The sequence below is a fragment of the Panicum virgatum genome, chromosome 5K, assembly GCF_016808335.1.
Source record: "Panicum virgatum strain AP13 chromosome 5K, P.virgatum_v5, whole genome shotgun sequence".
Classification (NCBI taxonomy): Eukaryota; Viridiplantae; Streptophyta; class Magnoliopsida; order Poales; family Poaceae; genus Panicum; species Panicum virgatum.
In genome coordinates, this window is record NC_053140.1 from 48742661 (window position 1) to 48813841 (window position 71181).

The 71181-nt window shown below is 48.2% G+C and overlaps 4 protein-coding genes and 1 non-coding gene across 15 annotated transcripts in view; all 5 read right to left on the reverse strand.

Annotated features, from left to right (window-relative positions):
* Positions 1-13721: 13721 nt before the first annotated feature.
* On the reverse strand, positions 13722-22279 carry LOC120708075 (callose synthase 11-like). The gene is made up of 3 exons (XM_039993172.1): positions 22120-22279; positions 16641-22020; positions 13722-14085 (listed from the first exon to the last, which is right to left on the reverse strand). The coding sequence occupies exon 2, from the start codon at positions 22000-22002 to the stop codon at positions 16642-16644; it is 5361 nt and encodes a 1786-aa protein (XP_039849106.1). The 5' UTR covers positions 22003-22020; positions 22120-22279; the 3' UTR covers positions 13722-14085; position 16641.
* Positions 18933-19013, reverse strand: LOC120710868. The gene has a single exon (XR_005690039.1). It is a non-coding gene; the product is annotated as a small nucleolar RNA J33 (small nucleolar RNA).
* Positions 22280-26051: 3772 nt separating the features above from the next.
* Positions 26052-30475, reverse strand: LOC120708076 (basic salivary proline-rich protein 1-like). Its single transcript, XM_039993173.1, has 3 exons — positions 30146-30475; positions 28685-28954; positions 26052-27606 (listed from the first exon to the last, which is right to left on the reverse strand). Exons 1-3 carry the CDS (start codon positions 30290-30292, stop codon positions 26293-26295), a joined length of 1731 nt encoding a protein of 576 aa, XP_039849107.1. The 5' UTR covers positions 30293-30475; the 3' UTR covers positions 26052-26292.
* A 3435-nt stretch (positions 30476-33910) lies between these two features.
* Positions 33911-38292, reverse strand: LOC120708077 (pentatricopeptide repeat-containing protein At3g58590-like). 7 transcript variants are annotated; one of them, XM_039993174.1, is made up of 5 exons: positions 36148-38292; positions 35405-35471; positions 34997-35007; positions 34509-34963; positions 33911-34416 (listed from the first exon to the last, which is right to left on the reverse strand). In XM_039993174.1, the coding sequence occupies exon 1, from the start codon at positions 38183-38185 to the stop codon at positions 36158-36160; it is 2028 nt and encodes a 675-aa protein (XP_039849108.1). In that variant the 5' UTR covers positions 38186-38292; the 3' UTR covers positions 33911-34416; positions 34509-34963; positions 34997-35007; positions 35405-35471; positions 36148-36157. The 7 variants fall into 7 exon arrangements, with proteins under 7 accessions (XP_039849108.1, XP_039849109.1, XP_039849111.1 ...); XM_039993175.1 differs by having other exon boundaries at positions 35389-35471; XM_039993177.1 differs by adding an exon at positions 35568-35638 and having other exon boundaries at positions 34509-35007.
* A 14572-nt stretch (positions 38293-52864) lies between these two features.
* LOC120708079 (uncharacterized protein At4g18490-like) overlaps positions 52865-71181 on the reverse strand; it is a 31315-nt gene continuing 12998 nt past the window's right edge. For 4 of the 5 annotated variants that reach the window (XM_039993185.1, XM_039993183.1, XM_039993184.1 and 1 more), the window contains one exon: positions 53671-54049. In XM_039993185.1, coding sequence (XP_039849119.1) covers positions 53831-54049 — 219 coding nt within the window. In that variant the 3' untranslated portion in view covers positions 53671-53830. Of the gene's footprint in view, positions 53377-53670; positions 54050-71181 lie in introns of those variants that run through there. The other variant, XM_039993187.1, reaches the window with a different exon arrangement.

Below are 71181 nucleotides of genomic sequence, written 5' to 3' on the forward strand. Positions count from 1 at the left end.
AGGGTAAGGGTTTGATTTTGGATGGCCATAGAAAATAAGGAGTAATATATATCATATTATTGTCCATTTCCACACTTCTCATACTCTTATGTACAAGGATTCGTACAATTCTCTTGACGTGAGAGTATCAATTTGTAGTGTGCTTTAGGTTGATCTCTACATAAGCATCCCATTGTGTCTTCATATATAAGTATTGTTTTTAATCAGTTCCTACTACACTTGAGGTGCAAGGAAATGACACTAGGCTTTCTCATCTCTTGAAAGCACAAACCTATTTTATTTTTATTGCGGACTTAAAAAGTTTAGACTGGTCAAGCCTAACCATCCCATCCCCATATTATATGTTTGTTATCACTACTGACCGTCACATTCTACATTATATGGTGACAAAAGCACCTTTGGTGTATGGATGGTATTTGAAGTCGTCTCAGGAACCACTTGACCAGGCAGGCGTATGTGATACCAAGCCGAGAAGGATTGCTGATTGCGAGCCGTGGGGTGGGCTAGCTGCCAGTTTTCCTTCGCCCCTCATATCACCTCATAGGGAGGACATGAGCTGCTAGCACTCAGGGCGGTGGTAGAGAGAAATTGAGGGGGTGCGCTAGCTCTATACAACTAAAAAATATGTTTGATTTTCAAGCAAATACGATCAAAGTTTAAGGGTAATAGTTAGCTTTTTATTTTTTTATAGGTGCGTCTGCACCCACAACTATTTATTATCGTTCGTTCAGAGCAGTGGATGCGTTATCGATCAGCCTCACTCTCCCTCACTCTCGACCATTGTCTGACATGGTGCGCCCTATTTAGCACTTTGTCTTCTCCTCCCTTCCCTTTTCACAATATTTGTTTCCCTTTCCCATTTTTCTCTCTATATCTCCGCATAGGGGGGTCTCCAGCGGTTGCTCAGATCTAGGGCAAGGAAGCGACGACGGGAGCTGCATGGGCCCTCTCTCTCCCTCTAGCGAGCGGCGGTGATCTCGGCGGGGCCTGTCTATAGTTATTCACTTTCCCTATTCTCACTCTCATGTCACCATGTCGGTTGGTGGTGCCGAGACAAAGCGCTGCCCTAGGTGGAGGAGAAGCAGAGTGTAGGATCTAGGATACCGACTAGAGGGGGGGGTGAATAGGCGGTTTTAGCTTCAATCACAAACACTAGACAAATTTAATTAGAACCACAAGGAGATTTCTACTTCTACTAAATCCTATGTCTAGTGAGGGTTTGCAACCTAGGATGACAAGTATGAATTCAAGCTCTAGTAAAGTAAATTGCTCAAAGTAAATTGCAACAAGTAAGAGAGCAAAGAGATCACCACACAAGAGACAAGAATTTTTCCTGTTGTGTCGATGACTTGCCGGTCACCCCTAATCCATGTTGAGGTGTATTCAATATTTCAACCGCTCCTCTATCAAGAACACCTCTTGATCTTGAGCCGGCTTGAACCAATGAACCTCTCCAAACCTCGATTCCACTAGAGTTCTTCTTCACCACTCCGGCGAGGTGAGCACAAGGACCTCTCACAACCGAATCAAGGCTCCACCACAATCTTCTTGGTGAGCTCGTCGATTCCACTTCTCCATGCCGTCTAGGAGGCGGCAACCTCCAAGAGTAACAAGTTGATGATGCTTGCTTGAAGACTCCCTAGTGCCCCAAAGCTCAAACACTTGATGCAATGCACTAGAATGCTCTCACACTCTCAAGAATGCAATCACTAAGCAATGTGAGTGAGAAGAGGAGAGGGTTTGCTCTAGAAGGTCAAGAAAGCTTTCAAATGAGCCAAGAGAGCCCCCTACGGCCGGCCATGGGGGTATATATAGCCCCTCCCTCGAAATCCAACCGTTATGTTCAAATCTGTGCAATCGCGGACTGTCCGCCTCACAAAAACCGGACCGTCCGCCATTCAAATGCAACGGCTAGAACATCATTAAATGCGTGTCAAAAATGACCGTTATGCCCTTGGTGGACTGCCCGCCCCTCAGGTGCGGATTGTGCGCAGTTCAAAGTTTCCAAGAACACAGAACTATCCCAAGTCTGTCAATTTCAAATGTTAGGCCGGCGGACCGTCCGCTCCCCAGGGCCGAACCGTCCGCCGGTCAAAATTTCGCCCACGACAGAAACATCAAAGTTTCTGGACCAACAACAAAAGAGCTAGAGGACCGTCCGCCCCAAGTCAACCAGGGGCCCATCCTTGTCAGATTACACCGAAGCGATCTAAAAAGGGTGCAAATTCAACCGACGCACATGGCGTGTCAGGGAGCGGACTGTCTGCCCCCTCCCCTGGGCGGACCGTCCGCCAAACACTTGATTCAGCCCAACAGAAACGTCTAGTTTCTATCAATTTCAAACTTTTATATGGCGGACCGTCCGCCCTCCAGGGCCGGACCGTCCACCCAGAGCCAGTCAGCAGTCCTTTGAAATTTTAAGCGCTACTTTTGCAATGAAGTCAATCCCTCATGCATGCAATGCAATTGTTTGAGCAAAGTGGCACTATAGAACCATCAAGCACGTGTTCACAAACCCCTCTTGATAGTACGACTATCTATCCTATTAATCCGGTCATATTTCATCCACTAAGCACCTTGTGATTGGCAAAAATAGAAAAGCCCTATCTTTATACCTTTGTCTTGAGCACATCCTTTTCACATCGTCTCCAAGCACTCCATGACGTCCTCTAGGCTTACTTCTCCATGGACCAACCTATACTCATTCTCATCTCAAGAATTTGTTAGTCCATAAGAGTTGTCATTAATTACCAAAACACAACTTAGGGACCTAGATGCTTTCAATCTCCCCCTTTTTGGTAATTGATGACAACACATCTCAAAAGTGATTTGAAAAGGTTCAAGTCAACTCTATACACAAGGCATAAGGTGGACTTGAAATTAAACTTTGGATGTACTTACCCATTTTCTTGAACATCATAGAAAGTAGAATGGATAAATTTCTCCAAATCCCGATAGGTAGAGAGAACTCCCCCTTGATATGTGCATGTAAAATTTGAATATTTTCCATGAGCACATATATGAGATTAGAAATTTTAGTGGAGTTTCCCCTACAAAGTGGAGTCGAGACATACACGATATATATGATAGAACAATACTTGCTCAAAAGGTTAGTATAACCTCAAAACCACAAGAATGAACTAGAACCATCACAAGATAAGAAAGATAACAAGGTTCACCACATATTACATAACGAGTTCTAGATCACACACAGAGTTCATGCAAAATGAAAATTTAAACATGCCACAAGTTCAAATTCATGCATAGGATAATAAAGATGAGTTCCATCATAAGATCATCAGATGAGCTCCCCCTAAATCAAATCACTTCCTTCTTCTCCCTCTTTGGCATCAATGACCAAGAAGCTCAATCATCAGCAGACGGCGGTGGGTAGAACGGCTGATAAGGATAAAACTATGGAGGAGTCACTGGAGCCGGATATATCGAGTAGAAGTGAGTAGAAAAATCTATGAATGATGTGTTCAGAGTGTTGAAGTTTTGTTGCAGCTGTGCCTGAGAATCTGCCAAGTGCTGATACTGCTCACTGGTGGGAAGATAGTCAAACCATGAGTCTAAGGCAGCCATGTCACCATGTAAGTTCTGCTGCATAGTCTGCATGCTGTTCATAATGGGCTGGTACACGGTGTTATGGATATGCTGTCCAAATGCCTGAAACTGCCCCTGCATGTTGGCGTTCACGTTCTCAAGTCCCACATTAAGCTGTTGCTGCATCTGAGTGGCCAAGTCCTCAATCTGAGTACCAATGCCCTGCTGCATGTTGGCAAAATATGGATCAAAGTATCCTATTGGAGGCACCCAGTGCTGCTGCATAGGAGGTGGAGGAGGTGGCATGGCCTCCTGGTTTGCATCTCCACCCATATCTTCTGCATCACCCTCAATTTTATTTTCATCACCTTCAGACTCAGATTCAGGCTCAGGAGGGAAAGGAGTCAATGGCCTCTGAAGAAATGCAGTCTCATTTTTGAAAGGTCTAAATGGAGTATGCTTGCACTCACAGGGACCCCTAAAGTTGGTCTTGGCCTTGATTATAGACATGATATAGGGAGCAAAGTATAGATTCATCTCAAGATTTAGCCTCAATTCTGCCATCTGATCCATGATAAGAGCAATGATGTTTATCTTGTCTCCATTCATGACATAAGAGATCACATTCCAATAGAGACCACGAACTTTATCTTTATTTCCACTTTTTGACATAAATGTGACTCTTGCAATCTTGTTTATCACAGCAGAATGATGTTTAAGACCATGAGTTTTGCCAAAAGAGCAACGAATTCCAGACCGAGCAGACTCATAAAATATGGGATAATCATTTTCATTCATAGGATTTTCCATCATGATATTGACACTGTCCTCAGCTGTAAGGAACTCATAATCTAACTCATTGGCAACAGCAAACTGAGCAAAGGTAGCATAATATGTTTTTTTCTAGTGTTCCACCATAATTTTTCTTCAACTAAGTCAATCTTTAAGGTTGCACAGAATTGGCGAATAATTGTCTCATTCCAATCACATCTATGCTGAAAGAAATTTGTTAATCCCATACTTTCAAATCTAGGTACTAAATCAGCCATGACTGCTTGATTACTCATATATACTAGGTCAATAGTCTGATGACTGAACATAGTTTTTTTTGAGCATATGGCCAAAAAAGACATCTTGTTGTACCTGAGTTTTGAAGAACAATACATTTGTATCTCGGTCTTGATGGAGTTGATTTACTGATCTAGCATTGACATAAGATTCTGTTGTCCAACGTCTGCTGGATAAGTTCATGGATTGCACATCAATGACCTCATCATCATCACTGCCATGAGCACCTTTCATGGACTCATCACTATCTTTTGTAGCAGAGGACTCAGCAACTAGATCACTCTGGTTAGGAGCGTAATCTTCATCATTCGGATCATCATCTCGCCTTTGCCTTTTTGATGCACTTGCCTTTTTTTATCTTTGATGAGGATGAAGCAGACACATATACCTTTCTGTGAGGCCTGTGATCAAGAATCAACAATAAGAATCACTGCAATATGTTCATCCACATTGATCAAATGTATATCCAATAATATGCAACTCTGCTGAAAACAGCAGGGGCGGACTGTCCACCTGGGAGGCGCGGACCGTCCGCCTCTGCTGCCCACAAACCATCCGCCCTTGAGGCGCGGACCGTCCGCGACCCCCTGCGCACGGGCGACCCAAAATCGCCCCAAATTTCAATCCTTCAAATATTGAATTCTAGACCAAATCGACCGACCAAAGTTTAACCATTGCATCTCCTCAACACTAGGAACAAGATCTCCCAACTATTTTTGCGAATCCATGGTCCAAAAGTTGATCACGAGTAAAACCCTAACAATCTCCATTGACAAGAAAACCATGAATTTGAGTTGAGATTCTTCGAAATACCGAGAGGACATGATGGAGGATGTCGCGGAGTGTCTGCGGATGCGCTCGGACCGTCCGGGAACAACTCCAAAAGTCGAATCCTTGGAGAGCTTCCTTTCCACGTGCAAGAGATGAAAGAGATGGGTTTGGAAGGGTATGGCTCGGGTTTGGTGGAGGAAGAGAAAGCCCCTTGACTATATGACTGGCCAGCCTGGGCCCACTATGAGACCAACAGGAGCGGACTGTCCGCCCGTCCCACGCGGACCGTCCACTGTTGATTTTATCAATCCATCAGAGTCGGCCCAGTTTCTGTCGCTTTTCTACCCAACAAAGTCGGACCGTCCGCTGTCCTCTGGCGGACCGTTCGCTACACAAAGATTCAAACCAGACAGAACTGCCATGTTTCTGACCACTAACGGCGGACCGTCCGCGGTTCATGGGCGGACCGTCCGCCTTACCAAAGATCAACTGTCCAGATTTCTGTTCTCTTTTTCCAATACGAACTTTGATTAGGGATCATTGCTCAACAAAGATTCCAATACATCAAGACAAGGTTAGCAATGATAGAATAGAATCCAATAAGCATGATAATTCAATTTCATGAGATATGACAAGTGAGAACATGATCAAATCATAAATAGCTCATAAATGCCATAAAAATACTAGAAGTACATACATGTGAGGGCATATAAGATATGTATGATGCGTGTACTAGGTTTCAAGCCACATTTGAGAGGTCAATGACATTGAGCTCATTCCTTAGCTTGCAAAACCGATTTTCATCCAATGGCTTGGTGAATATATCCGCCTATTGATCATCGGTCCCAATACCATCAATCTTGATATCTCCCTTGTTCACATGATCTCTAAGAAAATGATGCGGAATATCAATATGCTTGGTTCTTGAATGTTGAACCGGATTAGTAGCAATCTTCACAGCACTTCCATTATCACATAACAGGAGAATTTCATTAAATTTCACACCATAGTCAAGGAGAGTTTGCTTCATCCATAACAATTGTGCACAACAACTTCCGGCTGAGATATATTCCGCTTCGGCGGTAGAAAGAGCAACCGAATTTTGTTTCCTTGAAGCCCAAGAAACAAGAGATCTTCCAAGAAATTGACAACCACCAGAAGTGCTCTTTCTATCAACTTTGCACCCGGCATAATCCGAATCAGAATATCCAACCAAATCAAAATGTGCACCTTTAGGATACCACAATCTAACATTTGGAGTGAATTTCAAATATCTAAGAATCCGCTTGACGACGGTCAAATAACACTCTCTAGGTGCGGCTTGAAATCTTGCTCACATGCAAACACTAAACATGATGTCGGGCCTAGATGCGGTAAGGTAAAGCAAACTACCAATCATGGATCTATAAAGCTTTAAGTCTGTCGGGTTACCTCCCTCATCAAGATCAAGATGTCCATTTGTACCCATAGGAGTCTTGATTGGTTTAGAATCTTCCATTCCAAATTTCTTCAATAAATCTTTCACATATTTATATTGGCATACAAATGTGTCTTCCTTGAGTTGCTTAATTTGAAGACCAAGAAAGAAATTCAATTCACCAATCATGGACATCTCAAACTCCCTAGACATCATCTCACCAAATTCCTCACAAAAATCTTGATTAGTAGAAACAAAGATGATATCATCAACATATATTTGACAAATAAACAAGCCTTTTTTAATAGATTTAGTGAACAAGGTAGTATCAACTTTCCCAATTTTGAAACTCTTAGAAATGAGAAAATCTCTTAGTCTCTCATACCAAGCACGGGGAGCTTGCTTAAGACCATAGAGAGCTTTCGAAAGTTTATAAACATGATTGGGTTTCTTAGGATCTTCAAAACCGGGGGGTTGTTCAACATAAACTAGTTCACTAATTCTATCATTCAAGAAGGCACTTTTAACATCCATTTGATAAAGTTTTATATCATGTGAGCATACATAAGCTAGCAAGATTCTAATAGCCTCAAGTCTAGCTACGGGAGCAAAAGTTTCACTGAAATCCAAACCTTCGACTTGAGTGAATCCTTGAGCCACTAATCTTGCCTTGTTCCTCACAACAATTCCATCTTCATTTTACTTGTTCCTAAAGACCCATTTTGTACCAATGACATTGTAGTTCTTGGGCCTTGGAACTAATTCCCAAACTCCATTGTGGGTGAAATTATTCAACTCTTTATGCATGGCATTCACCCAATCCGGATCATTTAGTGCTTCATCTATATGGTTAGGCCCAATAGAAAATACAAAAGAAAAGTGTTCACAAAATGAAGCAATACGAGATCGAGTTTTAACACCCTTACTAATGTCACCCATGATTTGATCCATTGGGTGATCCTTGGCAATTGCATGATAAATTCTTGGTTGAGCAAGAGAATCTTGAGTTGATGTAGGTAATGGAGTAGAAGATTCTGGTTGCTCCTGAGTTTGAGAACCATCATCATGCTCATCTTGATTTGCTTCTTGAGCTTGAGCATTTGAGGTTGAAGTAGAGGGATCAATTCTAATAGAAATTGAAGGACCATCCTCTTCTTCATTTTCTTCTCTTGGCCTAATATCACCAATAGACATGTTTTTATGGCATTTCTCAATCCATCACTTCTCACATCATCAAGATTGTCTTGCTCTTCATGTGATCCATTGGTTTCATCAAACTCAACATCATAGGTTTCTTCAACAATTCCACAAGACTTATTATAAACCCGATAAACCTTGCTACATGATGGATATCCAAGAAGAAACCCTTCATCAACCTTGCTTTGGAATTTAGATAACCGAGTTCCCTTCTTCAGAATATAGCATTTGCAACCAAAAACCAAAAAAATATGATATATTAGATTTTCTTCCAATGAGAAGTTCATATGGAGTCTTGTTGAAGATTCTATGACAATATAGCCTATTTGATGCATGACAAGCGGTATTGATTGCCTCGGCCCAAAAACTATCCGAGACATTATATTCCGAAAGCATTGATCTTGCCATGTCAATCAAAGTGCTTTTCTTTCTTTCAACAAGACCATTTTATTCCGGGGTATATTTGGATGAGAATTCATGTTTCATCCCCTTCTCATCACACAATTCTCCAATCTTGCAATTCTTGAACTCACTACCATTATCACTTCTAACTTTCTTCACTTTAAAATCAAATTCATTTTCGGCCCTTGTCACAAATTTCTTGAAAATATCAAATGTGTCGGCCTTATCATGAAGAAAGAAAACCCAAGTGTATCTTGAATAATCATCCACAACAACAAGACAATAGCAATTTCCACCAATGCTTCTATATGTTGTAGGACCAAATAAATCCATATGCAATAATTCCAAAGGTCTTGAAGTTGACATGAAACTTTTAGTGGGATGTGAATTAGCAACTTGTTTACCGGCTTGACAAGCACTACATAGCTTATCTTTTTCAAATTTCACATCCTTCAACCCAACTACTAAATCATGTTTCAAAAGCCGGTTGAGTTGTTTCATGCCAACACGAGTAAGTCTTCTATGCCATAACCAACCCATTGATGATTGTGAGAATAGGCAAGTGGTTAAATTGGCATCACTAGATGAGAAATCCACAAGATATAAACTTTCATGTCTAAAGCCTTTGAAGATGCAATCATTTTCACTAGAGCTAGTAACTTCCACACTATCACTAGTGAAAATGCATTTATATCCATGATCACAAAGTTGTGTAATTGACAATAAATTGAACTTGAGAGAGTCAACTAGCAACACATTTGAAAGAGAATGATCTTAAGAGGCATTGATGTTACCCATTTCCTTCACTTCACCTCGACTATTATCACAAAAAATAATGTCGTTGTAGCCACTAACATCTCCATCAAGAGAAGCAAACATTTTTGATTCACCAGTCATGTGTTGGGTGCATCCATTATCAAGCACCCAATGCCTCCCTCCGGACTTGTAGTTCACCTACAAAAGGAGATTAGCTCTTTTAGGTACCCAAACTTTCTTGGGTCCTTGAACGTTAGTGACCAAGACTTTTGGCACCCAAATGGCATTCTTTCTAACACTATTTAAAGGTAACCCAACAAATTTTGCACTAACATTGGCATTTGAATTTCTCATAAGAATGTAACTAGAATCAAAGGATATGACTTTCTTGTTGGTGCAATTCTTCTCATCATGGCCAATCTTCTTGCATTTTTCATAATATGACTTGCCACTACTCTTCACAAAAGTAGTTTTGGTTTGCACAAAAACTTTCTTCCCCTTTTTGGGAATGTATCCAAACCCTTGCCGATTCAAGGTGAACTTTTGGTTTGCCCAACAATGATTAAACTTGGCACTACTATCATAGCACTTTCTCAAATCATTAGATAAGCAAGCAATTTCTTTCTTTAATAAATCATTTTTCATGATAAGAGATTCATTGCAAGATGAATTATTAATAGTAGAGCAAGATGAACTAGTAGAGTTAGAGCCACATGATTTATTATTAATTAAATCACAACTAACACCAATGATCAAAGTTGCTTTGCTTTCATGATTAAGCAAGGTGTTGTGAGTTTCCTCAAGCTTCTCATGAGTTTCTTTGAGATTCTTATGAGAGGTCTTTAGCTCCACATAGGAATCTTGAAGAGAAGTAAACTTCAACTTCAAGTCCTTCAACTTAGTCTTTTTTTTAATTATGAATTCATTGGCATCATTGAGCATTTCAACAAGATCATCATATGAAAGTTCATCAAGTTCACCATCAAGATTCTTCAGTCGGTTGAATTCACTCACATCAAGAGCACTAAAAAGAACATTGATGGCTTGATCATTGAGTAGCTCATTTTCCTCATCAAGAGGTGTCAAATTTTTGGGATCAAGAATAACATATCCATCATTGACAACTCTCAATTTTTCTACTCATTGCCTTGAGATGAGCCGTCATCCTAACCTTCCAATAATCATAATTGTTTCCATCGAAGAAAGGTGGCTTCCCAACATGAACCCCATTGTCACTAGTCATTTTCCTAACTCCGGGATGGTCAAATCCTTGCAATTAAGGAGAACCAGGCTCTGATAGCACTTGTAGGATCTAGGATACCGACTAGAGGGGGGTGAATAGGCGGTTTTAGCTTCAATCACAAATACTAGACAAATTTAATTAGAACCACAAGGAGATTTCTACTTCTACTAAATCCTATGTCTAGTGAGGGTTTGCAACCTAGGATGACAAGTATGAATTCAAGCTCTAGTAAAATAAATTGCTCAAAGTAAATTACAACAAGTAAGAGAGCAAAGAGATCACCACACAAGAGACAAGAATTTTTCTCATGGTGTCGATGACTTGCCGGTCACCCCTAATCCACATTGAGGTGGATTCAATATTTTAACCGCTCCTCTATCAAGAACACCTCTTGATCTTGAGCCGGCTTGAACCAATGAACCTCTCCAAACCTCGATTCCACTAGAGTTGCTCTTCACCACTCCGGCGAGGTGAGCACAAGGATCTCTCACAACCAAATCAAGGCTCCACCACAATCTTCTTGGTGAGCTTGTCGATTCCACTTCTCCAAGCCGTCTAGGAGGCGGCAACCTCCAAGAGTAACAAGTTGATGACGCTTGCTTGAAGACTTCCTAGTGCCCCAAAGCTCAAACACTTGATGCAATGTACTAGGATGCTCTCACACTCTCAAGAATGCAACCACTAAGCAATGTGAGTGAGAGAGAGGGGAGAGGGCTTGCTCTAGAAGGTCAAGAAAGCTTTCAATGAGCCAAGAGAGCCCCCCACGGCCGGCCATGGGGGTATATATAGCCCCTCCCTTGAAATCCAACTGTTATGTTCAAATCTGCGCAATCGCGGACTGTCCGCCTCACAAAAACCGGACTGTCCGCCCTTCAAATGCAACGGCTAGAACAACATTAAATGCGTGTCAGAAACGACCGTTATGCCCCTGGCTGACCGTCCGCCCCTCAGGTGCGGACTGTCCGCAGTTCAAAGTTTCCAAGCACACAGAACTATCCCAAGTCTGTCGATTTCAAATGTTAGGCTGGCAGACCATCCGCTCCCCAGGGCCGGACCGTCCGCCGGTCAAAATTTCGCCCACGACAGAAACATCAAAGTTTCTGGACCAACAACAAAAGAGCTAGCGGACTGTCCGCCCAAGGGGGGTCGGACCGTCCGCCCCAAGTCAACCAGGGGCCCATCCTTGTCAGATTACACCGATGCGATCTAAAAAGGGTGCAAATTCAACCGACGCACATGGCGTGTCAGGGAGCGGACTGTCCGCCCCCCTTGGGCGGACCGTCTGCCCAACACTTGATTCAGCCCAACAGAAACGTCAAGTTTCTGTCAATTTCAAACTTTTGTACGGCGGACCGTCCACCCTCCAGGGCCGGACCGTCCGCCCAGAGCCAGTCAGCACTCCTTAGAAATTTTAAGTGCTACTCTTGCAACGAAGTCAATCCCTCGTGCATGCAATGCAATTGTTTGAGCAAAATGGCACTATAGAACCATCAAGCATGTGTTCACAAACCCCTCTTAATAGTACGGCTATCTATCCTATTAATCCGGTTATATTTCATCCACTAAGCACCTTGTGACCAGCAAAAATAGAAAAGCCCTATCTTTATACCTTTGCCTTGAGCACATCCTTTTCACATCGTCTCCAAGCACTCCATGACGTCCTTTAGGCTTACTTCTCCATGGACCAACCTATACTCATTCTCATCTCAAGAATTTTGTTAGTCCATAAGAGTTGTCATTAATTACCAAAACACAACTTAAGGGCCTAGATGCTTTCACAGAGGCTGAGGTGGATCCGCTGCTCCGACAACTGTTGTGGCCCTAATCTGGCCTAAGCAGTGGTGCTGCCGCCACCAGATTCCTCCACCGTCGGCACTGTCCATCCACCATCTTCCATCACCGTGGTAGGCATCGCCGCTGCTTCACTATCCCATCCACAAGTCAGCATCACCGCTGGTTCGGTAAACTCTATTACTTCTTCAATTTGATTTTTACCTTCTTATTTCTTTTCTTTTTCTGCCTTTGTTTTCCTTCCGGCATCCTCTTTCCTTCCAAACTGGGAGGGCTCTCGAGTTAAGCTAGATTGAGAGCTCTCATTTTAGATTTTGCCAAAAAAAAGTGCGTGGGGGCTAGGTAAGAGGACCGGGACAACAACAACCTTCTAACAAAAAAATAAAATAAGAAAATACATCAAAGGGTCTCTGATTATCCATCAGAAACTACATGGCGCCCGTAAATGAGTGGCCGCCGGTAGCATTCTATGTGCTCCCTCCATACTCGAGGAGAAAGATGTTTTGGATAGTGACATGGTCTCCAAAATTTACTTTGACTTCTTATTTTAAAAAAATATTTATCACAAAGTGATATATTTATATTTTATGAAAGTATTTTTAAGGAAAATCTATTCATATAATTTTTGTATTTTGAAACTCAACAACTTAAAAATTATTCATGATTTAAATTTCCAATATTTAGCCCAAACCTTGTCCAAAATGTTTTTCTTTTTTAGTATGGAGGGAGTACTCCTTGGAGAAATAAAGGAGAATGAAGGGTGCGCAGCGGGGGGCGGGGGGGGGGGGGGGGGGGGGGGTGTTCCTTTGCGGCTTTGTAGATACTAGCCATCATTATGTGTTGGAGAAGCCCAAGGGGTAAGGGTGGACGCCTAACCTTTTTGCTTTTTTAAGGGCTAGTTTGGAAACTCAAATCTTTTTGGGATCCTTGCCTTTTTTTTCAGAGTGAGCAATGTATGGAAATATTATTTGTATAAGACATTTAGTTCTTGATGGAAGATTTTACTTCCCTGATTTAGCTCCCCCTTGCTTCCAAATTAGACCCAAGTATAGGGATAAAATGCGAGGGTCTTACCCAGTACTATGAATTATTCTGAAACTATCAGCCACCGTGATGTGCTGGGGAAGCCCAGGAGGTGGACATCTGAGCTGTCAGTACCGTCGCTTGCTCGCTGACGCGGCAAAGGCAACCGGGTCTGTAGTTAGCGCACGCAGGCACAGCAGTCAGCACTGGCCGGCACGCCTGCAATGGGTGCGGGTGCAGCCGGCACCTTCGGTTTGCAGCTGAGAAAACTGTGGTGGCCGTCGATAACTGAAACGAGCATCAGTAGCCCATGTTACATCGGGACGACAATGACGATCGCTGTGTCAATTTACACCGGTTTCTTCAGACAAATGGACGCTCATCTAGCGGTTCCTCTGCAGTTACTGCAGGGGGAACTCTTCCACTGATGTGCGGGTCCCATGCCCGTGGGGCCCGCACGTAAGTTGGGGAGCCCCCCTGCAGATCATCCACCTCCATGGAAATTCCTACCAGAAACCTTTTGTACCTTCAGCCAAGCATCATCATTCACACACACCATTTTCTAGCACAAAAAAGATGGAACCATCTGGCTAGGCCAACAAATAATTCACCAGAGCTCACCGGTGGTGCTGCAACTGAATCAGCTACACACAACTAGCTCTACCCCCAATGTACAAAAAAAATGAAGACCTACATTGCCAAAAGCACAAATCTGGACGCCTAAACTAGATAGCGAATGATAGCAAAAATAGTTCAATATGGATCTAAGCTATATCAGTAAGCAGAAAGCCCTTCCACATTGAATCGGGAAGCTGTACATAGGAGATGGAGCACTGCTATACTGCAAATCCGCAACAATCCAGTTAGATACCTGTTCAGGGAAACAGTCAGCATTCAGCAACTGCACATTTGAAACTAAAACTTCAGGCTATGGTATTCCAATTTCAAGTACAAGTTTAGAACCAGATGTTATGTAGATGGATATTTTGGGGTAACTAGGCCTTATGCTTTGCCAAGAGCTTGAGAGATTGAGGGGGACTAGAATTGTTTCTTCATTGTTTCTTTCTTCCTTAGATTGATACATCTCCTCTCATTATATAGAGAGGGTTACTTGACCTTGTAAGCAAGGCTTACTTGACCCCTAAGTAATATCCTAACCTAATCAATCTATCTTATTCCTTTCCTAACAAACCAAATCCATCTAATCTAATTTGACGGGTACTGTTCACGCGGTACTGTTCCGCGTGGGCCCTTGGGCTGGCTCCGCCTGCCATCTCGGTGGCAGCCTGCTGGCTGCCCATGACATCTCCCCCGCCCTTGGAGACCCAGCTCGCCCTCGAGCTGGATAGTTACTGGTCGAGGAAGGAGCCGACAGCGTCCTGGATCCCATGGGAAGAGACGAGCAGCCAGCTGGTCGCCCTGGTGGTTGCTGTGGCCTGAGCCCCTTGAACCAGGGAAGGATGCCCACGCAGAAAGCACTTGCAGCAAGGCAGCGACCTGTCCTTTCGAGTCACTGGTGGGTGCGGTGAGGGAGTTGATGAGCTTGGCCAAATCAGGCATGGTGGGTGCTGTCCGTGGCGACGAATTGGAGACAGCAGAAGGGTTGGTCGGCGCGACGGCAGCTGGAGTGGTCGGCGCGATGTAAGGGGTGGTCGGCGCGACGAAGAGGGTTGCCGGCGGCGGCGGTAGGTGGAGATGGTGAGCGGGAGCGAGTAGGGTAGGTTGGATTGCTGCACGCAGCTTCCTTGTGGCGTGCCTCGCCAAGAATCCTCGCGCTGCCGCCTGTAGCCGCACCGCAGCAAGGCGTTCACGGCCGGACTTCTCCAGAGATTGCATCCGCCGGCGTGACAGGAATCCCCGTGCTGCTGCCTGAAGGCGTACTGCCACGAGGCATTCACGGTCCTCCTTATCCTTCGCCTGGAGACGCGCCCTGAGGCGATCCAGCTGTGTGAACACATCAGCAAAGAGGCGTGAAGTGTCGTTGGCAGCAGGGGACACATGATGGAGCAGGTTGGAGCGTGGGGGTGATCCGAAGCGTAGGTGCAGTAGCTTGGTGAAGCGGCGCCACGCCGGGGTGCCCTCATCCCGCTGGACTTGGAGGAACCACATCCGGGCGTCCTCCGCCAAATTACGGGAAGCCATCCACACTTTTTCTTCCTCCATGATGCGCTCCCGGTTGAAGTAGGTCTCGCATTGGTTGATGAAGGCGAGCGGATCAGATTTCCCATCAAATTGAGGAAAATCCATCTGGAACTATGGCATAGGTTGTGGTAGTGGTAGATGGCGGCGCAGATCGATGGCCGGCCGGGGAGGATAGATCGGGCGGCGTGGAAGAGGATCGCCGGCTAGCTGATACCAGATGTTATGTAGATGGATATTTTGGGGTAACTAGGCCTTATGCTTTGCCAAGAGCTTGAGAGATTGAGGGGGACTAGAATTGTTTCTTCATTGTTCCTTTCTTCCTTAGATTGATACATCTCCTCTCATTATATAGAGAGGGTTACTTGACCTTGTAAGCAAGGCTTACTTGACCCCTAAGTAATATCCTAACCTAATCAATCTATCTTATTCCTTTCCTAACAAACCAAATCCATCTAATCTAATTTGACGGGTACTGTTCACGCAGCACTGTTCCGCGTGGGCCCTTGGGCTGGCTCCGCCTGCCATCTCGGTGGCAGCCTGCTGGCTGCCCATGACACCAGCTATCAGCATTCAGCACAGTTACTTTCCATATGCTACACAGGGATATTCTGTTCGTATTGCGGTGATGATAAGACAAAGAGTTTGTTCAAGTTTCAGATGCCATTTCAATAAGTCAAATGAAAGCACTATCCAGCTTTAGTTGGTTGTTGGGCACTTGGGCTTACGCTGATCAAAGATTTAGTTCGATTTCTGTTCCATTTTACGTTACTATTGGTCTTGTTTGTTTCTCCCACGATTATATAATCTATCTTATGATCCAAGGGCAATAGGGTAAAAGGCCACTTCTTGACCACCTAAATAGTCTGAAATAAGCTGGACTAGGGCAGCTTATTTGAAATTACTCCTATTTTGGTGGTGCAGAGCGTACTTTCACCATGTTGCTCTTGGACCATAATCTAGGGGCAAGCAAACAAGCCCTTAGTTGGCTATTGTGCTATCTGGAGCTAGTAGTATTGCGATGCAGACTGAATAGCAAACCAAACAGAAGGGAATACTGATTTGTTCACTAACCAATGCATTGAAAGGTTACATTAACTATGAACAAAGTATATAACAAACAGTGAGGCGTAAAATATTAGAGGTCAGGTCACTTGAAACATTTTCAGTCATGCTCGACAATGCACAATAGTGATACATGTAAATTAGTCTACAAAATTCATGGTTACTCTGTAAAATGTAAAGAGGTCAGGCTTTCATTAAAATTTGTTGTGAATTGTGAAGTACCTCAAGCTGTATTCGCTTTTTTGCCAGTAAGAATGCGGGATATCTGGAGGCCCCTGCTGAAACCTTCATTGAAAAGTACCCGCGTCTGCATCTCTTGAAATCCCGGCAACCATGACAAAAACGCAACTGGAGCCATAACGAACACCCCAAGCAGTATCTCATATAAACGTGCCACAGAAATAACACTGTTCCACACCACGGTGGATTCAATAAATGGCCGAATTACTTGAGCAATCGAAATCAAGCCCCAACCAGTAGGAATGAATGCCAAAAGACTAGTGAAGATGTCAACGATTTCAAATTTTGTGAACTTCAGAAATATTATCAGCACAAGCACCACAAGAATGATGACGGCAGTTTGGACAAGCCTGTAGTAAAGGTGCTGCTTTGCAGCGTACTTGTCTCGAGCATAGGACATTAAGACAAACATGCCAAAAATCACAGCCACACATATCCAGGAAAGCAGATAAACAGCAATACTTTTGCTGTTGTTTGCTATCTTCAGCTGGTATACAACCCCATACTGGAAAAAGAAGTACCTGAGATCTAACAGTATTTCCAAAATCTTTCCCCAAAGACCAGTTGTCCGTAGATGATCTTGCTCCTCAAACCACCACACTTCCCAGCTCTGCTCAGGCTTAGAAAAGAGACCACCAGGATACCAAATCCAGTTCATGAAATCGTCAAAATCATACACTGTTTTCAACCAATCAAAGCCAGACGGATTAAAAGCAAATGGAGCCATAATCCATGATACCACCAGAAACCAGCTAGATATATTCATGATTATGTAAACAAGTGTATTCCTGGCAATAACACTGTGAGCAGCATACACAGTCAATATTATTCCAAGTTCTATTGCCTTTATAAAGTGGCTCCTAGCATAAAGCCTGTAATTTTCAGCAAAACTCTTGTGTTGCACAACAAAACCACGACCAGTAGCACGGTATTTTGCACCACCATGAAGGATTGTCCGGCCATAGTAATGGCTCTTCGTTCCCATGGAAAATGTGTAGAACACAGATGAAAAATTCATTTGCATTGTGAAAAAATCCCAGATAGCAGGTAGAAAACCTTGTTCAAGAGAGTTCTCTATAATCATTGGCAAGGCAGTGAAGAGGCCAATTTGTATGATGAATTGTTGATTAAGCACAGTACCCAAGGCTTTGTTGTTGGTTGAATTAGCACTGCCCTGTATACCAGCCTCAAGACCACTGAGAGCTAGATACAGGCGTCCCCAAACAAATGTGTAAACTGTCAAGACCACCAGCATCGTGTTGAAGTAGAACCCTACTGTTGTATAAAACACAGAGAGCATCCGGAAGAAATCCAGTCTATGACCAAGTCTGTAGATATCCCTACTAAGGGTCTGCTCACCATTGCCACTGGAAACCTTTGCTTCGAACATCGATATCTGATTGAGGCCAACATCACGGCCCTTACCGACCTGAATATACTCATGGTGACTAACATTGCCACCGCGCAGGGTACAGTTGAAACCAGCGAATATATCCTCACTGATATTGATCACTCTTGATGCCTTACTTATACCACCCCGAGTCAAAAACCAAAGACGATCAAATACATCAGGATGCCCATAATGCATCCGAACCTTCAACGGATTAGCTAGGACCCGCTGACCAAGGGTAACAAAGCTTGTCTCCTGTGCAGACATGAACCAAGCGAGTGAAGATACGGATCCAGTGAAAACATGTTCTCGAACTCCCAGAAGTGTTGGTTTTCTGCTCCCATGATAATAGTTGTACTGCTCTAGCAGGTTACGCATTTTAAGCGCCTCCTCAAAATAATTATCCTGGTTCATGTCAATTGTTTGAACTGCATCACCTCTTGTGAATATAATAGCATGATTCTGGTTTTCAGGCTTTCCTTCCCCAAGCTTCAGCGGACCTGGTAACCTAATTCGGTATATCTCAACCTCCCTCTGTAAGCTCTGGTCAAACTTTACCAGGACAGAATAGTATTGAGTATAGCCCTGGTGATGGACCTCATCAACATAAGCAACTCGGAGTGCCTCATTTTTCTTCATGAGAGTCAAAATATCTTCAGCACGTTGATCTCTAGCGATTTTCTGGTTTCCATATATCTGGCAAGCGACCACATAGGTGTACTTCATGAGAGCAGCACCATCTTCCTGGCCTTTGAACAATTGGCTTACAGTACTGGTTCCTCTGTCTAGCCTCCTCTGTCGTCGTTGCAGCAAACCATCATTCATGGGATACACATCATTCTCATGCCTAATTGAACCAAAGGATGCAAGATGTTTTGTCCCCTCTGTAATGTCTACCTCAGAGGCAGTATCAAGAAAAGCAAGCATCTTGAGAGCCCTGTGGTAATACATCATTCCCCTAACAGTCCGTGCTAAGGTCTGGCCTCTGTACGAGGCCCAAAGTCGAAGCTCCGGATATTTCACAGTCCAAATTTCATCATCATCAGTCATTCCTTCCCTTCGCATACGTTCTAAAAAGTTCCGCCAATCGTCTTCATAGATCTTTTGGAGATAAAACAAAATCGAGACACCATCTTCATTCTCACGACGAAGCTGGTCCCTGTTGTACATCACATCCTCATTGTAGTATGGGGTTAAAACACTGAATGCCATCATCTTCTCAACTGTTGGAGCACGAGGCATATTCATGAATAGAGAGTTGCTGAAGAAAGTTATACGTCGTCGGGCCTCGGGATTCTTTGGGACATTGCTCATAGAATCCCTGGATGTGAGAATTGTGTGGAGGCGCCTCACCTGTTTGTAGAAGCTAACATCATCATTGCTTGGGCATTTTAGGACATCCTCAAAGAGGAGACTGGATTCCTCCGCCTTTGATGGTGCTAGCTTTGCTTGCCTCAGCTGTTCCATGTCCATCTTTTTCTTTGGAAAATCATGAATTGCAAAGACATAAAGAGTCTGCAAGGTATTAACTATCTTGGTCTGATCCTTCTTCTCCTTCAGTAACAGTTCCACTAAGGTGATTACAGATGAATGGATTTCAGGTAACAGCTCCAGCTTATGTTCTTCAGAAAATTTCCCATTATCCATTTCAGCATCAAATGCAAGGAACAGCTGACTGACAATAATGTGCTCAACAGTTCTCTCCTCAATTATCTCCAGTAGTAAGTGACGTATACTGTCATAAGCTTCAATGACAGCACATCGCCTGTACTCATTGTTACATATCCTTGTCCAGTGTGTCCTGTCATCAGCTACCAGCTCTTTTGCCTGACTGAGAGCGAGAAGCAGCTCATTATTTAGCAGGAAGCATGGCCACCGTACCACACGAATTTTCCACACAACTGGTGGCAGCTCAAGAAGCTCAACTTCATTGTCACTAATGATGTCCTCTTCTCTAAATGTCTGAATAATTTCATTCCATATCAGGGCAAACCTCTTAGCTTCCACCTCATTAGCTTCAATCTTCCTATATGGACGACCAAAGCCATATCTCAGCTTCAGACGATTGATTGCATCATACAGCTTGCTTCGGAGGCCACCACGCACAGCATCCAGGTGCTCCTCTGGCATCAAATTGAATTGCATCGCACTTGCAAAGAACTGGAACCTCAAACGCAGCTGCTCAACACTGCGAATCTCCCCCAGATGCGAGAACAGCCCAATTAGTGCCCCCGTAAGTGATGAGAAGACTGCATACCATATCTGAATATCCATGAGATAAATAAGGACAACTGGAATCCACAGCAAGATTACAGCAATCCGCTCTGTGTGAGGCATAAACTCAAACCAGTTGCGCCGGATGTCATGGAGGCTGAGAATTGTCTTTGTTGGCCCCACCATCGGCTTAATCTGGAGAAAGTAACTGAAGCCGAACTTAGCAGTGAGAAGGCACACCCAGAATGTGGTATATTTGATGTTATCAATGAGGCCCTCCCTCACACCACGTCCAACAAATGTTCGGGTTTGGAACCACCAGGTGAGAACATATAGAATTCGCCAGTTGGTTTTCTCCAGAAAATTCCGAATCCATGGGACAATGAAGAGCACAACTGCAAGCACCTGCGGGATGACAAACACAGCAGCTGCCTCCAGGTAGTTCAACACCCTGGAATTGGCAGCAAAAGACCACCTGCGATCACGCCACCTCTGATCCCACATTCGAACATAGAGCACAATGAATGTGATAGTCCACCCAACAGCAACAAGCACCTTGAGCACCATCCGGACAGCGAGCAATGTAGTATCCCGCCTCACAAGACTGTATTGTGTGCCTGCATCAAGCACTGCCTGCGCAATGCGCAGCGCTGCCCAGGTGATGAACACAGACAGCACCCGGACCTGGATGTCACGGAAGCGTAGGCTATCCCAAGGAGTGCGGCCATCCCATGCAACAATCATAGCTGCTTGAAAGAACAGAATGAGCATCACCCATACCCGATCAAAGCTGCGGTAAACATTCCAGAATGACCTCTGCTCAACAAAACCAGTCTTGCCAATACGCCCAGGATTTCCAGGCTGTATAAAGAAACTCCTCACCGGAGATAGGGGCCACTGGAGCCGCTTGAAAACTCTGCGGCTCCAGAAGTACTCATTCACATCATCATAATTCCTCCAGGCCGAGTGCGGTTTGGTCCCATTCCGGCTAAACTCCACCTCGGCCTTGAGCACATTATAAATCGGCGTCACGACCTTCTCAAGGAAAGCATCCTCACCGTGCACCGCAGGAATAGATGGCCTCCCTGTCTCGATATCAACCGACTGGTCTATGACATGATTGAGGTCGAGCGCCATGTAGTGGAAGATGTAGCAGAGGCACTCGGGCATGAACCTCAAATTGGCCGCCTCCCCCCAGATGAGGAGGTACAGCGCGGTGTACAGTAGGTCGCGGCGCGTGTCCGGGCCGGCCCCCTGAACGCGGCGGCCGGCGCTGGGCACATAGACGTGCGGCCTCTTGCCGAGGTACGAGCACCAGGACGTGTAGTTCTTGAGGAGCTTCTTCCGGATGCCGCGCGCGATGGAATGGTGCAGCACGTCGGCGGGGTGGTCCGGGGGGAGGGTCCCGCCCGCGCGGAGCTGCGCGTTGGCGAGGAGGAGCACGAGGTGCTCCCGCTGGTTGCGGACGTTGTGGAGCTGGAAGCCGAAGGTGGCGCCGAGCCAGTCGAAGAGGTCGGCGCGGAGGGCATCCCACGCGCGGGCGAGCGGCGGCGCCGGCAGGTCCGCCGCGTGCGCCAGCGCCTCTACGGCCGCGCGCACCTCCGGGAACCGCAGCGACGGGTGCTCCCCGTGCATCACCACGTCGTGGATCGGGATGATGTTGTACGCCGCCGGCTCCGGGTACCCCCCTCCTCCCGCCGCCGCCGCCGCCGCGGCGCGGCGGTTGCGGCGGAGGCTCATCCCTCACGGCACGCGAAGCTGCGAAAAAACAGGGAAGAGGGCGTCAGTGCCAAGCGCCGCAGCGACGAACGCGAGCCGAGAAATCAAGCCATTACTGGCAGGAAGGAGGAGCAGTACGGGGAATTGGGGAGGACGAGGAGATTGCGGTGACGCGATGCGGCGGTGAGGTGGGAGCTGGGAATCATGTGATGGGATGAGGCCGTTTGCGTTTGTTTGCTTCAGCTTTTTCGGGGAGGGGGGAGACGGCGGAGTCCAGTCCAGTCGAGTCGAGTCGAGTCGAGTACTACTCGAGTGATGGGTGTGATCCGGTTGCGTTGCGAGGCTGGGCTGGCGTCCTCGTGGGGTTTGGCTCGCATGCTTTGTTTTGCTTTGCTTCTGGGGTGTCAACCAGTAACCAGTAACCAGCCATCAGCCATGGGACGCGACGCGAGCTAGTGTTTCTCTGCGCTGTATGGTCCGGGGGTACAATGATGACGAGGACGAGGACGTGCAGATATGGCTGGATTGGATGGTGATGGTGATGATCTACTGCTACTTTTACCAAGGGGTCGGGGAAGGGGGGGGGGGGGGGGGGGGCTGGGCTGGTGAGCTAGTGAACAATTTTGTGTGTGTGTGGAAGTGGGTGGTTTCGCCAATCTTTTCGAGGATGGCTGTGTGTTTAGTTCAAAAAATTTTCTCTCCAAATTTTACTATTCACCTATCACATCTAATTTTTTATCTTATGTATAGAGCATTAAATATATGTAAATAAAAAAATTAATTGCATAATTTTGATGTACACGACGATACGAATTTTTTGAGCCTAGTTAGATCATGGTAGGACAATAATTATCAAAAAAAACCAAAAATGCTACAGTATGCTAAAGTGTCTGATGTCACTATTTTTACCACCATTTTACGGATCTAAACACAGCCGATGTTCTGATGCTGGGTCTTTTCTGTGTTTCCGTCGGATTTGGTAAATTGGTAGTAGGGCGGCTAGGGATGAGGAAAAGCGTGGCACAGACCCCATAAAAAAGATCTGGGGTTGGAAATTCGGTGCGCGGACTGAGGATCAAGTAGCTAAAACGAGTTAAAAGGAGAGTTGAGTAGGCCTCCTCCTTATTTTAGTCATTTTGTTTGGAACTTCAGTCCCTAAACTGACTAAAGTTTAGTTAAGGAGGTGAAATCCAAATAGGGCCGAAGTGTGTGTCAGCTGGCGAATTTGGAGCGAATTTATTCGGGTAGGATAGAAGTAGGGTGGGTGTAGTGGTCTTGACTTCAGTAGGGAAGCAAGGCATGGCAACTTTTGATTAATGGTGAGAAAGAACAAGAGCTTTTTGATATTGGGGGACCTTGTGGCATAAGATTCTCCAACTTCTTTTACTACCACTTTGTACCAATAGAAACAATTGGCTACATGCTGTTCACGTGCCTTGTTCGAAGTGGCGAACACAACTGAACTAAAAGACTTGGATTAGAAAAGGAACGCAAACCGAATGAATTCCAACAAAGATTCACTGCTAGATACCATACCCTGCTATGAAACATATGAGAGACGGGTCTTTCAAAAAGAAAAAAATTAAGAGAGACGGACAACAAAGACTTGGAAACTTTATGACCTACTGTATCACCGATAGCGACGGCTTTTGGGACCTGCACCGTGACACTTGTTCCAGGGCATTATGGAGGATAATGCGCTAATCCCTTCCGTTTCGAGCCTACATGCCTTTTGTTTACCTTTGCCATCCGTGCGCTGTCAGTTTTTTTGTGCGGCACTAGAAATCAAATCGGAAAAGCGCAAAAATCACTATATTTCTTCCCAAGTGCCAACACAAAAAGTAGGCGCAGATGATGACCATATTTGCTTCCACAAATCTTGATATTCAAAAATTTGTGCAAAATATTTTTTATTGCGGGTTGCTTTATCAATACAAGATCTTCAAAAATAACTTAAATTTGGCAATGTTGCATGACACATTTTTTTTTAATAAGACGAGGGTCAAATTTAGAGTAAAAAAGGTCAAACAAATTACAATTTGAAATGGAGATAGTACACGTTCGTAAAATCACACGGCTGCAGGACCACCCTCCGTTAGACTCCCAATCTGAATCCCCCGTGTTCAAAATGGAATTGCCATGTCTTGCCCGTTATAATATACGACGCAGTATGCTTAAACTTCACGGTTGCTGTCCCCTAAACTCTACGTTAGCCAGTTGGCAATTTGTTTAGCCAGTGGTTGTTGTTGTTGCGTGCGTGACTCGCGTCTTCTTCTATTATTTTTTTCTTTTGAAATAAAGTCTTCTGCTGACGCGCAGCCGCAGCACGCAAGGCAGATACGCAAACACTAGACGGAGTGACAGACAGAGGACGACGGTGCTCGTGCTCGGAACGGAGGCCCCGCACCGCCGCCGCTCGTGGCCTCGTGGGTGGACCCGCTGCGACCACACCACTTGACCCGCTGCCTCCGCCTCCCGGCCTCCTCCCCCATCCACGGCTCTACTGATCCGCTTCCGGCTTCCCCTGCCCACTGCTCTGGCCCTTTCCGTTTCCCCGTGCGATATTCAATTTAACGGCGCTTCCGGGCCCACCCCTCGGCGCGTACGGATTAGATCGGCAACAGTACTAGCGGTAGGCATAGGAGGCTGAGCCGCGGGCCCGGGAAGCACGGGAGGTTTGGGGTTCCTAATGCGGGCCCAGTGGTAAGCGGCAGGAGGCTGTCCGAACAGGTGGTGAGTGTGTCACACTCACACCCGGTACGGCAGCAAAAGCTGGCGACATCCCTGGGATAAACACGTTGGCCGCAGCATCGTGAGCGAATGGCCGCCTGGTGAGAAGGCAAGAGGCTGCCTATTAGTATTCACGGAACTGTCATTGGATGTCTGGGATCTTTTTTTTATTTTCCCTCTCGCCTTCAGTCCTCCTCCCCACCCAAAACTGACCTCGGAACGGGACGAAATCCTCGGGCCGACGATCTACGGCAACGGTAAAAAAAAAAACAGGGAGAGAATTCTTGAGCAGACAAAAGGAGAAAGAATTCTCACCGGAGTAGAGTAACCGAGCGCCGCCTCCGCCGCCGCACCGGTGGGTGAGGAGATGGAATCCGTCTCTCCTTGACCCCTTCCGTCCTTCGAACCCCGCGGCCTGCGTTCCTGCTTGCCGCTCGATCCTTTCTGCAACTGATTGGAGACGGAAATGGGAATCAGAGGAGGTACGGCTGCGTATGAGGAGATTTCGCAGCGGAATCGGAGTGGACTGACGTACCCGTCTCGAGAAGGCGTTAGCTCGTTTGCGTTGCGCTCTCGCAGCTTGGCCTCGTTGCCCTGTTATCGCTAGGGGGGGTAAAGGCCTAACATTTTGAACTAGAAAATCTAAGGATCGGACTTTAAAAGGGTCGGGCTCTAAATATATATATTTTTGAACTAAAAATTTTAAAGACTTTATTAGGCTGTGAAGAGACCATTAGGGCCATGGCCCATTACCACCCTTAGTTATCGCCCACTAGCCACTAGAGGTGTTTCTACGTTTCGCCGCGGAGAAAGAGCAAAGATGCTCTTCTCCGTTGGGCCGTGATTCTTGTATGACCAGAGCAAGTTCCAAATTCCCCCTCCCATAATCGTTCAAAAAAAATATTCCCCTCTCATCACTACAGTCCAATCTATGCACACAGTACTTTCACATGCCTGCTGAGTGCTGACGTGTAAAAAAATTGTAAGCATATGACCCATACCCGGTTGTCCCTCGAGATCTTCATTATTCTAAAAGACGGGAGATTTGATCGAACTATACCGTGGAACCAAACCTTAATCGAGCGAATAACTGCGACCAAAACAAAATTTAAACAAAACAAAATCAATAGCAAACCTTACGAAAACAAAAAGGAAAGCAGCGACTTTACTGTATTTAGTTTATTTGGAAGAGCCGTTTTTTTCTTATAATAAAAAAGGATTCCCTTAATATTGCAATGCAAGCCAAGAAAACCGTTTTTGGGAGGCGAAACTCTCCCAGACGATGCTTAAGTTGAGGGGCAACAGTAGATAATCATCACCTGGCATTGCACTCCAAAAAATGACAAGATCCCTGTCAATAATTTTGCTTCAGTATAGATCTGAGTAGTCCAACTGGAATGATACGTTCGTAGTACACGTGCCGCAGCAATTAGATGAAACTCACAAATTATATATGTACATCGTACAGACAAGCAGTACACGGCATCAGCTCAAATCTTATTTACTTAGCTAAGTGATAACGGTCATAAGTCATAGCACACATCCGCGAACGACACCCAAAGACCCAAAGTTGGACCAAATTCACCATGCTCGAGGGGGTGCTCCGGACCCAGCTTCGTTCAGCCTGTCGAGCAGGGTGTTGAAATCCATCTGCTGGCCGCTCTCGGCCATCCTCTGGGTCACGTTCAGCACCTGGTCCCTAGGATATCCCATGGCGATTGCCTTCTCAATCATTTCTCCATAGGGATGGCCACGCATCATATGAGACCCTGGATGGCTCATGCCACCACCTGGGGGGATCTGTGGTGGCTGGACTGCTGGAGGGCCGCTCGGCGGGTAGCCATAACCTGCACCGTAGCCTTGCGGATTGCCCTGTGGTGCGAATTGTGCAGGACCACCAGCATAGGACCCTTTGCTTGGAGGTGGCCCATAGGAACTCTGACTTGAAGGTGGGATCTGCGGCGGTGGCTGAGACGGCGGGAAGCCAGGTCCTCCATATGAATATGGTGCTTCAGAATGGTTCGCACCTGACGGAGCAGCAGTGTTGTATTGTCCTTGCATAGCCACATTGCCAGGCAGAGCTTCAGGGGTGGGGTTCACAGGCTGCTGGGGTGGATAATGAGGGTAATTTGGTGGGGTTTGAGGTCTCATCTGAGTTTGCACAGGGTGGTGCTGTGGTTGCATTGCCTGTGAAGGAAGCTGTGGGTTAGATTGATGTGGTTGCACTGGTGGCAGAGGGTATTGTTGAGAACCAGATTGGGGCTGCTGCCCTGGTTGTGGAGGAAACTGCTGCACATTAGACAACTGGGGCTGCTGTGCAGATGGAGGAAATGGCTGCGAAAGAGTCTGCTGTGGCTGAGCCACTGGTGCAGGAGTTGGCTGGGAGGATTGCTGGTGCCACTGCTGCTGATAAGGAGGGTAAGACTGCAGCTGTGTTTGATTTCCGGCCTGAGGCGATCGGGATGAAGCATGGACCGGAACATCTTGAGCTGGGGGCCTTGCTGGCAAGTACTGCAACTCTGGTTGCAATTGCTGCCCCTGTGTGTCCTGGCGCTGTGGATAGTAGACGATGGCTTGGCTAAGAACATAGCGGTCCTGCTGAGACACAGGAGGGGCAGGTGCTGCTTGCTGCACAGGTTGATCCTTGTACTGTTGGACTGATTCAGAGGCTCTAGGTGCAAGTGATGGCGGGTTCACCTGATGAGGCAAAACAAGGGCCAATTGCTGGCCCGATGTATCAGGCTTTTCTTCAAGTTTCTTTGGCTCAGGAATAGATGGTGTTGGTACATCTTCCTTCTTTTTAGGTGTATCTAGTGTAAGTTGGAATTTGGCCAGTTCCTTCTGAGCTTCAGCTAACTCCTGTTTGTCCCTAAGAATTTGGACAGACCTGTGCACCTGCACCATTTAAATTTTAATATAGTTGAGAAATTTTGAATAGAGAAAATGTGAATCATATGCTCAAAGGTCTATCAAATACATAAACATAAACATAAACACAGCATAGATGTAGAAATTGAACAATAAGCAGTAAATGACCCCCCCCCCCCAAAAAAAAAAAGGAAGCCACCTCTAAAATTGGATATGACATGGATTTGTTAGAATTTATTGTTATATATATTAGGACAGAACCAGCTGCAAATTGTAGGCTCCAGCCTACATATACTAATTTACATGCAGAGGACCACCATTAACTATGGTTTAGCCAGGGGCCTACATGGCACATAGTGACATAACAAGATTAGAATGGAGTGTACAGCAGGCAATGAGCATGGATAGCCAGAGGACAGTAGAACCTCTGGATTATTCTCCCATCATAATTACTGATCCCTGCATTGTCATTTCTATGCAAATCACATCAATAAGACTATAACAGCGGTGGACCAGTTGTGAAATAGTGAAAGTGCCTTCTGAATTAAAGCATGCATAGTACCATGACATCATTCTAAGCATGTGGTCACAATTTTATACTATCCATCATGGTTATAACTAATAAAATAAACAAAAGCAACATTAGCTGAAAAGTCTTCAAAGACATATCACATAAAAAAAATCAAAGTAACAACAACAGATGCAGTCTGGGTTCATATATCTGAATGGGTAAGCTAATGATTCTCTATAACAAATAAATTCCACAGCAGGGACTCAAGTTACTATTGACAGTATCCACCACACACAAACATATATGAATAGTAAATATTACATGTAAGAATGTTCTGAATCCTGGATTAACAAGAATCCTACAAAGACGGTCTCATATAAAGAAATTATCACATTAAGAAAACAACACATCAAGCAACTCAAAAGGTTGTCACTAGTACTATACCGATACAGATGAAGTGCTAAACCTATAACATGATCATAGTACTATATTGATTCTAGAATTATAAGATTGGAGAGACAGGCAATATGGGGATAACGCGGAAGCATCATCTAGCTAAAATCTAGTCATGCTCAAAGGTACTAATTTACTTACTTCATGTAGATGCTTCTCAAGAGACTTCAATCTATGATCAGTCTCATCACGAAGAACATCGCTTCGAAGTTCACCTATGGATCGCTCAAGCTTATAGCAATAGATCTCCAGTTGTGAAAGCCGACTAGTGATTCCCTCAAGAGATCGTAGCAAATTATCAGCATACTTTTTCATGCATTTCTCAACAGCAGAAAGTACATCCTCCTTTCCATAACTTTCTTGTTCATAAGCTTTCACAAACTGTCTCCCCAATCTGCTGTCATGAAAATCCTGTTGCAAAGTACAGGGAGGGCTGAGAATAATGAATGCAAGATAAACATAATTATCACTAACACAGGATCAATGGGAAAAAATCGCTAATTCAAGTGAAGCCATCGAACCAGAAACTAGAGCTCTATGCATTATATGCAGCAATCGACCAGGATACCATCGCGAATCTATGGAAATACCCCTTTAGCAAATAATCATCCTAAAAGTTAGGCCAATCCACCTTCTAAAGCACAAGGTTTCTTAGGGACTTATAGATTGATCTTTCCTAGTTCGGGCAATAATAATAGCAACATTGGATGGTTCCTGTTATGACATTTATGAACTTCTCAAAATTTTCAACCCAGCATTAACAGAACAGTAACCTATGCAGACACAAACAAGTATGCAAGAAAACTTTGACTAAATACTGGAGATCACACTGTTTAGGGTCCGCAAACCCTGACCAAATACCCTCCTGGTAATATTAGGAGCTACTGTTCGCGAAAAAGTCTTCCCAGTCACATTTTCTAAAGCTTAGACTTATTTCATCAACAAGTTCTAGATCCCAAGGCACTCAGAACATATGTCAGGTAAACGAAACAATCACAGCCACTATCAATCATTATCTGACAATAGGATTGTTCGATACAGAAAAGGAAAATACCAGAGCAGCGCCTGTTTAAACAGCACGGCTCTCAATCACTACAGCAATAATATACAAAGTACAGTTTAAAACCTATCATGAAGTGAAAGTTTACTGTCTGTTTGCATTATTTATAAACCCATGCTTCTGATCACATGAAGGGTCAGTCAAGTCAATATGGCCCGAGAATCTCAATGCTGAAAAAAAGAGAGTAACACAATTCTGCCTAAGATACACTATACAAAATTATGAAAATCGTGTAAGAATATCGACGATAATAGTCGAGTAATAGAAACCTAAGTCATGCATAATTACATGAGAACCCACAAAATCTTCCATCAATCAGTTAAATAAGAAGTCGGAACTTGTCCAGATAGTTCCATTTGTCCTCGCAAACTTTGCAATCCATCCAACGGATTCACGGGAAATACGAGGCCACAAACATCGAACGAAAATCGACCCCCACGCTTCGGTCAAGGCTTCGCGCGCAGATGGCTAGACACTAGCACGCGCAAAGGGGATCAAAGCAGCGAGCAGAGGAGGAACAAGGGAACTGAGCGGAGGGGCACCTTGTCGGCCGGATCGGGGCGCTTGGGCTCGGATGTGGCAGCGAAGTCGTCGTAGGAGCAGAGCACGTCGTCGCCGCCGAAGTCGAAGCTGCGGGAGCCGCCTCCGCCGCCGGAGCCGCGGCCCGGGGGGGCGCCGGAGCCGGACATCACGGGGCTAGGGTTTTTGCCCGGGCGGCGGGACGGGCGGCTTTGCTTGGAGGAGAAGGGAAAGGGGAGGGGTTGTGGTGGTGGTGGTGGTGGTGGTGGTGGTTTCGCAGGGAAAGGGGAGGAAGGTGAGGAGGAAGAGAGATTAGTGTGAGGAGGGATGACGTCTTTGGGCGGTTTGGCCTTGTTCCGGGTGCCGCTGGGGTGTTAATTAAGCAATGGCCTCTCGCCGTCTCTCGGTTGAGTTGAGACGATAAGACTGGGCTTATAGTTTTCTAAACTGGCTTGAGATGTACGACTGGGCTTAGTAGTTTTCTAAACCGGCAAGCCGAGATCGTTCGTCTTCGTTGTTTAGCGAAGCCCAACATGATTGACGGAATATCTGTCCGTCAGGCCCTCGTCGTGATTCCAGGTCTTCTCTTGTTCATTTTTTCTCGGTCCATCTGCTTTTGGGCCGAGTACTGGTGCGCACACGGGGACGAAGCTAAGCTGGATCAGAACTGGGCTTTTCATCTTTGGGTTGGAAATTCTAGTAAGTTTACAAGGCCGCAGCCCACAAGGCCGTATAGATAGATGCATTCGCCGCAAATGTTAATGCTTAATGACATTCCCCCTCAAAAAAAAAAAATAATGACACTGAGATGCTTTATATTATTACCCACTTTATATATTGATTAATGCCTTTGTTGGAACACATCGAGATCGACATCCACTTCGTTCGGGAGAAGGTAGCCATTGGTGAACTTCGCGTTCTTCAAATTCCAAGCGCCCGTCAGTTCGCAGATATATTCACCAAGGGTCTGCCGACGGCGTTGTTTGAAGACTTCCGGTCCATCCTCTGCGTCGGTTCCACGAGCTGAGACTGCGGGGGGTGTTGGAACTCATGTACCTGAGCGACGCGGTCTTGCGCACGACGCGCTCTGCGCGCGACGCGGTCCCCGCCTCGCGGACGACGCGCTCCACTCGGCTCCGTTCACGTGCTCCACGCTCCGCGCGCCCCGCTCGACGTCGCCCGCAAGGCGCGCGCTCGCCACGCCCTGCATGGCTCACCCGCGGCTCCTGTAATCTAGCTGAGTCCGTTAGCCTAGAGCTCTCTTGTAAACGTGTATATATACTACACAGTGCATCAATACAACCTACAGTTGATCCAAATCCTTTTCTACAGCCTTTCGTTTGATCCGATCTTGATAAGAGACCCACTACCCATCGACCTTTTCGAGTCAGATGACGTGGTGATCCCGCATTTATTAATCGCAATCCTGCGCCCGGCTTGGTCATAATCCATGAGAACGGCGCACATCAATCAACCAATCATTTCAACTTTATAAAAACTGCTAAAGTTGCTCGATCTTTTGGTCGATATATATGTAAATATGTACTAGTATCGTATCGTGTGGTGCGTCAGTATGTTCTGCTGCGTAGTGCAGATCATCTGATGCCAATAGCTGGAGAATGGAAGACATTATCGAAGAAAAACATTTATAGTACATGTTCACGCTGATCATCAGCCGCTATAGATAGTTTTAGTGCACAATTTCATTGCATAGTTATCAAGATTGAAAACTTGGCAAATGTGCCGATTGAGTTTTGTGGTGATGAAACCCCTCTCTCATTTCATGAAATTAACTCTCTCTCTCTCTCATCTCTCCTCGTAATGATAATGCCAAATCAGCAAAATTACTAATGTAGCATGTTATTTAATGCTTATAAAACTCATGATAAGACTTCAATTAAGACTGATCTAATAATAATAAGTTCATTATACAGGTTACAACAACAACGGAAAGAAAACGATCCAAAGGCTAAGATTCAACCACAGCAAGTATTGTATGCATGCATGCATCAGCACACTGTGTCGTGCAATGCTCAACCCGTCATTACAGCACTGCAGCTTGTTGGTTTCAAACTTGCGCTTTCTTACAACTCGCGTATAGAAGAGTACACTAGTTTAAACCCCTAGCGCGTGTACATGATGTCACGATGACAGGTACAATAAACACGGCCGGCTGAAATCCAATAATGCGGATTCAGTATTATTTGTAGAGGAAAAAAAAAAGTGACGCTGGAACGTATGGTTTCAATGATATTCGTGCGACTTCAATTTACGCGCCATTGGGAAGCCAAAGAGGTGCGGGTATGGCTTGCAAGGCGTGGCAGCGTCGTCCTTGCATAGTTGCATTGGCCTCCTGCCATGGATCGACGACCTCTAGTTGTGGTGCTGAGGGTCCGGGCCGGCCGGCACCTCCCGCTTGCGGGCGGCGTCGTCCAGGCTCTGCACATTCCAGTTCCACCTCCCCCGACGAATGCCGCCGCCGCCGCCGGCCATGTCGTCGTCGATGCCCGCCGGGGCAGCATAGCCTGCTGGTACGACTCGAGCTCCCGCCGTCGTCGCCGCGAGCGCCGCGCCGAAGACCAGCACGAACAGGCAAAGCACAATGCCGGCGCGGGCAGCCATGGATCGGAGGTGGTGGAACACGCAACGGTCGAGAACGAACGTGTGCGATGAGGTGGCCGATGCACCGTGAGCCGGCCGTGTACCAGTGTATGCGCCCGTGCAGGACTGGTTGTGGGTGTCTGTGTGTGTGTGTCGAATCGGTCGTGGCCTGTCATGGCCAGGTGCCGCTGACTATTTATAGGGCCAATGAAGCGGGGCCGCACAGTGAAGCGGTTACAGAACAAGGATTCGTTTGGGGGGACCCCCCGGGCCCCGGGCGTTTTTGTGGATAATTGGTGGGTGGATTCAATCTCGGCCGGCGTGGTGATCAACCACCGCATTGTGCGCCTAGGCACGTCGCCTGCCGGCCCCGTCCGAGTGGCCACCATCGCTCGCTCGTAGAGAGAGAGCAGCAGCAGCAGCTTGCGCCGGCCGGCACACCACGCCTGGTGCGGCACAACTTTTTGTGCGACGATATCCCCTGCTGCAACGGCCAGCGCCTTTTCGCACTGCGTGGGGCCCACTGCGTGCGTTGTGCGTCTTTGAGGCTAATCCCACCAAGTTTTATAGAGACTTCATGCACGTTGAGGTGTCACATAGGCAAAAATGATGACATGATAAGAAATTTATGAAGAGAGAAGAAATGAGTTTCATTGAGGTGAAACTTGGGTTACACTGTTTTCAAAACTATGAAACTTGATGAAACTAGTATTGAGGGCTAGAGAGTTTCATCTATCTAATTTCACCCAATCATGTTCATAGTAATTGAATGCAATGACTCATTTATAAAATCGTGAAATGAAACTATGCATTGAAAGACCCCATTTCATCCATACTTTTAAAAGTCTTTTGATGATGTGTCATTCTTGGTAATCGTGTATTTAAACTTTGCACTGGGATTAGTCTTAGGCGATGGATGGCGAGGCGCAAGCCAATGCGATGCTCCGATGTTCGCCTTGCGCGTTGGGTGTCGGTCAGCGGCTGCTTGTACCTGTGCTGACTGGCATGCTGCGCCACAAAAAAGTAGCTAGCTAGGAAGGTTCCATTCATGTGGACGGATGGAGCACGAATGGAGCACTAGGAAGGACCGAAAGGTTTTACAGCAACTGACGTTGACAGGATCCGCGTGGGAACAAGTGACTCGAAATAATATCCCAGTCACTGTCTTACAGTTGCAGAGGTATGTGTACGTCAATCTGTGCAAGGAGAAATTGCTACGCCAGCATACATTGAAACTCAGGTGCCAAAACACGATCCGAAGTTGCGACATTTCCAAGGTAGCACCGGATGCATCTATGACATGTGGGTCCTATTTTGACAAGCGGCGATCACTCCAGCGATATGTTTGGAGGCAATTTTTGCCTTTGTGTAAGTAATGGCATGATCGACAGCCAAACATTTCAAAAACAAGAAGGATCCAAAGGTAACAAAACCAAACACCCAGCCTTGAGTTCAAGTAAAACCGAGAGACGTAGCAGCACGCTACATTACGAACTTGGCACTGCCAGGCGCTCTCAGCCCGCCCTTGGGTGGGAGGGAGAACTGCTGCTCTGACCCTGCCTGCATTTGTGGAGATGGGGCCTTCAAGCATGTACCAAGAGATGGTATTGAGGCGATCACCCCAGGAAGTCGCTCACTGAGTGCAAGCTTCATATATACCACGGCGCTGCACCAGGGAAAATGCCACTTTGTACTGACAATTCAAAAAAATACAGTAAGTATTTTGAATCAATATGAAATGAAAGGCAAAACAAGATCGACAGAATTAATAGTTACAGGACTTACATTTGGTAAGTTGTAGTGCTCTAGAACTATAAATTTTGCTATCTCATTTTGATAAGTAATTGCAGATATCTGCACCACCAATTAGATAATTGCAAGTCTCAAGTGAGAAAATGCTTTGAATTCTTTGACCAAATCACCTTTCAGGTATGAAGACAAGAGTGCCCCATCACCAACGATTACTTAACGAACACCTTTGTCGCTATGCAGACAGTGCCCAGCCGGAAGGAAACGCAATAGCCAATAAAAGCCTTTGCTTGGATGCTATATAAGCCTTATTGCCTTGCTAATGTGCATGCTTCGTCAAAAGCGCCAGGTGCCTCAGATTGTCAGTAGGTGTCTGTGTCCTAGACTTGTGCTTTATAGTCTTTGCAATTGATTAGCCACATCCTAACTTGCAACAGCCAGCTGACCTTCCCATACCGCGAAAAGACAACTTGAAGAATTGTATGGGATAATCATCCAAAAGCAAACCAAGAGGTCACAAATAAGGATTAGTTATCTGTCAAAAAGGAATCCACGTTTCAGATACACATTGAGTAGGAAAGACACATAGTATAAGAGTTATCCACATAGTTCCAAGCATTTTAAGCATCAAATGCAGGTCAACATCATTGGTTTAACCTACTAAACCCATTCCAGTCGGTTTAACCTCACTATTGACCGTACGCAGCTGAGTGCACCTTGGCAATTCCAAAACAATCATCGTTACCTTTTACCCTCCTTTTGGCACACTCGTGGATGGAAGTGCCCTTTTCCAGTAAATAAACTGATTCAAATATAATAGTAGATCCTTTATGCTGACTACAATTTTAAGTCATGGCATGATTCTTCAGTTCTTCACATTCATTGGATTACTTGAATATCAGTAATGGCACAGTACCTTGGGATGTGCCTACCTTGATACTCATTTCCATTTAGTTTCTCTTGGAGACTTGGGCATGCACTTCTCCCTTCCCTTGTGACCTTCACAAAGAACAAGGATCAGATTCAAGTGCCCAAGGGTGCATTATCATTCAAGACATTAACAGCTGAATGTTGAGGGCTATGTTCCCAGATTACCACAATGGCCAGACATCCTTCTTGCCCGAGCCTAATTATGACGGAACATCATAGATACCTCCTTATTCTTGCTGCTACACAAAGCATGGTGGAATGCAGGATGAGAAGCAGCATGATGTGAGATTGATAATAATTGTGACCTAGAATAGGGTGGGTTTGGTACAGTGGTAGCATTACATTTGTGTGGTGGACATGCTGTGTAAATGTGGACAGCCTCATAGATCTCTGGGCTCAAATCAGCCTTCTTGAATATAAAATGCGATCTTTCAACACTGGTTAAGTCTTATAATTAACCAACTTACCAACTTAAGATGTTATTAGTAAAGAACACGAATTTGTGGGGAAACAAAGATGCAAACCACGATGCCACTGCATCTACCAGAAAATCTACAACAATGAGAATGCATAAGTCAACATCTAAATGGATGGACCAAAACAGGTGTGATGATATTATAAATCTTCTATTCAAGTTGTATCTTCATTATGTGCAAATCCAACAGAAATGAACTTGATCCCATACAATCTAAATATTGAACTAACAGCAAAAAAGATGGATGAGTTAATATGAAAAAAAACACACCTCTACGCCTCTACAGTTTATCAAGAGCAATTCTATTTGATCCATTGCTAGCAAAAACTTGTACTTCAGTTACACCATATGTCTTGCATCCTTGGAGGAATGTGCGCCATATGACAGTACTTGGTTGGAATGGCATGCCTCTAATCACAACCTCAGCTTCCTTCAAATGACCACACTTACACAGCATGTCCACCACACAAATGTAATGCTCCATCTCAGCTTCAACTGAATAATTAGCTTTCACATTTTTGAATATCTTCATCCCCTCCTCCACAAGTCTACCATGTCTACAAGCTGACAGAACTGCTAGAATTGCTACTTTGTCAGGTTTGCAGCCATCCTTTTCCATGGCTTTAAACCATGCCAAGGCCTTATGAGAAAACCCATTAAGTCCAAGGCCGGAAATCACAGCTGTCCATGAGATAAGGTTCCTATCTTTCATTTCCTCAAAAACTTTGAGACAGTCTTCAATTCTACCACATTTAGCATACATATCTAGCAACATATTATCAACATAAGTGTCACAGCAACCGGAAATGGTCTTGATGATAAGCCCATGAATCAACTTACCAAGATCAAGACTGTTGTTTTTTGTACAAATGCTCAGCAAGCTCACAAATATATAGTTATCGACATGGTACCCCATAATTCTCATCTGCTTGAAAAATCCAAAAGCTTCAATATAATCACCACTGCGTGAGCAAGCAGTAATAAGTATGCTCCATGAAGTAGTATCTCTAGCTTGCTGATGTAAAAGTAGCTTCTTAGTTTCTTGGTACATGCGAGCTTTATTATACACCCCAGCTAAAACATTCATGGAGACACTACAAGAATCAGGATTCAGTGCAACTCCATAAGTCAAGGCATCAGAAACAATGCCATGTGAAGCATACGATGATATGATACCACTTGAAACATAGTCATTATCACTATGACCCAATCTTGTCACTAATGAGTGAATCTGCTGGAGATCCAAAAAAGAAGGATCCTTGAGAGATGCAGAAAAACTAACTTCATTCGGTTTAATCCCTGATCGTAACATGTCTCTCAGAATAGCCAAAGAAGTTGGGCCGTCGCTATCAGAGTGACCAGAAATCAGAGCATTCCAACACGTGGTGCTATTCTCAGGAATCTCTTCAACTACTTTACGTGCATCCCTCCAACCAATACAGTTTGCATAGAAATCAACCAATGAGGTGTTGAGAAACTCACTTGTATTGAGATTTCGCTTGATAACTTTTGCATGAATAAACTTCCCATGCTCATGTCCATTCATACTGGCGCAGGCATAAAGAACGCTGGCAAATGTTGTTTCATTTGGCAAATCACCCCGACGTTGCATACTTAAGAAAAGCTCAAAAGCTCTCTCTGGGACGTTACTCCTAGCAAAACTGGCTATCACTGTATTCCAAGAAGCCACATCTCTGAACACCAACTCATTGAACATCTTCTCTGCAACATATATAGCACCGCAAGTGCAGTATGAATTCAACAATGCATTTGCAACTGCTGGGAAGGAATCCATTCCGATTTTCCACACGAGACCATGAACTTGCTCCAGCGACCCAAACGCAGGCAACACTGCAACAAGAGAGCCGTCTGATAAGCCATCGCCGCTTCTCACTAGCTCCCTGAACCAGAACAGAGCATCGCGGGAGCGTCCAAACTGCACGAACGAAGAGATGAGACAGTTCCAGGTGACCACGCTCCTCACCGTCATTTCACCGAACACCTTGAGCGCTCCGTCGAACCGCCCGCTCCGCCCGAAGAACCCCACCAGCGAGGTCCCCGAGTAAGGCTCGCCGTGGAGCAGCCCTCTCTTGAGGATGTGAGGGTGCAGCTGCGCGGCGCAGCAGGCGGTGGCGGAAGGCGATGCGAGGATCGGCGCGAAGGTGAAGGCGGTCGGGGCGACCCCTGCGGCGAGCATGCGCGCGAGGAGCGAGAGGGCGTCCGCCGAGCGGCCGGTGCGGGCGCGGGAGGCGATGAGGGAGTTGAAGAGGGAAGCCGAGGGCGGCGGGCTCGGGCGCCGCGGTCGCATCCCGTCGAGCAGGCGCCAGGCGGCGGGCGCGGCATGAGGGAGCTGGCGGGGGAGGCGCGCGGCGCAGTTGGGTTGAAATGTCGAATCGCGGCGCGCGCGCGCGGTCTGCGGTCTGCTGCCCGTCGCCCTGTTGGCTGTCGCGCGAAACGGCGGTGCTACGACAGCAGCGAGTAGAGATGGGCCGGCCGTGCCTGGGCCGAGCGGTCGGCTGACGGGCGTTTTTTTTATATATATTTTTCATTTTCGTTTTTTACAAAAATATTTTTTCATTTTCGAAATTTACAGAAATATACCCCGGCTGCCCTGCTGCCGTGCGGCCAGGACGGCCGCCCGGCAGCGGGGCGGCAGGGGCATTTCTGAAAAAAAATCGCGGAGAAAATTGCGTTCCGGTCCCTGGGGGCCGGTCGCCCGGCAGCGGGGCGGCCAGCCCCCCAGGCCACCCGGCAGTGGGGCGGCCGGCCCTGGCTGCCCGGCTGCAGGTCGACCGGCTCTCCCACCCTTATATAAGGGTTGGCTGATCCACTCACCCCTTATTTGCATCACTAAAATTCCAGAAACCTAGAAAAAAGAGGGAGGGAGGGAGAGATGCGAAGTCCTGCCGGATTTTCGAGCCGGCGACTGCAGGTAACCAAAATTCTTCTACGCTTTACAAATAGATTATGTTGTAATTATTTTTGTTGGAACTATAGATTAACAATCAATTTAATATCATGATTGTGTGTCCAGATATATCGAGCAAACTTCGTTTTCAAGTTCATTATGGTGACTACTATATTTCTCATGATGCGTATGGAGTAGATCTATCAGGTTTTGAACGAAGAGAGTGTGGAATAGATAAACCCTTAGAGAGGAGTTTTGGTTCCATACGCAAAATGGCTTCACGAGATATTCAATGTGAATCCAAAGACTCATTTCCTAACCGTTCAAATTGTGACGAATTGGGGAACTGAAGGGAATTTCTGGGAGTTGATGCTTATAGCAAACACCGAAGAATGACGGACTTACATGCAAGCAGCTCTTGACCGCGGGTGGCCTCTTGCAATGCTAATTCAGATTCACCAGAAGGCAGCCCATTTCGGTGAAGGGTCAACAAGTACATCATCTCATATAAACCAAGCAGTGGAACAAGAAAATAAAGATCAGAATATGCATGTCACAGAACCTGAGCCGCAAGGTATAGCTGATCAGGTAGGAGAAAAAAAAGATCAGAACGTGCATGTCATTCAACCTGAGCCGTAAGGTTTAGCTGATGAGTGGGAGCGGATACCTAGAATAGTGGAAGCTGTACAGAATGAAGACCGGGAGGCTCGAATAATGAAGACCAGGAGGCTCGAATGATGGAAGAATGTGGAGACTCATCAGACGATGAGGACTACCTGTTGCTAGGTGAATGGCGAGACAAGGGTTTTGGAAATCCAGTGATACAGGATATTATGAGTAATGAGTACGAATACAGAGAGAATGAGGTTGTGCAGGGGGCAAAGTATCCTAGCATTGAAGCTGTGAAAGATGCTGTGAAGCTTTGGCCTATATCGTTGAGGAAGGAATTCAGAGTTGTGAAGTCTAGCAGCAAAGAATATGAGGTGAAGTGTGTCAATGGCGATTGTACATGGCGAGTACATGCCTACAAGGGTAAGTACAAGACACACTGGGAGTGTTCAATTGTTATACCACATACATGTAGATTAACTGCTGTTGCTCAAACTCACCGTAACATCACATCCACTTTCGTTGCCAAGAAGATGTATGGGGTGATTCTGGACAAAATTGATTATTAGCCAAAATTGATAATTAGGGACATCGACGACCGTTTTCAATACAAAATCAGCTATGCAAAGGCTTGGTGGGCAAAACAAAAGGTGTTTGAGATGAGATTCAGCACATATGAGGCATCATATGATAACCTGCCTCACATGCTGTCAGCAATTGTGTAGAGAAATCCTGTAAGCGCGGCTGATACCTACATTGTACCGAGTTTAGATGGGGGACCTGGGTTTCTACTTCGTGCTTTCTTCTGCCTTGGTGCATGTGTGAGCACATTTATGTATTGCTTTCCTGTTCTATGTATTGACGGCACATTCTTGACAGTAAGATATAAGGGGACAATACTGACAGCGATTGGAGTTGATTGCAACAAGCAGGTGGTTCCCATCACCTTTGCTTTTGTTGAGAATGAGAACACAGAGAGCTGATATTGGTTCCTTGAACGTGTGAAGATTCACGTTGTTGCTGGAAGGCCTGATGTTTGCCTCATCAGTGACAGACATGCAGGTCTTCTAGCAGCAATAAGGCAACTGCAAGAAGGAAGTCGAGGACAACCTCCACTATGGTCAGATTTTGTGAGTAGGTGGTGTATAAGTCATATGGGTGCAAACTTTTATGAGCGCTTCAAGAATAAGGAACTTATGAATTTGTTCAAGAGATTGTGCACTCAGAATCAGCAGCGGAAGTTTGATGCATTGTGGCAGGTGCTAGATAACATGTGCGCCGAGCTGCTAAAGGAACAGGTCTCAACCTCCAGCTGGAGACGTTCCGGCGGCGGACCTTTCACACAGTGAATTAAGGATGCACCTAAGGAGAAGTGGTCAATTCTATACGACACTGGTGGTCGTCGATATGGGATCGAGACAACCAACCACGCAGAGTGTTACAATATGGTAATACGTCATGTTCGTGGATTTTCTCTTGTTGGCAAAGTTGAGTTCATCATGTACGGATGCACAAGGTACTTCAGAGAGCGGTACCAGGCAACTGCTGTCTTACTTAATGATCCAGGAGTGATTTTTTTTAATAGGGTCACTAACTACATGAAAGAAAAGATTGAAAAGGCTCAATGTCACAAAGTGGTCTCCATGGGCACAAAGGATCAAAGGTTTGAGGTTTCATGCAAGGACAGGACAGGGCAGGGTGTCCGCAGACAAAGGGTCGTTCAGGATTGCTTGATAACGCCGGAAGGCAATGTTTTTTGCAGATGCAAGCCACAGCTTCTTCACTTACCATGCTCCCATGTCATTGCGGCATGTTCAGAATCTGGGTTAGATTCTGGGGTTTTTGTTTCACAATATTACAGAAAAAAAAACCGCTGTGCACACTTGGGGCCATGTGATATATGGCATAGGCAGTCTGGGATCATTCACTACACCAAATATCTCTCCAATGTACATTTCCAATCCAGATGCTAGGAGAGGGGTAGGTCGACGGCAGACACTTCGTATCCGTAACGGAATGGATGAGTCTAAGGCAGGAAAGAAGAAAAAACGATGCAACCTGTGTGGAGCAGATGATCAGACTTACAAGAAGTGCCCTAAAATGCAAGAAGATAATGCTGGTGCTGAGGTTGGACCTTCTGGAAATCCCACCGATGGATTGCCTCCGGATTTTGGAGCCTGTCGCGTCTATATTTCGTTATGTGTGCATATGTATTTGAACTAGATGTATGGATATGTATTTCGACCTGTATGTGATAATTACATTTCGTTATGTATGGATATGTATTTACACCAGATTGTAGCATGTAATATTATGAAGGTATTTGTGTAGTAAGATTTCTTGGTTGCAGTTCTAAATGTGTAGATTGGTTCAATTAGATTGCTCACTGAATGCAGTGTACTGAAAATAGAAGGGTAGTTACGAATCATAAATTTTCGGTTTGCAATACAGTTTTGTAAACAATGCTACGATTACAAAAAAGAGGCCTAAGGCGTTCGTACTACTAGGTACTTGAACAATGAAAAGCATGGCATGTGCAACACGATAATCTCGTGTTGTGAGTAAACCTAACATGCCTTAGGAAATGTAAAATGCCGGGATTACATGGTGGTGCTTTACTGAGTGCACCGGGGATATTTTTCCTTCCTAATAGCTTTAGACCCTGCTTCCTTAGCACGGCGGGCCCTCTCTCGCTTCCTCTCTCTATCAGCTTCACGTTCCTCTGCCTTCTGATGTTCCACTTCTGCAATCCTCTTCTGAATCTCTTCCTGGTTTTTCTTGCGCTTCTCCTCCATTTGTTCTTCATGCAGCATTCGTTGCCACCTTTGTGCAGTCCACCTTGCTTGACGCTCCACGTGGTCCTTATCCTGCTGAGATTGCTCGGTGTCTAACCACTGCACGAAATCACATAGAGGCGGTGGAGTCTTTCCCTAAATCATGTTAGAAGTCAATACTAGATCTGAAAGTGACAAACTCTGATAGTGTTTTGTAGTACCTTTGCTCGGTCCTTGCCGTAATGCTTGGGTGGGTCGTACTCGTAATTCTCGCACTGAATAACCTCTTGCCAAAGTCGTCCCCCAAAATTCTTGATTTCATTAGTTTGCACAAGGATCCGCAAAAACACATAGTCATCTGGACTCCTTGGGGACTGTTTCCGTCACCTTACTCCATGGAATGTAGGTGGATCCTGAGGATGTCATGGTGTTAATAATAATTAAATGCTAATATACTATATCAACGCTAATCATTATCAGTAACTACACCTAAATGTACCACTAATCACTCCTCATAATAATTAAACTGATTGTTAAAATACTGTTTCAACAAAATACATTCTACAATTTTCTAACATTTTTTAAAAAATTTTAATATTATCTTCCAATTTTTAAGACTTTCTAATACTTCTCTAACAATTTTCTAGTACTTTCTAATACTTAATCTAACAATCGACGCTAATCATTACAAGTAACTGCACCTAAATGTACCACTAATCACTCCTAACAATAATTAAATTGATTACTAATCTACTATTTTAACAAAAATAATTACAACATAATCTATTTGTAAAGCGTAGAAGAATTTTGGTTACCTGCAGTCGCGGGCTCGAAAATCCGGCAGGGCTTCGCCTCTCCCTCCCTCCCTTTTTTTTCTAGGTTTCTGGAATTTTAGTGATACAAATGAGGGGTGGGGATACCAGCCAACCCTTATATAAGGGTGGGAGAGCCGGTCGCCCTGCAGCCGGGCGGCCAGGGCCGGCCACCCCGCTGCCGGGCGACCGGCCCCCAGGGACCGGAACACAATTTTCTCCGCGAAATTTTTTTCATAAATGCCCCTGCCGCCCCGCTACCGGACGGCCCGGTCCCGACCGAGGTATATTTATGTAAATTTCCAAATCGAAAATATATTTTTGTAAAAAATGAAAATAAAAAATAAAAAAATCGCGGCTGACGGACCCGAATCGAGCGTTCGTGGGTCGTGGCCCACACTGCATTGGCCCGTGGTATAGAGGCCGGAGCCGCTTTTTTTCCTTTTTAACCCTTTTGCAGAAAGATTTTCATAAACAGTAAGTTAATAAGTTTACTAGTCGCCACTATCGTTGCTCTTCTTCGAAATTTGTCACCAAACTGGGAGCCTTTTTTTTCCAAATCGTTTCTTATTCTACGCATTGCACTATATATGAAGTACTCCCCGTTCAAAATTATAGATCGTTTGACTTTTTTAACATCAATTTTGGTCACTCGTCTTATTCAAAAAATTTTAAAACTATAATCAAATTTAAATTATTTTTAAAGAACTTGTATTGATAAATCAAGCTACAACAAAAGAAATGATATTTTGACTGAAGATCTCGATCTCCTTGTGTATCTTATCTTTCTTCTCAATTACACACACACACAAAGTAATCATCGGTGCCCTACTGATCATATCACCTTTTTTTTTTGAAAAGACTGATCATATCACCTGGCTAGAGTCATGAAAAAAAAAACACCGCCCCAATTCCCAAATATCAGGTGCATATATCATACATAGATTTGGGGGATCGGATCGGAACGGGATCCCCGGCCGGTCTTAATAAGCTTGCTCTTAGCCTAATCCCAATAGACCCTGACCAAACCTATAGCAAAGCTACTCCAGCAGTCCGGCTGGCGGCCATTGTATATATACGTCCTGCTTTCACAAGGATATTAGCGGATAAAATGTCGGCGCGACCAACGATTCTTAAAATCTTCCGGTTTCTGTCATCTCACACCTAACCGATCGAGCCATCGTGCTGCCGTGCATGCATGCAGAAGATACTCCAAAATCGCTGCCAGCCTTGTAGTAGGACGCACTCGGGACTCCGCAGTGCGGGGGGGGGGGGGGGGGGGGGGGGGGGGGGGAGTAAAAATTAGTGATCTTTTCGGCCGACCTGGAGGCAGTACAGTAACAGGCCGCCGCCAACGCGTTGGATGGAGGATGTTGGAAGCGTGCTAGAGTCTAGACTAATCACGAGAGAAAGATAACTCGGGCCCGTCAGTAATGTGTTTAGTAGTACTAGTTTGGAATTTGGACCGCGTACTCGGTTGTTAGCGTTCGAATTAGATGCTGGCTAGCGGTGCCCACAACGTTATCCTCTCTTTCCGACGATCGGCCGGCCTAGAAAGATTGCCGGTGTGGCGGTGCTTTGTCGATCGATCTTGATATTATCTCTTCTCATCCTGTCATCCAGCTTGCCTGATCTCTGCCGCCAGTACTGGTACTGCACCGACCTTGTTACTTGTATATATATTGCCTCTGGCGGTCCACAGTGGGGGCCAAACTAGGCTCCGGCCCCCTTCCAATGACAAGAACGCTCAACTTTTTCATGCTTTTTTTTCATGGGGATTATCAGGTTCCGCCACTGTATATTGCCGTAGAATTGTTTGCAGGAAGGACGACCAAAAGAGTCTAGCTAGCTGGGCAGACAAAAAAACAGGCTGACGTGACGTGACGTAGGCAGGCAGCCTCATCTGCAGCTAGCTGCTGCCGCAGGAAGCTCAACTGAACAGGCTGAATCTCAAACGTAATTAAAAAAAAGATAAAAGGAAAAGGAATCTCCAAGTAAGAAACTATTTTTTTTCCTAGAACACTTAATGATATCTGTTTGCAACCCGAGGATCCACCGTTGATTCTTCTCATGTTGATCAAACAGCTTTAGAGCTAGCAAGAGTATACATGTCAGCAGCCAAAGTTAAACGTTTTTGAGCATGAGCATGCATGTAGTAACAGAAAAACACTTCTCCCTTTCTATTGTTTCTTCCTGGCATATATAGCGCGCCCATTATTTGAGTACATTAGAATCTGATCATCAAGTGCGCACTTTGCTCTTCCATTGCATTCCATGCGGTCCAACCAGAGCAGCAGCACTTAACCAAATCTCAGAGTAGAATTACTCTACCATGGCACATGCATACTCCTATATGCCAGTCCCTTTCCAGTCAGCTGATTGCAAAGCTCGGCGGCGCGTAATAAAAAAGACGATCGATAATGCCAATCACACCTCGTCCATACACGAACACACAGTACAGTCTGACGAGGACTGCATGCAGGATTCATTTCCACTTTTTCTTTTCCCAGATGATACAAATGAAGAAATGATAACCCAGCTGGAGTCAACTGGCATTACGAAATTCTGAAGAGTCGCTTCATTCCCAGTTTATACACACACTCCTATATATATATACTCCCGTATAGCCATGTCCGTACCGACCGAACTGACCGACGAATCCGCGCGGCGATAGGGCAAACCCAAAAGCGTCGTCAGAAAAAAGCTCCCATGATCGAGATGAGACGGGACACCAAAACCGAGCAGAAAACGAGAAAGGGTTTGGTCGTTGGTGACGGCACCAACTCCAACATTTGAATGAAGATTACTATTAAAAAGGAAAAAAACCCAACGTTTGAACTGGTGGTGAGGACCCGATGAGAGAAGGAAAAGCCGCAGCCCGGCCGGCGCGGATCCACACCGTGCGTGAGCGAGAGCGAGAGCGACCGGGATCCGGAGGCGCATTCGAAAGTTGTTTGTTTTCTAACGGGAGGGGCTTTTGATCGGATCGATCCCTTTCGCCCTTTTCGTCGAGAACCTATCGCGCGAGCAGATGGTGACGACGCACGTAGCGATGCGGGTGATGCCGTGATGGTGAAAGCTTTCGTCTCTCGCTGTAGGCGGCGGCACGAATCGATTTTAAGAGCATAAACATTTGTTGCTTTCCAGAAAGGAAACTATGATAATCAGGAACGTACGCTTGACCACTGTCAGTGCCGATCTGCGCTGTTAAGTTATTGTTATGAAGGAAAGTAATTAAAGAAGCTGGACTGTGCTAATGGTCTGAGTTCAGGTTGGTGAGGCTTGCTAATTGAATGTCATTCATAATTAATGCCGGTTTCCTTCAGTTCTTAGCGATTCTTTTTTTGAAACTAGTAGTAATTCTTAGCCTTTCTAGTAGGCAAGCAAATGGTTTGCTAGCGCCTAGTGGAGCAAAGCAAATGGATGGGTCTTCGTCTCCACAGAGCAAACGAACCACGGATAAAGTCTAGCAACTTCAAGTCTCTGCAACCAATCGGTCTTTCAACGAAAAGGGTACGGGGCAGTTTCTTAAGCTGGACATTAAAGACTTAATCCCCAAACCGACCTTCAACTTTTATATATGCTCCTTCAATTCAGAAAAGGTCATTAGTAAATAAGTTTCTTTTATGGTCAAGCGTCCGGCTCACTTTTGTTGAGGCTAATCATTGAAGAGAACTGAGAGGAGGCATGGGGGTGGGGTGCCAGCGGTACAGCACGAAACCAAAGTTGCTAGAGTAGGTGCCCTTCGTGCGCTTCATCAAACTAAAGAATGGGAAACCTGCGTTACAGAAGAAATAGCAGTCGCTCCTGCATTGTGCCTCTTCTCTGTGGCTCTGTTCCCATTATTCTAGAGCTCGTTCAACAGTGCAGAGACTACTGTCTTTCAAAAAAAAAACAGCGCAGAGATTAGTATTACGGTAACTGCAAAATTGATTTATGGCCCAACATTATTGTGTTCTGGGTACAAAACAGTATGCAGCGGTGCTTTCACCCTAACGGAGAATCGTACACAAAATAAAGGGGGAAAAACATGCATGCACGAACAGCAGCACTATGCGAACGGGCCATAAGAATACGCTGTCGGCGGCGTGGCAGCTCACGAGCTCGCCGCCACGGTGAGCATCGCCATCGCCTAATGGTGCTGGGGGTCGGGTCCTCCGGGGCTCAGGCGCTTGGACTCGTGCGTCCCCGCGCCTACCGCGGCGGCGCCAGCTGCGCTCTGCCCCGGCCCGCCGGGCACCGTCATCTCGGCGACACCCCCCTGGCCGCCGCCGGCCGCCGGATGCTCTCTCAAGACCCGGGCGGAGTCCGAGCACGCGGCGGCGCATAGCAGCAAGGCGATGACGAGGAGCTGTGCCGCGCCGACGCGTGCCATGCCCATCACCGCTTGCTGCTTGTTGCGCAGACGAGAATGCAGCCGTAGTATCACTTGCGCAGAGGTCAGTGTCAGTGCCAGGAGGAGCTGGAAAGATCATACAAGGCGAAGCTAGCTAGCTGGTGATGGGTCTGGAGCTAGACGAACACGTCTTATATAGAGCCGGTGCTGTGGCATCCACGTAAGCTCCTGCATTTTCTTTCCGAACCCAATGGAGGAAATTGAAAGAAGAAGAAAAAAAAAACCTCAATCCTGTGGACCTGAACGGTTAACCGGCCGGCAGTTGACAGGGGCCTTTTAGCCGGCTGATGACGATCACTTAAACAAAGCCAAGAGTTAGTTTCCGAAAGTAACAAAGCTTTGCAGCCTGTGGGCGGCTGAGCCATTCGCGTTGCTTCCTACTCGCCACCGGCGGCCAAGCCGTCTATCAGGGCCGGCCGGAGTGAGCTCCTAATGTGCTCGGCGGGCGCAAAGAGCAACCGGCAAAGCTCCATGTGCGAGCCACGCGATCGAACGCCACCGGCCGCCAGTAGGCACGGGCAACTGACGGAGGTGTCTGTGTCTTGGCTTGCTTTCAGGCACGCATTACTGCATTACATACATATATACAATTTGTACAGACGACCATCCACCTGAGCAACTCCATCCTGAACTTTAACACGAGTGGATGTGTACGGGTGAATTGAGTAAAATCCACTGTAGGTGCTTGAATTTGTACTGAGGTCTCATCCAGGTCCATGTACTTAGAAAACCAGCTAAGCATGTCCTTGAACTTGTGTAATGGTTCATTTAGGTCCAAAATCAGATTTGCCAAGCTGTTTTGTCCAGCCTGGACTCCACGCTGGCCTAGTTGACTCGCTGTGACCAAATTGGACCCAAGCAAAATATGCAGAAAGGCCCCCGTGTGTGTGCTGTGTTTCATTTAGTGGGCTTCCTTCCAGAGTACTGGAGAGTGGAGAGGACGGACGCGGCCGAGTCGCAACTCACGACGCGCGACGAGGCGAAGCTCCGCGGCGGCGACGGGAGAGGGCGCGACCCCCGCCGGCGGCTGGTTCTGCAGCGGCTTCCATGGGAGAGGACGGGACCCCGCTGGCGGCTGCCTTCGGCGCTGCTGGCGGAGGCGACTGGTGCCTCCCTTCTTCATCTTTCATTGACAACAACCAGCCCACTTCAAGACCAGTTGTCCTCACCACAGCAACAAAACAAGGAAGGTCCAAGGCCAAGAATCAGGCAAAGAAGAGGAATGAGACGTCTACTGGAGAGAATCCTGGAAAAAAGAAAAAGAAAAATCCACCAAACCTGAACTGATGGCCATGGTGTAGCTTTTGGGTAGCTTTCGGTACAGCTTTTGGTAAACCTTTTGGGATAGATAGATGGAGCGCGCACACACACAGTTACAAATCTGCTGTGAGGTCTGTGTGTTGGATGTGTTAGTTTGCTTAAGATAGTGACATGTCTAAGATGGATGCTTAATGTTATTTGGAAGTGTGGCTTGTATGCTATTATAGCACCAAACCTCTATATGGATGCTTAATGCTATTTGAAAGTAATGATCAGTGACATTTCAACAAATCTTATTTATAGCACTAATATTCATACATTGTACTGGGATTTAGTACATTCATTTCATAGCCATTAAGGCTGTCGAAGGGGCAGCAGCCATGGCGTCCTGTGCCTAGTGGAGAATAACGAGTGGGGCTGAGGAAAGAGAGGAAATGGGGAAGAAGGGAGAGACGAGAGAGCAATATGTCCAGGGGGGCTTGCAAAACAACCAAAAACATGGCGGGAGATTTCCCACCCTTGCCACCTGTAGGCCACAGTGGAGTCCAGGCTGGACAAAACAGCTTGGCCAATCTGGTTTTGGACCTAAATGAACCATTACACAAGTTCAAGGACCTGCTTAGCTGGTTTTCTAAGTACATGGACCTGAATGAGACCTCAGGACAAGTTCAAGGACCTACAGCGGATTTTACTCGGGTGAATTCGTCGGTACCCTCTTTCAACCGAGCGAGTGCATGATCTCATATCTGGATTCCTTTTTTTTTCCTGAAACTGTCATCTCTGGATACTGGGAACTTTTGGTTTTGATACGCAGATGAAAGAAAAGGAGACCACGAGGCACAGGCGCACGACTTTGGACTTGGATGAGACTAGTAGGACAGGAGTCGGCAGCTATAATATGGTGAAGTGACCAATCGGATGAGAGGGAAATGGAATGGAACAAATCGAGTCTGGTCACAATGATCGTTTCATTGGTTTCCTTGCCTCTACAGGTATTTATGGCTGTGGTTTAAAGGATATCCATGGATATAAAGGATTATTTGAGAAACCTAGAGTTTGATACAATTTGATATGGCACGGTCTCTCAAATTATAGTTTGACCATTCATTTATTTCATATTATAATTGTTATGATTATAAATTTAGACTTATTAGATAGTATATTTGATTACAAATCTATCCATATCAAGTTTGTCTCATAATAGTTAAAACTTGTTGGTCAAAGATTGTAAAGTTTGAACTTGATATGCGTGAACACCTTATAAGAGAGTCTGGATGGAGTAGTTTATTTATATCTTTATTTTTTTTTACTTGGTCATACACTGCTTAAGAGGGGGGGCAAAGACTGAAAAGCAGTAGTGTCACATAGTGTGAGCTTAGAGTAGCTCAAATGAAGCCCTAAGATGCAATGCCTTCAATTGGGAACTCATTAAGAACACTGAATTGGTCGAGTTCTTGAAAATTCAGTGAATGCATTGAGCCTTTTCTTCTCTCTTTCCTTTTGAACTATTCGGACAGTGCATGGATAATTTCGACGCTAGTTGCAAAAAACGATTCATTCCGAAGGACTATGGCCCCGCCATTATTGTGGTCTTGGTACAACACGTGGTATAGTGGAGATTTGACCCCAACAAAGAAACACATTAAGAGAAAAAAAGGTAAACCATGCAGGAACGACAACGACAACGACAACCAACTGGACCATAGGCTCCTGTCAATCTTCCGGTGGCAGATCGCGTGCGCGCAGCGCACGAGCTCACCACGATGACCATGGGCACCTAATGATGCTGGGGGTCCGGTCCTCCAGGGCTCAGGCGCTTGGACTCGTGCGCCGCCGCGCCAACCACAGCGGCGCGCTGCCCCTGGCCGGACGCCGTCTTGAAGCTGTTACTAGAAAACTGGACGGAAAAGCTGACTCCGGCGACGTCCCCCCGACCACCGCCGGCCGGCGTCTTCTCCGGCCGTTCTCTCAAGACCCGCGCGGGTTCCGAGCGCACGACGGCGGAGAGCAGCAAGGCGATGCAGAGGAGGTGGCCCATAACCATACGTGCCATGGGTTCTTCGCTTCGGAGGCTCTGGTATCGTGAGCTGCAGATGATGGGTTCTGGAGCTGCGAGGCACAACGTGCTTATATAGGACCCGTAGAAAGCTCCTGCATTCAGGTCTTTCGAGCCCAATGCATTGCCGAAAAAACAAACAATTCTGTGGACCTCAGCGGTTAACCGGCAGTTTGAGAGGGCTTTTTGGCCGGCTGACGATCACTTAAACAAACCAGAGAGTGTCTGAAAAGTTACTGCACTTTGCATGCCTCCATTCAGATCCCTCGTGCACGGATGCTTCCTTCAACCACTCTCTTCGCTTCGCACTCGCACCAGGGGCCGGCCATCTATCAGGGGCGGCCGAAGTGTGCTCCTAATGTGATCGAGAGACGCAGAGCAACCGGCATTGCTGCTTGTGCGAGCCACGCGATCGAGTGCCACCGGCTGCCAATGGGTAACTGACGGAGCCATGTAGCTGAGAGCGAAATTTCCATCTCCAACTTCAACTCAAGTGGAAACATACGGGTGAATCCGTTGGTATCCCCTTCCAATGAGTGACTTTTCCTTTCGATCCGCCCATGAAAGAAAAGGAGAGCGCAACGATTGGACAAGACAGGTAGGATAGGAGTCGGCAGCCACAATACAATGGAACAGCCAAGTGAAAGAGAAATGAAACGGAACGAATGAGGACTTTTGTAACAATGTTAAAGTTCTTCAACTTTTTACAGAAACACAAGAAAAATTATAGAACAGACACTGCATTCTATTTTGCCTGCAACCTGACCAACGTAGAAGAAGGGTCCCGAAGACCCAACCTATGCAGCAATATAATAGGTCACTCAGAGTCCTACAATAATGCAGAGGAGTCTCGTCCCACACTCGAGGAAAAAGTATACATAACCCCCTCAGGTTTGATGTCTGGACACTTAACCCCCTGAACTCAAAAACCGGGTATTTTACCCCCCAAACTTTGCAAAACCAGACAAATCACCCCTGGTTTTGTGGACAAACCCTGGCCGCCCACAAAACCACCCCAGGGGGTGATTTGTCCGGTTTTGCAAAGTTTGGGGGGTAAAATACCCGGTTTTTGAGTTCAGGGGGTTAAGTGTCCAGACATCAAACCTGAGGGGGTTATGTATACTTTTTCCCACACTCGATGGTAAAGTTCAGATTGAGGATGAGATTAAGAGGCATGGGCATTTCGTAGAGAGCACAAGGGCGCTTCGTACTCGCAAATGCAGCATTGTAGCTCGAAATGGCTTTCCACCGAAGTGTCAATCCCACATTGACATTAATTAGCTTTAGCGGACCATCACATTGGTCTTATCCTGTTTATTCTATTTGTTAGCATTAGTTTTTGTCAGGTGTCCAGCTGTAAATAGAGAAACGATCATTTCTGCGTGATCAGAAACAGTTCTTCAGTTAATGGATTACTTCGCAGCACCAACTTAGTCTACTTCTGGTCCTACACTACTACCTGAGTAAGGATGGATTCGGATGTCTATTCGAATCTCAGATTTTTGGTCATTTTTCTTCGATTATGGATAAATAAAATATAGAATTTACTATATAAATTCATAGCCTTGTATTTAACATTGATCTTGTAAAGATTCATAAAAACTAAACCTCAAATTTATTATATATATTCTCAAATAATAGATATAAAAATTCGAATACGGATCGGATACGGATACGAATCTTTTTTCACCTTTTTAATTGTAGGGAGCAAATAATACATAAAAAAATTTATACAAAATTTTATTCTTATGTGTAATAATATGCTTGATAATATAAAAAAAAGATTAGCATAAAATTTTAAACATATCTATTTTAAAATATCAAATTTGTTCTAAGAATTCGGATGTTTAGATCCATCCCTATACCTGAGTGACTGGATCATTAGGATGTAAAGCAAAATCTCTTTTTCATTATATCACCCATTTAAAAAGGCAAACAAAGTTCACAAATGTGCAGCCCAAGCGCAATAATTGGATTAGAAGAATTTTAAGCCAAAAAAAACTCATCCTAGATAACAGGAAGAACTTAGTAGAGCCATGCCTACTCACAATGGGAGGATGAGGCCCAGCGGCTCAAGCTACAGCTTAACTAACAACATCGATCCTTCTCAAAAAAAAAAAAAACTAACAACATCGATCTAGCGCGCATGCTCGAAAAGTAAACAATGAGAAAGAAACACCAATCCACTGTCTTACGTTCTTAGCCATCTGATATGTTAGTGCAACCGAGTGTGCTGCAACTAGATAACCATAGCAACCAACTAAAAGGCCACAAACTTTTACCAGCTTTTAACACTAACATACCTAACGGTAGAAACAACAAAAATCACTGGCTTTTAAACTTCTCCCCAGCATCAATCTAATTTGAGTGTTCTCACGCTCACTCAAATTAGCATAGATGGAGACAGGGATTGACATAGTGCTCACCTAGTCATTGAGCCCACAGGGTCATATCTCACAACCAGAATTATCAGATTATAAGGTGCTATAGACACTCAACAATTGCTATGCTGTGTGAATGGACACGTCCACGGAAGCCAACCATCTAACAAAATGCACGACGAAGATAGTTTGTTATGTTCAGGATTGCGTTTACACTGGATCCTGAGCTGTTCCGTTGCACTTACATTACCCATGCTCCAACAGGACGAGGCCATTTTCCCCCACACCTGTCCCGCATCAATGCTGTCAAGCACAGAAGCAACCAAGTTACCAAAACAAACTAATAAAATATCAGGATGAAGAACATTGTAACACAGCAACTATATTCTTTGACCATATATAAAAATGCTCTAAATGAATTACTTCTCACGGTAGTGCATGACTTGAATTTACCGAAACCTAGACTCATTTTGGTTTTTGGAGCTTCAACCAGAAGCACTGAATGCACTCGTTGGTGCACAGACAAACAACCCACTTTGGTCTCCACGAATACAGGGCACTACTAATCAGCAAGATCATAGCTGCAGACGTGGCACATAAGAGGTTCTAGCAAAGGCAACATTGAGGAGTTCGTAAATACAGGTAATAATAGTAATGTGATTAGTGGTTAAACATCTACTCAAGCAAATGATTCTGCAAGTGTAAGGTTACATCATAAAGATATATCAAAAGTATATACAAGAAGAAAATTTAGGCCTCAGCCAGAGGCCACGGATTTGATTCCAGATTTTTCCAAAAGCTCCAAAGTTCGACATGGTATCAGGGCTGGCGTTGGCGACGGCGACCGACTCGCAGGCGGCGATAGAGGCCAGGCGCGGCGCCGCCGTGGCCGCCACCGATGGGTCCGAGGCTTGGGGCTGGCGGCCAATAGGGAAGCGGAGCCGGACGAGCCGAAGCGGTCCTCGCTGAAGTGGTGCTGTAAGAGAGAGAATATGAGAGAATAATGGCATGTATTCCTCCAAACCCTAGAAGGGTGGGATATATAGTTCCTATACATGGGCCTCTATACATGAGCTCACGTATACACCAACCCCCCCCCAGTCTGAGCTACCGGCGCAGCGGTGTTCAAGACTGGACAACAAGAAAGCCAACCCCCCCCCGCAGTCTGAACTACCGTCGCAGCGGTGTTCAACACTGGACAAAAAGAAAGTACAAAGGGCAAATACCCCCCACAGCCATAACTAGCCACCGGCTACGTTGAGGCTGGAGCGAAACTCCGAGAAGGTCGAGGGTAGTCCCTTGATGAAGATGTCGGCAAACTGGGAGGTGGTCGGGACATCGAACATCGCCGACGGCGACCCTGTCGCGCACGAAGTGCAGGTCGATCTCCACGTGCTTCGTCCGCTGATGCTGAACGGGGTTGGTGGAGAGGTACACAGCGTTGACGTTGTCGCAGTAGACGAGCGTGCTCTTGGCGAGCGGGCTGTGGAGCTCCGCCAAGAGTTGTCGGAGCCAGGACGCCTCCGCCACGCCGTTAGCGACAGCCCGGTACTCCGCCTCAGCACTGGAGTGGAAGACAACAGACTGCCGCTTGGACGACCAGGAGACAAGGTTGTCGCCCAGAAAGACGGCGTAGCCAGAAGTGGAGCGGCGAGTGTCCGGCAACCAGCCCAGTCAGCGTCGGTGTAGACCACTAGCTTAGAGGTGGGAGAGCGGTGAAGAACCAAGTCAAAGCCAACAATGCCACGGACGTAGCGGAGGAGATGCTTCAGTGCAGCAAGGTGAGACTCCCGGGGATCATGCATGTGAAGACAGACCTGCTGAACGGCAAACTAGGAGGTGGTCGGGACATGGAGTACCCGAACATCGCCGACGGCGATCCTGTCGCGCACGAAGTGCAGGTCGATCTCCACGTGCTTCGTCTGCTGATGCTGAACGGGGCTAGTGGAGAGGTACACAGCGTTGACGTTGTCGCAGTAGACGAGTGTGCTCTTGGCGAGCGGGCTGTAGAGCTCCACCAAGATCTGTCGGAGCCAGGACGCCTCCGCCACGCCGTTAGCGACAGCCCGGTACTCCGCCTCAGCACTGGAGCGGGAGACAACCGGCTGCCGCTTGGACGACCAGGAGACAAGGTTGCCGCCCAGGAAGACGGCGTAGCCGAGCGGCGAGTGTCCGGGCAGCCAGCCCAGTCAGCGTCAGTGTAGACCACCAGCTCAGAGGTGGGAGATCGGTGAAGAACCAAGCCGAAGATAATAGTGAACGGACGTAGCAGAGGAGACGCTTCAGTGCAGCAAGGTAAGACTCCCGGGGATCATGCATGTGAAGACAGACCTGCTGAACGGTATAGGTGAGATCCGGCCGGGTGAAGGTCAGGTACTGCAAGGCATCGGCAAGGCTCCGGTAGATAGTAGGATCAGCCATGGGATCACCCAGATCAGCAGACAGCTTCGCCTGAGTATCGACAGGAGTGGAGCACGGCTTGCAATCAGTGGTGGAGCTGACCAAGATCCTTCATAGCAAACTCCTGCTGCAGAGAGGAGATAACGCGCTCAAGCAACTGCTGACTGGAGGCGGTGAGCACAATATCATCAACATAGAGCAGCAGGTAGGCAGTCTCATCCCCACGGCGGTAGATGAACAGAAAAGTGTCAGCCTTGGCCTCGGTGAATCCCAAAGTCAGCAAGAACGTGGCGAACCGAGAGTACCAAGCCCGAGGAGCCTGCTTCAGACCATAGAGGGACTTGTTGAGCCGGCAGACCATATCCGGACGACTCGAGTCCACAAAACCAGCTGGCTGAGAGCAGTACACTGTCTCTGACAGAGTGCCGTGAAGAAAGGCATTCTTCACATCCAGCTGGTGTACAGGCCAGGAACGAGAGTGCGAACGAGAGGACCGTGCGCACAGTAGCAAGCTTCACCACTGGACTGAAGGTCTCATCGTAGTCCACACCAGGCCGCTGGGTGAAACCCCAGAGAACCCAGCGAGTCTTGTAGCGCTCCAGTGTGCCATCAGCCCGACGCTTATGCGTCCAAATCCACTTGCCGGTGACCACATTGCAACTAGACGGACGCGGCACGAGGTCCTACGTCTGGTTGGCAAGGAGAGCCACGTGCTCCTCTTCCATCGCGCGACGCCAGTAAGGATCCGCCAGGGCGTCGCGGACAGAGAAGGGTACCGGAGAGACCCGCGGCTCGCCCTTCGTGGCGGAGAGAGTCGCGGCCTGAGACGCCATCCGCCGAGTCACCATGGGATGGATATGCCGAGGATTCCGATGGATGACTGGCGGGGGGTACACCGCCGGCTCGACTCGAGAGCGAGTCGGCGGAGGCGGCGGCGGCGACGGCTCCGGTGAAGGCGCCGCAGGAGCCTCCGGAGCCGGAGGCGGCGCCGGTGTCGGCGTCGTACGACGCCGGTACACCTGCACCGGATGAGCGTACCACGGCGGCGCCGGTGTCGGCGCCGAACGACGCCGGTACACCTGCACCGGCTGAGTACCGCGCAGGTGCAGGGGAAGGCACCAGGGCCGCGCGTGGCGCAGCAGGAGACACCGGGTCCGCGCGCGGCACGACCGGAGGTCCAGGGGCCACGCGTGGCACGACCGCGGGTACCGAGGCCGCGCTCGACGCAGCAGGGATCACCAGAAGCAGTGCCGGTGTGCCGGAAAAACCTGCAGGGAAAGGACAGACATGTAACAGTGGATGAATCATCGGATCAGTCGGAAACAGGAACTCCAGCTCGGGGTCAGAAGAAGGTGTGGAGGAGGTGGAGTAGGGGAAATCTGACTCGTCAAAGACGACGTGTCAGGAGATCATGATGCGGCAAGAGGTGAGGTCAAAGCATCGGTACCCCTTGTGGTCAGGAGAGTACCCAAAAAACACACAACGAGCCGAGCGGGGCGACAGCTTGTGAGGAGCAGTGGCGGAGGTGTTAGGGTAACACGCACACCCGAAGACCCGAAGGTGGTCGTTGCGAGGAGGGGTACCGAAAAGAGCGTGGTGTGGAGTGGGAGTAAGAGAAGCAGTGGACGGAAGGCGGTTAAGTAAGTAGGTGGCGGTGTGGAGGCTCTCAGCCCAGAAACGCAGGGGCAGAGGCCTGGATCAGAAGGGTGCGTACGACGTCGTTCGTCGTGCGAATCATCCGCTCAGCTTTGCCGTTCTGAGGAGAAGTATACGGACAAGACATACGCAGCTGAACACCCGGAGAGAGGAAGAAGGAACGGGAGGTGGAGTTATCGAACTCACGCCCGTTGTCACACTGGACGGCCTTAATAGTGAGGCCGAACTGAGTGGACACCCAGGCAAAGAAGTGGAGGAGGGTGGGAAAGGTCTCGAACTTGGCGCGCAAAGGAAAAGTCCAAGAGTAGTGTGAGAAATTATCAACCACCACCAGATAGTATTTAGAGTATAGCCAGAAAGGCTGAGAACAGAAGAGGTCCCCAGGTCACAGTGAACAAGATCAAATGCATGCGCAGCATGCGAAGAAGAAGAAGAAAAGGGAAGTCGAACATGACGACCAAGCTGGCACGCGTGGCGAGGTGCTCAGCAGGAGCCGTAGTACAAGAAACATCTGTACTACGACCGAGCTGAACCAGAACGTCGCGGCCTGGGTGACCAAGACGACGGTGCCAGGTGGTGGAAGACGGCGTCGCAGCAAAATCAGCAGAAGAAGAAGAAGGCGAGAGTGGTGCAGCGGAAGAAGAAAGGCGAAGGGTGTAAAAGGGCACCGTGCTGTCACACCGGAGTAGCGAACGCCGGGAGGCCGAATCCTTTACAGTGAGGCCAGAAGAATCAAACTCCATGGGACAAGAATTGTCAGCTGTAAACTGACGAATAGAAAGAAGATTATGAACCATCTGAGGAGCAACAAGAACATTGGGAAGACGAAAAAAACCAGGAGCAGAACCCACGGCGGTGACAGGAAGGCAAGACCCATCACCAACCATGATGGAAGATGGATAAGAGGGGTGTGGGGGTAGAACAGAAGAGAGGATATCGGCATCTGGGGTGGTGTGGAAGGAGGCACCCGAGTCGGCAGTCCACTCGGCGCTGAAGGACTGCGCCAGTGCGGCCTGGCCCCAACCCCCAGGCCAGGCCGGCTGCTGGCTAGGCGGAGCGGGCGGGGTCCAGAACGGCGCGAACAGGGGAGCAGCACCAGTGAACATGGCCGCCGGCTGGGGCTGAGGACGAGCCCCCCCCCCCCCCCGCCCCTGACCCCGAAACAGCCACATCAGGATGCGCCCTGACCATGGGGCGCTGAAGGATGGCCAGAGCGTACCTCCAGGGGCAGGAGCAGGAGCTCCCGGAGCCGGAGCAGTGCCGCCAGCACCACCACCACCACGTCTCCCCCGCCGCCGACGCCCGCGGCCTCCCCCACCACCGGTCTGGCCGGTGATAGGAGCACCAAGGAGGGGGTCGGGCGGGTCGATCCGGGGTCTAGATCCAGAGGGCGGAGGCTGGTGGGAGGATGAAGCGCCGTGCTCGGGGAAGGGGATGGGCTGGAAAGGGAAGTAGTGCTTCTCCGCGGCGACCCGACGAGTGAGAGCGTCGGCCGCGGAGCGCTCGCGCTCATAAGCGAGGGCAGCCGCGCGGACCCGCTCCTGAGCCGCCACAGCCTCGGACTTGGCGGCGATAAGGGCCGCGTCGAGAGCAGCGTCGGCCGTAGCAGCGCTGGTGGCGATCTGCTGCCCGCGGAAGACGGCGGCGGCGCGTCCGCGGACAGAGGCGCCGCAGGCGCGACCACGGGCGCAGGAAGAGGCGCCGCGGGCGCGGCACGGGCGGCGCCGCCGCCAGGCACGCTCACTCCCGCGGCCCTCGCGCCCTGGGCTGCGGCGAGGAGGGCGTCGCGGCCGCGCCAGGTCCGGCCTGGGCTGCGGCGGCGCCCGCCCCTGGGCCTTGCCGCAGGGACGCTGCCCCACCTGGCTGGCTGTGCTGCGCGCTGTACTGGGCCGCCTGCCCCATCCGCTCCTGAGCCGGCGTTTTGATCGCTGCAGCCCAGTTTCAGTTGGTGCGGCGCACCCAGCTATGCGCTGGCTCGCGAGGCGATCGGCTACGCCGCAACTCCACGGGGCGTCTCAGCAAGGCGGCGGGGCGGCAGGGGCGGCGAGGCGCCTAGGGGGCAGCAAGCCCGCTCCCTGCCCGCCCTGGCTTCGGCCAATGGCGGCGGCACGCTCCCCTGCCCAGGCGCCGGATCGGGGCGGCGACAGGGTCCCGCTGCGGCGGCTCGAATTCGCAGGCCCGGTGGAGCCGGGGCGGCCATCCCTAGGGCCGCGCGCCGGCCGGCGCAAGCCCGGCGGCTGGGGGCGGCGGAGAGGTGCCCTGGGGCAGCACTCCCGCGCCTTGCCCGCCCTGGGCAGCGGCAAGGGCGGCGGCGGCGGCGCCCCATACCCAGACGCCGGATTGCGCGGCGGTAGGGGCGGCAGGCGGCCAGCCCTGGGGAGCAGCACCAGTGAACATGGCCGCCGGCTGGGACTGAGGACGAGCCCCCCTAACCCCGAAACAGCCACATCGGTATGCGCCCTGACCATGGGGCGCTGAAGGATGGCCAGGGCGTACCTCCAGGGGCAGGAGCAGGAGCTCCCGGAGCCGGAGCAGTGCCGCCAGCACCACCACCACCATGTCTCCCCCGCCGACGACGCCCGAGGCCTCCCCCACCCCCGGTCTGGCCGGTGATAGGAGCACCAAGGAGGGGGTCGGGCGGGTCGATCCGGGGGTCCAGATCCAGAGGGCGGAGGCTGGTGAGAGGATGAAGCGCTGTGCTCGGGGAAAGGGGTGGGCTGGAAAGGGAAGTAGTGCTTCTCCGCGGCGACCTGACGAGTGAGAGCGTCGGCCGCGGAGCGCTCGCGCTCCCAAGCGAGGGCAGCCGCGCGGACCCGCTCCTGCGCCGCGGCAGCCTCGGACTTGGCTGCGAGGAGGGCCGCGGCGAGAGCAGCGTCGGCTGTAGCAGCGCTGGTGGCGATCTGCTGCCCGCGGAAGGCGGCGGCGCCGAATGGCGCGTCCGCGGACAGAGGCGCCGCGGGCGCGGGAAGAGGCGCCGCAGGCGCGGCCACGGGAGCAGGAAGAGGCGCCACGGGCACGGGCGGCGGCGCCGCCAGGCACGCCCGCGGCCCTCGCGCCCTGGGCTGCGGTGACAGCGGCGCGGAGGGCGGCGGCGGCCGCGCCACGGCCGGCCTGGGCGGCGGCGGCGGCCGCGCCCTGGGCCTGGGCAGCAGGGACGCTGCCCCTCCTGGGCTGGCTGTGCTGCGCGCTGTACTGGGCCGCCTGCCCCATCCGCTCCTGTGCCGCGTGTGGATCGTTGCAGCCCAGCTGCAGTTGGTGCTGCGCCCCACAGCCAGGCGCTGGCTCGCGAGCGCTCGGCGAGCGCTGCCACTCCACGGGGTTGCGCAGCTTGGCAGCGGGGGCGGCGGAGGCGCCTAGGGGCAGCACGCCCGCGCCCTGCCCGCCCTGGGCGGCGGCAAGGGCAGCGACAGCGGGGACCCCTGCCCAGGCGCCGGATCGGGCGGCGACAGGGTCCCCGCGGCGGCGGCTTCGGGCGCAGGCCCGGTGGAGCCGCGCGGCCAGCCCTGGGGCCGCGCGGCCGGCGGCGCAGGTCCGGCGGCAGGGGCGGCGGAGGCGCCCTGGGGCAGCACTCCCGCGCCCTGCCCGCCCTGGGCAGCGGCAAGGGCGGCGGCGGCGGCGCCCCATACCCAGACGCCGGATTGGGCGGCGGTAGGGGCGGCAGGCGGCCAGCCCTGGGGCAGCGCGGCCGGCGCTCCGGGAGCAGGGAGAAAGGGGAGGAGAGGGAATCCGGCGGCCGCGCAAGGCGCAGGCGCACGCCAAGGGCAGCTGCGGCTAGCAGCAGGGGAGAGAGGAGGGAAGGAGGAGAAGGCCGGCGGCGCCGGTGGCGCCGGCCATGAGCTAGGCTGATACCATGTAAGAGAGAGAGAATATGAGAGAATAATGGTTTGTATTCCTCCAAACAAGGGTCGGATATATAGTTACTATACATGGGCTTCTAGATGGGCCTCTGTATATGGGCTTACACCAACAAGTGCGACGGGGAGGTCGCGAAGGAGGAGCGAGCCGTGCTGTTGGGGTGTCTCGCAGCGGCGCGGGGCTCGCTAAGGCGCGCCCAAGCAGAGGCGGCGCACGAGGCCAGGAAGGTGGAATCGGCTGGCTTCAGCATTGAGTAGGCCCCCGAGGTGGCGCTGGAGAAGTGCGACTCTCCGGCGGTGAGCGCAATGGAGACGTGCATCAGGGCGCAGCTGGAGAGCTCGGTCGAGAAGGACCAGATGGAGGTGAATAAGATGCAAGCAGCGGCAGCTGAACAGGTGGCCGGATTACAGGCTGAAATTGTTGAATTGTAGACGCATTTGAAGGCTTTGAGGGCATTTGCTAGTACTGTCCAGTCCCAAAACAGAGTGTTGGAATTAAGCCCCAACGACAACAAGAAGAAAGGCGAGGTGTACAAGCAGCAGATGGAGGTGAAGCTTCGTGAGCAAATGAAGGAATTGGAGATTCTGCAATCCAGTAAGGTGGATCAGAAGCACAGCGCATTGTTCACTAAAATGGCTGGACTCCAGAGTAAGATTAACCAGGAAAAGGCCAAGGTAGAGAAGATGGAAGAGTATTTCTATAACAACCGCCACGCGAACAGTCCGCAAGGTGACGGCGGACAGTCCGCGAGGCGTCATCCAGATATTTATCTGGATGATCGTGGGACACACCTGTCATTCCTCTCTTCTTCCTCTTTCCTTCCAGAGCCGAGCGGAGCTCGAGCTCCCGCGCCATCGTCGCCACTTGCTTCGATCTCCCTCCTCCGTCCACCAAACCTTAATTCCTTGCGTGGGAACATTCCTCGGCACCTTCTCCACTTTCCCAAACCCCTAAACCGGCTTCTTACGGCCAGAATCACTCCCGCCACCGTCGGACACCATTGGAAGTGCTTGAAGCTTGCTTCACCGCCGATCCGCCTCTCCGGTCGTCCTCCACTCGAACCGACCGCGGGAATGGATTCGTGGTGAGTCCCTTATGCTTCACAGCCTTTTTCCCCTTCCATGGCGTGCCACCGGCGCCGGAGCACGGCCTCCGCCGTCGCCGCCGCCCTTGCTGCCGCCTAGGACGTGGGTCAGAAAGTAGTTATCGCGGACGGTCCGCCGGTCAGGTTAGTTTTGTCCAGAGACGATGTTGCCTCTGGTTGTTTTTGCAAGTTTGACTGCGGACAGTCCGCTATCGGGGAGCGGACAGTCCGCCGTTGAGGCTCAAATTTGTTCCAGAGACGATGTCGTCTCTGGAGGTTCGCAGGGGTGAACTACGGACGGTCCGCCACTAGGGCGCGGACAGTCCGCCACTAGGTATTCCAGCTAAAGTAAACTAGTTACATTTTTGGACTGCACTCATTTATTTCATATGCATACGTGTAGCATCCGCTTCTGAGGGCGCCATCTTTGAGGTGATCGCGGCACCACAAGAGCAGACGACGCAAGCCCAAGAAGAGAGGTGTGAGCACCCGGCCCAAGGCCCGTCTGACCCCAGTGTTGAGCAGCAGGCGCAAGGCAAGCCCCGGTGCACATCCTAATATTTTAAATTATGACCCCTATGTATGTTTCTACTACTTGTGCATTAAGTTCAGGAATTGTTTGGAACTCTAGTTGCATGATCCATAGGATTCCCTGAGTTATACTAGCATGTATAGGACGATATTTGTGCTAAGCTTAATGTTACCGGTAGAAGACGAGTGGTCTCCTGCACTCGCGAGATGTAGGATGTTAGGAGCCGAGTAATTTCCGGTTACTCGCGAGATACATTACTATCTTTATATATAATTCAGTATTTGAGAATTGTTTTGAAATGGATATGGAAATGTGAGACCGGGCGGGGATGATGGATAGGTATGGCAGCAGGACAGGGTTTCTGGGTGTCTTAGCCCTGTCTGTGTCGATTAAGGACCGGTCGTTGTGGCAGTGCTGATCGGGGATTGAATTGTACTAACCGCATGCCGGGAGTAGGAGGTAGTCGAAACCGGTAAGCCTAGTACTGCCTTGCTTCGAAAGTACAGGACTCCATCTCACCTCCTGGGGTAGTCGAGTAGTCGCAGAGAAATGGGGATGTATGTATTACTTTTGGTGGTCTCATGTTGAGCTCGGCTGACCATATGATGGTGGGGCGGTCCTGTAGTTCGAGGCGGGGAGGGGAAGGGTTGGTGCGTGTGGTCCGACGGGGCTTACACGTGCCGTGTTGGTTAGGTTCACCTTGCAAGGTTAAATCGGATCGATTCGCCGTGTCTCGCGGTTATGAGGGCCTTGGTCTCTTTGTCACACCGTAGCAAAAATGTAGAGTGTGAGTTAGGTATGTTTATATAAAATATTGAGCTCATTGAATTATTTTGCTTGCATTACCTTGATTTCTATAGTAGGTCTTGCAAATGTTAGATAAGAGTTAATTTATATAGAACCTGAGGCTAAAATAATGAAAGTAAGGAATTACTTTAGTTGCCTGTTTTCTGCAAAAGAACCACCAGCCAAAAGCCTTGCATGTCTAGCTATGTGGGCTAAGTTATACCCACTGGTCGGGTAAGCCTTGCTGAGTATTAGAATACTCAGGGTTTGTTGCCAACATTATTTCAGGACACGCAGACATAGACTTCTGCCCCTGCTGCGCCAAGTTCATTCGTCGGGATGCCGAGGGATGGGAGGTCGTGGAGCCAGACGTTTAGTTAGGGATCTCCCTAAGGCACCTTTTTTGTAGTTGTAGGCCCTTTCCTCTAGTTGAACCCGGATCTCAGTATCACGAGGTTTGTAAATTATGTATTTATTCAACTTGGTTTGTAAAAACTTAAGGTAAAGTCTTATGTATATTTGTTATATTTTCATTTATGTGTCGTGCTTGTACCATCTGCGCCCACCATCGCGTGGGACTATCGGTGATGTTTCGATCGGGACGTGGGTTGCGAAAGGATCGCCAAATTAAGCCGTTAAGCTAATGAGCCTGATGTGTTCAAATGACGGCCATTACGCTTAATTAGAGTTTTAATTTGGCGGTTCTGTCAAAGCTGGTATCAGAGCCGAAATGCACCGAGGGTGGTACAGGCATGACTAATTTCAAGTTTTTCAAAAAAAATATAAAAATGGGTTTTGAGCGTAGGGCGAGCATGCATCTCATTTTTGTAGGGTTTTTGGGGTTTTTCCGTGGGAATTGATGGGGGTGTGAGTCTACGATCCTAAGGACCTTTGTAGATGACGTACAGATCGAGAGGGTTGGTAGGGGGGCGTGAAAGGTTGCGAGGGTGTCGTCGGCCGGACCGGAGGCACTGTTGCGAGGCATGTTCAGCGGACAGTCCGGTTAGGACCCGCGGACGGTCCGCCGGACATTGAGAAAAAAAATTTTACCAAAGCCGAGTGGAACTGAATCTGGTTGACAGTGCGCGCGGCAGACGGTCCGCAGACTCTCCGCGGACGGTCCGGTCAGTTAGGATTTTGGTAAAGCGGACGGTCCACCCATGTTCTGCGGACGGTCCGCCGTACAATTTTCGGCTGGACCAGGGCAGCTCGGTCAGACCAATTGGTGGCGCCGATCGATCGCCTGGCCCACCTACAAGCATCATTCGGAATTGTTGTGAAGCGCTACATTCTGCATTGTGCCATGATTAGCAAGGATTAGTTGCTATCGGTTTTGTCTTAATTTATCTGGATGATGGAACTAACCTCGTCATGGTTGAATGCAGAATGGGAGAACCACCGAACCCTCCTGAGTTGGCCCAGGCCATTGCGGCCATGCTCACTGAGCGCGATGAGCAGACGGCACTCCTCCGTGAGCTTGTGGCGCAGGGCAGAGCGCCGCAGCCTGGACATCACCACCAGCCGCCTGCTCCTGGATATCCAGAGTTTCTGGCTACTCAACCACCGCTCTTCCATAAGGCGGATGAACCGCTGGAGGCAGACAGCTGGCTTCGGACTATTGAGTCCAAATTCACCCTCCATCAGTATAATGATGGGGACAAGGCAGGATTTGCCGCTCAGCAGCTTAGGGGCACAGCACGCACATGGTGGGACAATCATGTGGCAATGTTCCCCGCGGACACCCGTTTCACTTGGGAACAGTTCAAGGAAGCCTTCAGAGCGCATCATATTCCTGCAGGGGTTATTCGCAGGAAGCTCACCGAGTTCTTGGCCCTGAAGCAGGGCAATAACAGTGTACTACAGTACTCCCAAGCATTCAACACTCTCTCACAGTATGCTGGGTACCATGTGGACACTGATGAGAAGAAGCAGGCCTGCTTCAGGCAGGGGCTCAGTACCAAGCTCCAGGATCGCTTGGCGATGGTCAGGTTCGACAGTTTCAGTGAGCTAGTCAACGGGGCTATCATACAGGAGGACGCCCATCTAGCTCACAAGGCAGAAAAGAAGAGAAAGGCGCCAGCAGCGGGATCTTCTAGCAGTGCCCCTCAGAGGTTTCGCTTGGTGCAGTCGGGCCCACAGCGAGCCCCTTTTCAGCACCAGCCACAGCAACAGTGGGGATACAGGCCCCCTCAGTACACTCAGCCACAAGGGACGGTCAGGCCTCCTGCTCCTCAGCAGAATGAGCAGAAGGTCTGGGTGCAGCAGCCGGGGTTGCGCCCCAACCTGTTTCCGTGTTACAACTGCGGACAGCTGGGTCATTTTGCACGGAACTGTCCAATGCCAACCAAGCAAGGCCAGCAATCGAATCAGCAGGGTCAGAAACAGAGTGTTGTCCACTTCAAGCCTGGGCAAGTGCACTACACCACCCTCGAGGGTATTCCCGAGGGAGCTCCGGTGATGGCGGGTATGTTTTCTGTAAACGATCATTCCGTCACTATATTGTTTGACTCTGGGGCATCTCATACGTTCATTGGCAAGGAGTGCGCCATTAGGCTGGGATTGAAAATAGAGAACATGCCAAATCCATACAATATTCATTCGCCCGGGGGTCAATTAATTACTAACCAAGTTGTCAGGCGAGTACCTCTCCAGTTACAAGGAAAAGGATTTATAACGCATCTTATAGTACTCCCAACTCAAAGAGTGGATATTATACTCGGCATGAACTGGATGAAGGAACAAGGAGTTCTTTTGGACACTAATGCACATTTGGTGCACATAAAATTATCTGACCAAGAGTCTATGACCTTGTCTTTAAAGAACATTGAGTCAACGACTTCCACTGTGAATCACACTGAGGGCAAGGTTTTGGCTGACATACCAGTGGTGCGTGAGTACCCGGACGTTTTTCCAGAGGATCTACCCGGGATGCCACCGGACCATGATGTGGAATTTGCCATTGAATTGCAACCGGGTACGGCACCGATATCTAGGAGACCTTACCGGATGCCACCCAATGAGCTAGCAGAGTTAAAGAAGCAATTGCAGGAATTAATTGATAAGGGCTACATCCGTCCTAGCAAGTCACCCTGGGGCTGTCCTGCACTCTTTGTGAAAAAGAAGGATGAAAGCCTCAGGTTGTGTGTGGACTACAGACTTCTAAATGTCGTCACAATCAAAAATAAATATCCCCATCCCCGGATCGATATTCTGTTTGATCAGCTATTCGGGGCCAAAGTATTTTCCAAAATTGATCTCCGCTCTGGCTATTATCAAATAAAGATTAGAGCTGAGGATATTCCCAAGACGGCTTTTTCCACCAGATACGGACTTTTTGAATATCTGGTCATGTCTTTCGGGCTAACCAATGCACCTGCTCACTTCATGTATCTCATGAACTCAGTGTTTATGCCTGAGCTCGATAAATTTGTCGTGGTTTTCATCAACGACATTCTTATATTTTCTAAAAATGAAGAAGAGCACGCAGAGCATCTCCGCATTGTACTTCAGCGCCTGCGGGAGCACAAGCTGTATGCCAAATTTAGCAAATGCGATTTTTGGCTCAAGGAAGTCCAGTTCTTGGGCCACATCATCTCGGACAAAGGGATTTCTGTTGATCCTAGCAAGATTCAGGATGTCCTGGATTGGCAGGCTCCTACCTCTGTTCCTGAGATTCGAAGTTTTCTTGGGCTAGCAGGATATTATCGCCGGTTTGTACCGGAGTTCTCGAAAATTGCTAGGCCCATGACTGAATTACTCAAGAAAGGAGTGAGATTTAGTTGGGACAATAAGTGTGAGCAGGCTTTTCAGACTTTGAGAAAGCTTTTAACGTCAGCCCCTGTGCTGGCTCAGCCAGATATCACTCGACCATTTGATGTTTATTGTGATGCATCAGGTACGGGCCTCGGCTGCGTCCTTATGCAAGATCAGCGGGTGATAGCTTATGCTTCCAGAGCACTTAGGCGACACGAAGAGAATTATGCCACTCATGATTTGGAATTGGCAGCAGTGGTGCATGCGCTGAAGATTTGGCGTCATTATCTTCTGGATAATCCTGTGCATATATACTCCGACCACAAGAGTCTAAAGTATATTTTTACTCAGAATGAGCTGAACTTGCGCCAGAGACGGTGGTTGGAATTGATTAAGGATTATGATCTGGAAATCCACTATCACCCTGGCAAGGCTAATGTGGTAGCAGATGCATTGAGCAGAAAGGCAAGTTGCAACTGTATCTCAGCAACACCTATGCATTCCACTCTATGCCAAGAGATGGAGAAGTTGAATTTGGCTATAGTAGCTGAGGGTACACTTACTCATATCACCCTCACTCCAACACTGCGGGATCAAATTATTGCCGCTCAAAGAATTAACATTGGCATGGAAAAGATTAGGCAGAGGTTCATGGAAAGTGACCCTCGTGTGGCATGTTTTCGGCTAGATGGCGAGGGTGTGTTATGGTTTAAGAACCGGCTGGTGGTACCTAAGGATTTAGAACTCCGGAAACAAATCCTTGATGAGGCTCACCTCTCTAGGTATTCTGTCCATCCTGGCAGCAACAAAATGTATCAGGACCTGAAACAGCGGTTTTGGTGGACAAGGATGAAGCGGGAAATCGCAAGTTATGTGTCAGAATGTGACACCTGTCGGAGGGTTAAGGCTAGCCACTTGAGATCAGCCGGCCCCTTGCAGCCATTGATTATTCCATCCTGGAAGTGGGAAGACATTAGTATGGATTTCATCGTCGGTCTACCCAAAACTTCCAAGGGGTATGATTCGATATGGGTTATTGTAGATCGTCTCACCAAGTCGGCCCATTTTCTACCGGTAAAGACCACACATACGGCGAAGCAATACGCCCAGCTATATATAGATCGCATAGTGAGTCTTCATGGAATTCCAAAAACAATTATTTCGGACCGGGGTGCTCAGTTCATTGCCCGGTTTTGGGAGCACTTTCATGCCGCCCTCGGCACTCGGCTCCTCCGCAGCTCGGCTTATCATCCCCAGACTGACGGTCAGACAGAGAGAATAAATCAAATATTAGAGGACATGCTTAGAGCTTGCGTGCTCACCTACAGTCAGAAATGGGATGAGTGCTTGCCATTGGCCGAGTTTGATTATAACAACAGTTATCAAGAAAGCATTAAGATGGCTCCATTTGCGGCCTTATATGGACGGAAATGCAGAACGCCTTTGAATTGGTCAGAAGCGGGGGAGAGAACTTTCTTTGGGCCCGATATGGTGAATGAAGCAGAAGAGCAGGTTCGGGTCATTCAGGAAAATTTGAAGATTACCCAATCCCGACAAAAGAGTTATGCGGACAAGAAGCGTCAATCCACCCTGTTTCAAGTGGGGGATCATGTCTATCTGCGGGTATCTCCAATGAAAGGGGTTCAACGGTTCGGGGTGAAGGGAAAGCTCGCACCTCGTTATGTTGGGCCTTTTCTTATTGTTGAGCAATGTGGGCCAGTGGCATACCGTTTGGAGCTTCCTGCCCACTTATCCGCGGTTCATAATATATTCCACGTATCTCAGTTCAGGAAATGCCTCCGTGTTCCAGAGAAGGTGCTTGACATTGAGAAACTACAAGTGGAACCCGATCTTGTCTATCCCGAATACCCAATCAAAATTGTTGATCACAAAACCAGGGTCACTCGGAATCAAACCAGTGATTTCTATAAAGTGCAATGGAGCAATCACTCCGAGCGGGAAGCTACTTGGGAGACGGAGGAATTTGTTCGGGCTAAATGTCCGGAATTACTACAAGTCTATCAAGGTACACACCAATTTATAACTCTCCCTTTAGCGATTCATTAAATCTCGGGGCGAGATTTCTTTTAGGGGGTAGGATTGTAACAACCGCCACGCGGACAGTCCGCGAGCTGACGGCGGACAGTCCGCGAGGCGTCGTCCAGATATTTATCTGGATGATCGTGGGACCCACCTGTCATTCCTCTCTTCTTCCTCTTTCCTTCCAGAGCCGAGCGGAGCTCGAGCTCCCGCGCCATCATCGCCCCTTGCTTCGATCTCCCTCCTCCGTCCACTAAACCTTGATTCCTTGCGTGGGAACATTCCTCGGCACCTTCTCCACTTTCCCAAACCCCTAAACTGGCTTCTTACGGCCAGAATCGCTCCCGCCACCGCCGGACACCATTGGAAGTGCTTGAAGCTTGCTTCACCGCCGATCCGCCTCTCCGGTCGTCCTCCACTCGAACCGACCGCGGGAATGGATTCGTGGTGAGTCCCTTATGCTTCACAGCCTTTTTCCCCTTCCATGGCGTGCCGCCGGCGCCGGAGCACGGCCTCCGCCGTCGCCGCCGCCCTTGCTGCCGCCTAGGACGTGGGTCAGAAAGTAGTTATCGCGGACGGTCCGCCTGGGAGGCGCGGACGGTCCGCCGGTCAGGTTAGTTTTGTCCAGAGACGATGTTGCCTCTGGTTGTTTTTGCAAGTTTGACTGCGGACAGTCCGCTATCGGGGAGCGGACAGTCCGCCGTTGAGGCTCAAATTTGTTCCAGAGACGATGTCGTCTCTGGAGGTTCGCAGGGGTGAACTACGGACGGTCCGCCACTAGGGCGCGGACAGTCCGCCACTAGGTATTCCAGCTAAAGTAAACTAGTTACATTTTTGGACTGCACTCATTTATTTCATATGCATACGTGTAGCATCCGCTTCTGAGGGCGCCATCTTTGAGGTGATCGCGGCACCACAAGAGCAGACGACGCAAGCCCAAGAAGAGAGGTGTGAGCACCCGGCCCAAGGCCCGTCTGACCCCAGTGTTGAGCAGCAGGCGCAAGGCAAGCCCCGGTGCACATCCTAATATTTTAAATTATGACCCCTATGTATGTTTCTACTACTTGTGCATTAAGTTCAGGAATTGTTTGGAACTCTAGTTGCATGATCCATAGGATTCCCTGAGTTATACTAGCATGTATAGGACGATATTTGTGCTAAGCTTAATGTTACCGGTAGAAGACGAGTGGTCTCCTGCACTCGCGAGATGTAGGATGTTAGGAGCCGAGTAATTTCCGGTTACTCGCGAGATACATTACTATCTTTATATATAATTCAGTATTTGAGAATTGTTTTGAAATGGATATGGAAATGTGAGACCGGGCGGGGATGATGGATAGGTATGGCAGCAGGACAGGGTTTCTGGGTGTCTTAGCCCTGTCTGTGTCGATTAAGGACCGGTCGTTGTGGCAGTGCTGATCGGGGATTGAATTGTACTAACCGCATGCCGGGAGTAGGAGGTAGTCGAAACCGGTAAGCCTAGTACTGCCTTGCTTCGAAAGTACAGGACTCCATCTCACCTCCTGGGGTAGTCGAGTAGTCGCAGAGAAATGGGGATGTATGTATTACTTTTGGTGGTCTCATGTTGAGCTCGGCTGACCATATGATGGTGGGGCGGTCCTGTAGTTCGAGGCGGGGAGGGGAAGGGTTGGTGCGTGTGGTCCGACGGGGCTTACACGTGCCGTGTTGGTTAGGTTCACCTTGCAAGGTTAAATCGGATCGATTCGCCGTGTCTCGCGGTTATGAGGGCCTTGGTCTCTTTGTCACACCGTAGCAAAAATGTAGAGTGTGAGTTAGGTATGTTTATATAAAATATTGAGCTCATTGAATTATTTTGCTTGCATTACCTTGATTTCTATAGTAGGTCTTGCAAATGTTAGATAAGAGTTAATTTATATAGAACCTGAGGCTAAAATAATGAAAGTAAGGAATTACTTTAGTTGCCTGTTTTCTGCAAAAGAACCACCAGCCAAAAGCCTTGCATGTCTAGCTATGTGGGCTA

Coding starts and splice junctions, on each gene's coding strand:
- LOC120708075 (XM_039993172.1), bottom strand. CDS start 22,002: ATGAGCCTCCGCCGCAACCGCCGCGCCGCGGCGGCGGCGGCGGCGGGA.
- LOC120708076 (XM_039993173.1), bottom strand. CDS start 30,292: ATGTCCGGCTCCGGCGCCCCCCCGGGCCGCGGCTCCGGCGGCGGAGGC. Junction 28,955..30,145: donor GCCCCGATCCGGCCGACAAG/GTGCCCCTCCGC, acceptor ACTTTGCAACAG/GATTTTCATGACAGCAGATT. Junction 27,607..28,684: donor TTGAGAAGCATCTACATGAA/GTAAGTAAATTA, acceptor TAAATGGTGCAG/GTGCACAGGTCTGTCCAAAT.
- LOC120708077 (XM_039993178.1), bottom strand. CDS start 38,185: ATGCGACCGCGGCGCCCGAGCCCGCCGCCCTCGGCTTCCCTCTTCAAC.